Genomic DNA, 50,829 nt, shown 5'->3' with positions numbered 1-50,829 from the left:
AACCGTTCCTGTAATGGGTTCCCAGTTGGTCGAGGAAACAATATATTATTCTAAGTGCACTCTGATAAAAAGGGGTGTTCAAGAAGAGATTGACAGGGACTTTCTAATTCAGACTGGAAGCCAAAAATTGGCTGGCGGAGGAAATGACATCGCATCTAAGTCTGGAGGAATAAGTGGAAGTTAGTTTAAGTGGGTAGCGGAGTATAGTAAAGGCAGGGATGGTCTTTTCAAAGACCAAACAACTTTGTTTGGAGCCAGTTTTTGAGGCTTCTATCCATCGCCATGCAGGAGCTACCAGAGAAAGTCGACCCAGCTGAGAGCCCAGAAACTCTTCAGACAAAAGATGAAGAGGACTCATCTGATGATACAGATGTCCTACAACCAGAAACACTGGTAAAGGTCATGATAAAACTAACCCTGAACCGCAGTGCCAAGCGGTCAGAATATCATCTGCACAGCCTATGTCTCTGGACGGTGGATTGTGAGTGTCCCTGTGGAGAAAAATAGTGAAAAAAAAATCTTGAGGGAAGTTCAAAGTGCCTTTCCCAAGAGAAGGGTCTGCACACTGTTGTCCGTGCTGAAAGATCCTACAGCAAGGGTGAGAAGATTTGTTTGGATTGAGCAGAGACCCAAAAAGGCTTGAGGGAAATGGATTTAAAGGGGACAGTGAGCCATTCAGATGCCTGCCGTTATCAAAGATGGGATCCTTCTGAGGATGCTAACATCGGGAAGAATTAGGGGAGTCAGTTTAAATTGTACACTTTCCTTGCTATCGATGATGTGAAAGCTGTTGTTTGTCTTTTTTTTTTTTTTTTTTTTTTTTTTTTTTTTTTTTTTTTTGGTTTTCTGAGACAGGGTTTCTCTGTATAGCCCTGGCTGTCCTGGAACTCACTCTGTAGACCAGGTTGGCTTCGAATTCAGAAATCTGCCTGCCTCTGCCTCCTGAGTGCTGGGATTAAAGGCATGTGTCACCAAGCCCAGCTTGTTTGTTTGTTTGTTTGTTTTTTTGTATTATATGTGAGTACATTGTAGCTGTCTTCAGACACTCCAGAAGAGGGTGTCAGATATTGTTACGGATGGTTGTGAGCCACCATGTGGTTGCTGGGATTTGAACTCAGGACCTTCAGAAGTGCAGTCAGTGCTCTTAACCACTGAGCCATCTCACCAGCCCTTGTTTGTTTTTTAAGATTGAACTTTTCCTGGTGCTGGGAAATCTTAAAAATAAATAAATAAATAAAGGCAGGGATGGGGTGTGTGACATACTCCTCAGTATGAAGGGATAACACTTGTGGAAGGAGCTGATCAGATGCTAGGGTATCCGTAGTATAGTGAAGAAGTAAGAAGCTACAGAGCCTTGTAAGTGAAAGCATGGTATATATTTGTATCTTACACTAAGTGCCAAGGGAAGCCACTGCAGTCTCTCTGATTAAATGCATTTTGCTAAATCTGCCAACTTCGTGGCAGACCCCCTGAGACTTATTTTGGTTGTGTGCTCATCCATACATACAATCAATGATTAAAAGGCATACAAGTTGCCAGTGTTGGTAAAAGAATATCAAAGATGGGGCTGGAAAGGTGGCTCAATTAAGAGCACTGACGGCTCTGCCAGAGGTCCTGAGTTCAAATCCCAGCAACCACATGTTCACAACCATCCGTAATGAGATCTGATGTTCTCTTCTGGTGTGTCTGAAGACAGCTACAGTGTACTTAGATATAATAATAAATAAACCTTTAAAAAAAAGAATATCATAGATGAACAGAAGAATTTAGACAATTACTGCAATTGGGTCAAGAACTAATGTGATTTACTCATCTGACAATTATTTAAAGGACCCTTAATCTATTCCGAATTGTCCTGGTGGCTGATTGCTGCCCTTCAGGGGTCATACTACATGGGGTCATTCATGAAAGAGGTACAAAAAATGCTCAAAGAATTTTGAGTGGACTAGAATTAGCTTCGGCTAGGATACTAGTGAGATGTTTAAAAGATATTTAAAGTCGAGAAACATTTAGAAAACATTCGCTAGGTGCATAGTTCTCAGAGGGTCTGCTCTGCTCTGCAGTAGTAGCAACTGCACTACCTGATGTATGATGTAGTCAAGACCTTTGGATTTTCCACAGTACAGATTTTTTTCTTTTTCTTTTTTTTTTTATTTATTACGTATTTTCCTCAATTACATTTCCAATGCTATCCCAAAAGTCCCCTATACCCTCCCCCCCAGATTTTTTTCTTTTTTAATGCATTTAAGTATCAGGATCGCCGGGTATGGTGGCCCACACCTTTAATCCCAGCACTTGGGAGGCATGGGAGGCAGAGGCAGGGCGAATTTCTGAGTTCGAGGCCAGCCTGGTCTACAGAGTGAGTTCCAGGACAGCCAGGGCTACACAGAAACTCTGTCTCGAAAAACCAACCAACCAACCAAAAACAAAAACAAACAAAAAAAAATTATCAGGACCGCAGGCTTTTGGCAAGTTACTATTAAAGGAGACTCATTTCATGGAAGCAAACCTTCTCAAAAGCATAGCTTTTGCCTTCCCTAAACATTTGTCCACACCTTCTGTTGGCTAATAGTCTTAGGTGATGAGGAATTGAATCTAGCTGTACTAAGCCATAGCTTCTAGCCAGAATGAAGTGCTTAGCCCCTATCTGACAGGTCTGCTTCACCTGCAGAAACAATATGCCTGAGTATGGAAAACAACCCCCACTCTGGTCCCAGTCAAACCATACACACACACACACACACACACAAAGAGGAGCTGTAACATATATATATCTCCTCCAGCCCGCTGTTCCAATAAAACAGTCTCAGTCTCAGCCTGTTGAAACAATCTGTTTGCCTTTCTGCCTCATTTTTCTTACACCTTCCTATAGCCTGGTTCCCTTCTTGTCTTCCAAACCCATCCCACCCACTCCTCACCGCATAACATTCCACTTCCATGTCTCTCTGATTATCCCTCTGAAAAATCAAAAGATTCCAAGACTGGAGCCTGGCCACTTTGTGTTCTTGAGTGTGATCTTAGACAAGTGCTAACTGCCGAGTTTTCTATAAAGCAAAAAAGGACCTGGCTTAGTGATGTACCCTTTTAAATCCCAGCACTTGGGAGGCAGAGTTAAGAGTTCAATGTCAGCCTGGTCTACATAGTGACAGACAGGGCTACATAGTGAGACCCTGTTTCAAAACAAAAACAAACATGTGCCCCAAAACACGAACAATAAAGAGATTTAGATAAGTCTTGGATGATATTCTCTACTGCACATAGTGACCTCAAGTTTCCTGTCTTGGCACTTCTGCATCCGTGCTCTCCCCAGGCCCAAGGCTGCTCCCTCCCATACACACCAAGTGTACGTGTCTCCCATACACACCAAGATTTTAGTTTGACCTCCCTTTTTACACCATCACGTAACAGACTATTATGTAACTCATGCCACAGACTAAAAAGGACAAAGGAAATCTACAAAGACTTGCGTTTGAATCGTTGCTCACTTCATTTCTAAGAGCCTTTGTCTCTGATTTGTTTTCTGGGGGAAACAACTAAATTTGCACGTCTAATCAGTTTATAGACAGTAGTACCAATGAATATCACATGCTTGGCACCTAAGAAGTGATCAATAAAGAGTGCCTGCACCACGTGCCGGCATGCGGAACCGCGGTTGGTTGTGGGTTCCCGGGGCTCGACTGAGAGCTTCCTGAGGTCCACGGAAATGCTCCGCTACAAACACGGGAAAGAGGCTAAACTAGCCGGGCCCAGAAGGACAAGGCTCCAATTCCCCGGGGGAAGATCGACCGAGAGGACACTCCGCCTCCCGGAAGTGATGACACAGGGGCGAGCGGCGGCGCGGTCGGCCTTCCCGAGCGGGACGCGCGCGGGATGGCGGAAGCGGAAGGGAGTTCTCCGCTTCTGTTACAGCCGCCGCCGCCCCCTCCTCGGATGGCGGAAGTAGAAACGCCGACGGGGGCCGAGACGGACATGAAGCAGTACCACGGGTCCGGTGGCGTTGTCATGGACGTGGAGCGGAGCCGCTTCCCCTACTGCGTGGTGTGGACACCCATCCCGGTGCTCACGTGAGTGTCTTCCGATGTCAGCGCGAAGTCGCCGAGGGCCCGAGCATCCTCCGGGGTGCCATGCTAGCTTTTTTTTCCCCAGACTTGCAGCAACCCGTACTCCGGGCCAGGCTAGCCCCCAGTCCCCTAGAGCTCTCGTCACCTATGAGGTGCGCGGTCCCCTTGGATGTGGGGCATAGTTCCGGCCCTGGTTCCCCCAGGTCTAACTGGAGAGGAGGAGAAGTGTAGATCAGCAGCAAAGATCTGGTCATTAGCACGCCCTTAAGCTGCAGGCGTACAGAAAAGACCCTTAATCATTGTCTGAAGAGGCATCGTCATTCATTCCCCGTTGGTTTTTGTTTTTGTTTTTTCACTCATTGAGCAAACGAGCGCGTACTTGTCGTCTGTTATGCACAAGACGTTTCGCCTTTAGAAACAGAACTGAGTGTTTGATCGAAGCCACACTGGTTCGTGGAATGTCAGCATTGGGAGGTCCGTGCTGGCGTTTTTCCCCCTACATCATTTGAGTTACAAAGCAGTCTCAGCGACCTAGGTATCTGCCTCCCAGTGGAAGAATGCAGCTTACAACCCTCCTACCTTAATCCTAACAGTCTGGACAGTTTACAAGCTTTATTTTCTGTAGTAGAAATCCCCTTCCCCCATGGGGAAGCTGAGTTCCTTTGTAACATCGTCTTGGTCCGTTGACTATCCCAGCAAGAAGATATTCAGAAGCCAGTTAGTTCACTGACTATATATAACTCATCTTTCAGCTGTGGCATCCTACCTCTCACCTGAGGAGGTACTCTTTTCTTTCCTTCTATCAAAATCAGCTACCAGGCACGGGGATCCATACTTTTAACCATAGCACTTGGAGGCAGAGGCAAGCAGATGTCTGTGAGTTGGAGGGCAGCCTGAATTATATGGTAGGAGTTCCAGGCCAGCCAGGCATGTATAGTGAGCCCCAATCTCAAACAAACAAACAAACAGAGCCAAGTTGTGTGGAGAAGGAATATTTTTAGTCTCAAATGTTTCTGATCTTCAAATCATTTTAATCTTTCGATTTTGTATTTATTTATTTTATTGGTTTTGACTGAGACATGAGCTTGATATGTAGCCCTGGCTGGTCTGGTATTTATTTCGTAGCCCAACCTGACTTTGAACCCCTGTTCCCCCTGCCTTCTGTGTTCTGGGACTACAGGTGTATGCCATTTCATCTATCAAATGACCCTAATTTTTAAAGTATGTAAAGCTACTTGGGCCAGGGTGGATGGCTCAGTCAGTAAAAGTGCTTTCTGTGAATAACCTGAGTTTGGATCCTTGTTAACCATGTAAAAAAACCTTCATGCAGCAGTGCATTGCCTGAAGTCCCAGAGCTGAGGAAGTGGAGGTGAGAGCATCTCTGAGGCTTGCTGGCTACCTACTCCTGTCAAGTCAATGAGAGATACTGTCTCAAAATGTAGAGGGCAGGGGTGGTCCACACCTCTATTCCCAGTTCTCAGCAGGCAAAGCCAGAATGGGGGTCTGTGACGGTGTTGAGGTCTGTGACGGTGTTGAGGCCATTGTAAGCTGCAGAGGAAGGGCCAACCTAGGGTTCCAGAGTTAGACACTGGATCCAATTCATTAAAATTTCCTCTTAACACGTTTGCTGACTGACTCCTTGTGGTCTGTAGTAGCAGGTGTAAAGCCTAGCTGTCCGGTGTGCCGCGGCAGGGTGTGCCGCTTGTTTCCAGGTGTTGATGGGAGCCGTAGAGGGTAAATAAGTAACTGACGGACAGGAGAACTCCAGATGTGGAGGAGAGCTGTGAAGAGAATGGGCTGTCACTGTGAAAGCGGCTGGGTACTCAGGTGGCCGTGTGGTTTGTGTGGAATCCAATCATGTTGGCCATGTTGGCTTTTTCCTCATTTCTTCTTAAAGATTACCTTGTGTGTGTAGGAGCGCTGTGGCCGGCAGAGGACATCATTCAGGAGTCAGTTGTCCCCTGCTGTGTGTGAGTCAAGTTCAGGTCTTCAGACTTGGCAACAGGTGCCTTTATATACTGAACAATTTGCAGCCCCTCATTTTCAGGAATATTGTTTCTCTGTTGAGAAATGGAAGCAACAAGAGGTAAAGAGACACGGTTCCCCATTTCTAGGCTAGAAGTAGCTGGTGTCTCAGTTCTCTTCAGATCTGTGTCCACAAGACCAACATGAGTAAGACTGTTCCTGACAGAGGACTCGCCCCTTAGCAGAAGGGACAGGGCAAATTAACTTTTGTAATGCCATAGTTATGTGATGTTGCTAAAGGTGTGTGCAGATGTAGGGGCAGAGGAGGTAACTCTCATGTCTATGACAGGGAGATCAGAGGTGGAAACTGAGTCCATGACCTATCCACCTCTTAGTGATAGCTACTGCTGCTAATAATAAAAACAGCTAAACATTTCTTGCACACTGTCATGCAGTCCTTACATCAACCTGTCTCAATATCTGAAAGCAGATATTGAGGCATGAAACTCCAGCATGAGCAACTAATACATTCACTAAAGCTTTACTTTTAGGTCAGAAGAGACAGCAGTTAGCCTAGCTTGGGAGCTTGTCTTTGGGGAGCTGACAAGCTGCATCGAGAGGTTAGTGTTGTCTCTCCAACCTTCATCCCCAGTTCCATTTGCCATCAGCAGCCGAGATGTAGACAGTACTGCTCATGGCGGAGGGAGGAGTCTGGATCAGGAAGAGCTGACTGGGTTCTGAGGAGCCAGAGGAGTTGTTTCCCACAGTTCTTGGTGTCCGTCCTATGTTCACTGTGGGTCCTCAGCTGCTTACCCTCTGCCAGTCAGGTAGCGACTGTTCACCAAGCACCTCAGCATCACTGAGCACCACGCATGTGAGCAGTGTTGTTCTACATAGACTGTGAGCAGTAGCCCCTCCGCAAAGTACTTGTTGCTCTGCAGAAAGGTGGAAATGAAAAAACTGCTCTAGCCTGCTCAGACTTCATCTGAAACAAGCACAACCCGACTGTACTCTCTTTTTTTTTTTCTGTTGGTTTTGAGACAGGGTCTCTCTATATAGTCCTGGCTGCTCCGGAACTCACTATGTAGACCAGGCTGGCCTTGAACTCAGAGAGATCCACCTCCCTCTGCTGACTTCTCATATAGAGCAACCTAATGTGTGTTGGGGACAATGTGACTTTCCAGCATTCCAGTTAAATGGGCGTGCACAGTGCTTGCCTCACAAACATGAGGATCTGAGTTCAAGTCCCCAGAACTCAGCAGAGGCGGGCATGGGAGTGGTCCTGTCATCCCAGGAGACTCCCCAAAAGTTCATAGGCAGCTACCTGGAGTAGACAGCAATGAGATCCTGTCACAAGGCAGAAGGCAAAGCAGCACCCGAGGTTGTCTGTCTTTATACTCCACACACTTCAGGGCCCGGGGCGCATGCACACACACACACACACACACACACACACACACACACACACACCGGCGGGATGTAAGGATCAGGTTAGAGAGAACCGTGTATCCGTACCTCGGCTCTCAGTTCTCTGGGTGGAGAGATTCAGCACCCTCTCTTGGCTCTTTTGAAATCAGCAGTTAATTGTCAGTTACAGTTACCTTACTATGATGTAGAATATTGAAACGTATTCCTTCTACCCAGCTACACCCCTCTACTCTTAAATATGGTGGATCATTTGTCCCTCGTTCTGCTGACAGATACATAGGGAGTTTGGAACTATGTGCCGAGACAAGCATCATCTTAGAAGCTATGGCAGTAAAGGGGACACAGTCTGTGTTCTCATGGAGTGTAAGGATTTAGTGAGGAGAAACGAGCAGTTGATGGGCTTTAGTGCATGGATATGATGAAGAGAATAAAGCAGGGTGATGGGTCTGGAGTTCCATCAATGGCTGCTTGTGTGTGAAGCTGGGATTGTGATGGGGGAGGTGGGGAGAGCTTGCAGGGATCTGACTCTTAAAGCTCTTAAAGTCCAGGAACAAGCTGGAGAGCTGGTTCAGTGGTTAAAAGCCCACACTGCTCTTGCAGAGGACCTAGATTCGGTTCTCAGCACAGCATCCTCTGGTTACAACTCCGAACTCCTGCTGCAGCGGATCAGATGCCTTCTTCTGGCCTCTGCAGGCGCCTGTACTCATGCCCCACACTGCACACACAGATACACAAGTATTTACATAAGTAAAGATTAATCTTGAAAAAAAGAAAATCTCTTCCTTTAGAGACAAGACAAACCTATGGCTATTGAACTGGGGCTGGCAAAATGGCTCAGCAGAGAATTACCTATGATTCTCTAGTCAGTTGGCTATTGAACTGCGGCTGGGACTGGAGCAGTAGCCTCCACACTGGCCTCCTCCTGCCTTCTTGACCACTGCCCCTCACTCTTTGGGCTGTGTACCAAGCACCTTACTTACCTCCTGAGCCATCTTACCAGCCCTACATATCCTGCCCTGCTGTTAAACTTCATGCTTGAAGGGTTACTTCCATATTTTTTTTAAAGATTTTATTTATTTTATGTATATGAGTACACACTTTAGTTGTACAGATGGTTGTGAGCCTTCATGTGATTGTTAGGAATTGAATTTAGGACCTCTGCTTGCTCTAGCCAACCCCACTTGCCAAAGATTTACTTATTAGAATAAGTTCACTGTAGCTGTCTTCAAACGCACCAGAAGAGAGTATCAGATCTCATTATGGGTGGTTGTGAGCCACCATGTGGTTGCTGGGATTTGAACTCAGTACCTTTGGAAGAGCAGTCGGTGCTCTTACCCACTGAACCATCTCACCAGCCCGGTTACTTCCATATTATAAGATACAAAAATCTTAAGCATGCAGCTCAGGGAAGCTTTTATGGTTTTCTTTCTTTTTCAACTTACGGGGCTGGAGAAACAGTTCAGCAGCAGACCTGCACTGTTAAGAGGACCCAGCACCCGTGTCAGGTGGCTGACAGCCCCAGTGGGGTCCAGTGCTTGTGAGTGTCCATACATGTCCACAGGCAGACACATAAAATAACATGTGAAATTTCCTTCATTTTATTATTAATGTGTGTGTGTGTATACAGGAGTGAGTGTGTCACAGTACACATGTGGAGGTCAGAGGACAGCTTTATGGAGTCGTTTTCCAGGAGTCATGGGTCACCAGGCATGGTGGCAGGCACCCTCACCACTGAGCCATTTGCCAGCCCCACTTCAATAGCCATAGGTTTGTCTTGGCTTCTGGAACATAAACAGTACTATATTTTATACTCTTGGGTAAGGCTTTCTTCCAGGCACACACTCTTGAGACTCTGTGTCATATAGCAGCAGTGTGCTTTTCCTTGTTACATATGACTGCTCTCTCTCTCTCTCTCTGTGTGTGTGTGTGTGTGTGTGTGTGTGTGTGTGTGTGTGTGAGAGAGAGAGAGAGAGAGAGAGAGAGAGAGAGAGAGAGAGAGAGAGAGAGAGAGAGCAGTGAGGATTGTTTTTAAAGAATGTTATTTTGTGCCTATGGGTGTTTTGTCTGCATGTATATATGCACACTGAATGCATGCCTGGTGCCCACAGAGGTCAGAATAGGGTGTCACATCCTGTGGAATTGGAGTGACGTAGCTTTGAGCTACCATGTGAATACTGGGAACTGAACCCAGGTCTTCTGCAAGAACAGCAAGTACTCTTAATGGCTAAGCCATCTCTCCAGTCCCATTGTTTTGGGGGTTTGGGTTTTTTTGTTTTTTTGTTTTTGAGACAAGATCTCACTGTGTAGACAAGGCAAGTGCTGGGATCACAGGCATATACCAACCGTGTCCAGCTCAGTCGGGTTTTGTTGTCTTTTTTTAAAATACACTTTGAGATAATTTACGTATAACAAAAAAGTATACTTTTTTTTTCATTTTATGTGTAGGGTGTTTTGCTTGCATATATGTCTGTGCAATACACCTGCCTGGTGCCTACAGAGGCCAGATGGTTGTGAGCTGCCATGTGTGGGGTTGGGGATTGAATCCAGGTCCCCTAGAAGAGCAGTGAGTGGTCTTAACCACTGACCCATCTCTCCAGCCCCAATCGAAGTACACTTTTTTTTTTTTTTTTGGTTTTTTGAGACAGGGTTTCTCTGTGTAGCCCTGGCTGTCCTGGAACTCACTCTGTAGACCAGGCTGGCCTTGAACTCTGAAATTCGCCTGCCTCTGCCTCCCAAGTGTTGGGATTCAAAGCACACTTTTTAAGAGCACAGTTCAATCAGGATTTTTGCCTTTTGCGGTTCAAAGCCAGGTCCTTGTATATGCTAAGCAGGCACTGAGGGGAAAATGTATGTGTTTGTACATCCTCAGAATAGAGCTGCGGAGGCATAGCTTACAGAGCCTGACATTCTTCCGTCAGAGAGCTGGTTTCTCTTCCCAGTAGAGATCCGGCTGCTCTGCACCCGGTGCTGCACGTGGTGTTGGTGTCCTTTCAGTGGTAGCCCCGGGGACCTCCCTGCTGTGACTCACTGTTTGACATGCATTTCTGGATGGCAGACCTGAGCTCTGTCCTTTGCTGCTGTCTTCTCCTGCAGGTGGTTTTTCCCCATCATTGGCCACATGGGCATCTGCACATCTGCAGGGGTCATTCGTGACTTCGCTGGCCCCTATTTTGTTTCGGTGAGTCCCCAGTTTGCCCTGTCCTGGAGAGACTCCAGGCTCACATAGAAGGCTGGCCTGGGCCCAGGATGTCACACATAACTCTCACCCGGGCCCTAGCCTTCTGCCCCTCTCCAGTGTTTGACCCGTTTCCTTCTCTTGCCTCCAGGACAGGCCAGGAGGGCAGTGTGGCCAGAGGCATCTTAAGTAACTGGTTCAGCCTCTGTGCCCATCCCTGGGCACCAAGACATGGGTAGGGTAGATCAAGAGTGGAGTCAGACCATCCCGGAACCACATCTTTGGACCTTCAGAAGGTGGGAGCCATTGTTGGGGGACAGGGGAGGCTGACATAGTTCCCATGGTGGGGATCTTAGAATGAAGCACTGTGTTCTCAAATCCGCTTCGTGGGGATGGACGGACACTAATCCAGGGGACTCTTTCTACATGAGTGCTTGCATTTGCCTGTTTCAGGTGGCTGGAGCTGAAGAGGTGACAACATGACCTCTTTATGTTAGTAATTGTTAGTACCATCCTAACAGGACAAGACCTATTGCTATACACTTAATACATTGACTAGCTAAACATAACAGGCCATGCCTCTAATCCCAGGATTGAGAATCTGAGGCAGGAGGAGTGCCAAGAGTTCATGGCTAGCCTGAGCTGTGTAGTGAGTTCCAGGTCAATGTGTACAGAGCTAGACCCTGCTTCAACAAAACAAAAGAAAGCTGGGCAGAATAGCTCACACCTTTAGTGCCAGCACTCAGGAAGCAGAGACAATGAGTTCAGGGCCAGCCTGATCTCCATAGACAGTTCCAGGACAGCCAGGGCTATACTGAGAGACCCTGTCTCAATATAGAGAGAGATAATATTTCTGGGGTGTGTGTTGCCTAAAGAGTCTAGGACTCCCCACAGTCTCCTCCTCATGAGAAAGTTCTGTGGTCCAGCAACCTCTCACTGTGGTGCTGAGAGGTCAGAGCGTTGATCTTGCACATGAAGGAGACCTGGCCATGGTGAAAGCCCAGAGTCTGCCCTGAGGGCCAGGAGAGGGCCAGAGAAGCGCTGTGTTGTGGCTCTGCCATCCCCTTCTAAGTCACTGCTCTTCAGCCACTGATCCGGGGATGTTAGCAGACTGGATGTAGTTTCTCTACTGACTTCTGCTCTTGTATCTCAACAGGAAGACAACATGGCCTTCGGAAAGCCTGCCAAGTAAGTGAATGCCTTTGTGCCTAGTCAGGGCCAAGCTCCTCCTGCTCAGAGCTACAGGCCAGGCCCTGTGAAGCACAGCAGGAGCCAGCACCCTGAGTGCCCTGTACCAAACACCTAGAGTGGGTCCCTGTCTAGGCCTCATCTTGAAGCCCATTGGATCTTGGGCAAGGTGACACAGTTAGAAAGCACCAGGGCTGGTCTTACAGCCAGTCTGTCTCCCTGTGTAGCCGGGAGTGCTGCCTCCCCTTGGGACACCCCAGAAATATCATCTCCTATACATACGAGACAGGGCCTCTCAGTATCGCCCTGGCTGTCCTGGTCAGTCTATGGAGACCAGCCTGGCCTTGGGGAAGTAGACCATTTAAGGAATAGGAGGCTGCTTGGTGCGCCGTTGCATCTTTCTGTTTGAAAGGCAGGAAAGCAACTCAGACCCTCCAACCATGTAAGGGTGACAATTCAGGTCTGCATCTCCTGCCAGTCTTGTCCCTGTCACCTTGTTTTCTCCTGAACCCTCCAGGATTGCTCAGCCACTTATTTCTGGGACACACAGTACAGTTTATGCTCCTCACCTTGTTCAAGCCGTTCCCACAGCCGCCAATGCGACCTAACCCTCTTCCATTAGCCCAGGCTCAGGTGTTTCCTGTTCTCATCCACTCAAGTTGCCATGACAAATGCCATTCAGTGGGTGGCTCATCAACAACAAAAGTGTCACATCTTTGGAGACTAGGAGGGCCAAGATGAGGTGCTGGTACATGACATGGCTTGTGGGGCCAACATGTGAAGAAAGGAATGAGGGTCTCTTAGGCCTCCCCACCCACAAAGGGAGTTCCTCAGGGGTTAAGATGTCAGCAGAATAGGGGGACAGACATGCAGACCACCACACTCTGGTCTTGCCTGGTTGTTGTCTGCTGATGTATCTCTTCCTGGGAAGATGTGAATAGATGGTTCACCCCAGGTCGGACACGGGTTGTGCCCAAATCAAGCTTTTAGACCTCCCTGAATTTACAGTTACAACTTAGAGAACCCTGGCAAGGGTCTTGAGACTTGCTTCGGGAGTTTCCTGAGCCCTGTGACTTTCTACATCCTAAGTCTCAGGAGCTCCGCTCTTCCCTCCAGAAGAGAATGTTGGGAAGAAGTAGCCACACAACTAGATCTGGACCTGGTTTCCCCTGTCGCCCACAGCCTTGGGCATCCCACACAGAGAACATTCATAAAGTTGAAAGCTGCAAAGGGGCTGAGCCAGTGCCCAGACTATCCCCCCTTTCCCTTCAGGTTCTGGAAATTGGACCCCGGACAGGTGTATGCGAGTGGGCCCAATGCATGGGACACGGCTGTGCACGATGCCTCCGAAGAGTATAAGCACCGAATGGTAGGTGGGGGCTGGGCTCAGGGGGTCTGTGTGCCCCACCCCACCCCACCCTACCCTGACCCAGCTGCTCTTGTGTCTCCAGCACAATCTCTGCTGTGACAACTGCCACTCCCACGTGGCTTTAGCCCTGAACCTGATGCGTTACAACAACAGCACCAACTGGAACATGGTGACGCTCTGCTGCTTCTGCCTCATTTATGGGAAGTATGTCAGGTGAGTGGTCTTCAGCCTGCAGGCCTGCTCTGGCCACTCTCCCAAGGATCTTGGAAAGGCTGTCACTGGAGTCCCTCGGTCACTAGGGACAGTTGGAACAGAAACTGAGGTCTTAGAGCAACTGAGTTCCTGGTGGAGAGCAAGGTACCAGAGTCCTGCCTCCCTCACGTGGGTTCCCTGCTGGCTTGTCACTGCTTACTGCCAGGTTCTGTTTCGCTGCTCTGGGCTGCAGCTGGCCCTGGGAAAGGACTGCAGTGGTTCTAGCTTCTAGGGAAGCTGAGTCTACAGGTGCTCGGAGGAGCGTGGATCCTCTTGGATAGTGTTACCCACCTCCATAGGCTCCTGCCCCTGCCTGCTTTGTCAGAGGCAGGCTTCTGGACAGTTGGGCTCACAGTCCAGGGAGACTTTGGAAGCCACAGCCTCAGGACCAGCCCACACTAAGAACTCAGGTTGGGTGAATTCCCTGTATCCCACAGCAGACCCCAGACTTAGAAACCATCTCACATGCTGGATGCGGTGGGGCACACTTAATCTCAGCACTTGGAGGATTTCTGAGTTGAAGGCGCCTGTCTCCAAAACAAAACAGAAAACATCTTATTACACTTGAGCTGGTCCCCCACTCTAACTTCATGTTTTGGGTTTTGTTTTGTTTTGTTTTTTTAAAATATTTACCTTTATTTTATATGCATTGGTGTTTTGCCTGCATATGTGTCTATGTGAGAATGTCAGATCTTGAAATTAGAGTTGTATGCTTCCCATGTGGATGGATTTGAACCCCTGTCCACTGGAAGAGTAGTCATTGCCCCAACTGCTGAGCCATCTCTCCAGCCCTTCACCAACTTTGTTCTTAATTATACTTATCAAGACCTTCTGGAAGGGAAACTCGGGACTTCTATGCCCCTAAAGCTTTAGAGACCCCCAGAAAAGGACAGAACACAGGCCTGAGGCAGAGCTGGGGTTGAGGTCAGGCCCTGATCAGCTCCTATCCTATGAGTAGCCATATCTGTGAGCTGACCTTCATTACCACCCCAGTGGATCCCACGCTCAACTGGAACTTTGTGGTCAGGAGTGCTTGTAGATGAGTGAGGCCCAGCCTGTTGGCTTCTTTAATGGCCTCCATAGTATTCATCAGGCCAGGCCCCATCCCTTGACTGGCCAAGTTGAAGGATAAGTTCCAGGAGGCCCTAGGAACCTAAATTCTGTCAGCGTTGGGGAAGGAGGAGTTCTGGGCCATAACCCTGCTCACTTGACCCTGTGTTCTTCTCCCCTGTCAGTGTTGGAGCCTTTGTGAAGACCTGGCTGCCCTTTGTCCTTCTCCTCGGCATTATCCTGACCGTCAGTCTCGTCTTCAATCTGCGGTGATAGCTTTCAGATGGTCTAAGCCTCAAGGAGGCTCCTGACACTCACCCCTTTTGGTCCCAATTCTTTTATTCCCCACCCCTCAGGCAGTGTTGCCTCCTGGGTTGAAGTAGGGTCAGGACTTGGGACAGAAGTGCCGATACTGAGCACCTGATGAGGTCACTTAGAGCCTCCTTGTCCTTTCTCCCTGGGCCTGAGACCTCACCCTTGTGGCATTCCCAGTGCCATCCTGGGAAGGCCTTCCTTCCCTTAGAGCATTTCCTGCCACCATCACTGGGCTACTCTTCCCATGCCCAGGGCACAGTGAGGACAAGAACCCACGGGCAAAGCAGTGTTCAGAGCTGGATTTGAAGCTGTTTGCTGGCTGGTGGTTGTGTCCCAAAGTAGGGCATGTGTTATGAGAAGTGCTGCACGCCAAGAGACTTGGAACCTTCTCTGCTGGCCTCGAATGGACCGGGAGGGCTGGCTATGTTCTTTCTGCCACACCAGCACAGTGTGTGCCTCATCACCGCTAATGTGGGCCCTGGCTAGCAAGGGCTGAGGGCACTTACGTGCAGAGTGGGTCCTCTGTAAATTAGGTAACGTGAATCCCACTTGTTTCCAGCCCAGGAGGCCTCGTGCTGGGGATAGAACCCTTTAGGTCCAAAATGTGAATAACTTGTCAGAGCAGCTGGTACCCCTGATCGGCTGGGTCTGCTTCCGGTTGCTACAATGGGCCCTATGCAGCCTCCCCCTGGTCTGCAGGCTCCTTTATAAGGGGCTCCCTGGCAGGAAATAAAGTTTTAAGTCTAAGTGGTGTCTGTCATTTTCTTCTGTGTGCCCTGATTCCTTAAGCTCATATATCCCTGGGGACTCGGAGCAAAGAGATCTGGCTGCTGACACCATGCCTGAGTCTTTCCAGCTGGAGCTTATGGGTACATCAACAGTACTTGTAAATTCTGCCACTGCACGGGCTGTGGGAAGTCCCTGCCACTCCTGGTCTATGTTCCAAACTCCCTTCCAGAAGGACTCTCATCTTCCCTACTGGGAAAAACTTGGCATTGGGGTAAGCCAGGAGGAAAGACAGCCCATGGCCTGCTCTGTGTGGCAGCCATATTGACCTCCATGTCATTTGCCCCGTAGCCATGTCACTGGTCAGCTTTCTCTTTGGTGCCTCTTCCTGTGGCTCCCAGCACTCTCATGTTCTCACCACCTACCAGTATGCACTGGCCTCTGATCCTTTGCATCCCACCAGGGCCCAGCTTAAAGGCTGTTTTCAAGACAGTGCTTGACTCTGACAGAGTGGCCTTGGGTTCTGTCCCCAGCGCTCAGCCCGTGTTACAGAGTGCTGTTATGTAACCTGCTGACAGCCAGCCTAGTAAGGCAATCACTATCAGTCTCAAGTGACATTGAAGAAATAAGCACCCATGGAGCTTGTCCAAGCTCTGCAGAAGCAAGAGTGGCCCAAAAGCCAGCAGAGCCCCACCCTAGAAGGGACACTTGGGCCTGAAGACCAGCAGCATTGGATACCTACCTTCCAGGGGTTCCCAGAGGTGGGACGAGGGCTGCAGATGTGCCTCTGAGGAGGGAGAAGCATGCTGTTTGCCATCCTTCCTGTGGGAGAGACTTGATGGATGACCACTTACAGGGGACACCAGTGGAGAGCATGCATGTAAGTGGGGCTGCCTCCATCCTTACACACGTACTTTCTAAGAATCTAGGGGGTTCACTTGATGGGAGAAACCTAGGAATGATTTTTTTTTTTTCTTTTTTGAGACAGGATTTCTCTTGAGTAGCTCTGGCTGTCCTAGAACTTGCTATATAGACTAGGTCAGCTTTGAATACAGAGATTTGCCTGCCTCTGCCTCCCAAGTGCTGGGATTTAGAGGTGTGCACCAGCCTAAAAATGATTTATTAACCAATTTAGATAAGGGAAAAGACAGACAAAAACAAGTGAGGGTGAGAGTCACAGCTCAGAGGTTGGGAGGCCAGGCTGTTCTTCCAGGGGGTGGGGAACCCCCAGTCCTGACATGGTGCCTCACAACCATCAATTAAACAAGAGAGGCCTGGGACTGGACAAAATGACTCAGCAGTCAAGAGCAGAAGTTGCATGTTCTGCCACGGTTGCAGGTATGACTCCCAACTCCCACATAGTACCTCATCCCATCGGTACCCTGGCTCAAGGGATCCAGTGCCCTCTTCTGGCCTCCACAAGTGGCAGACACACATCTAATGCACAATAGGCAGAACACCCATACACAAAATAATAAAAACATTTTGAAGAAAGCAAGCTTGAGGGCCAAAAGCATGCATGGCTCCGAGGGGGGGGAGGGCACTTAACCACCAAGTTCAGCCCCTAGAACTAAAGAGTGGAAGGACAAACTGACTCCTTCAGGGTCCTCTGACCTCCACATGCACAACACAGTATGCACACTGAGAAAGTATAAAAAGTTATTTCAAAAATGGGCTGAAGCCAGGGGTGGTGGCGCAAGCCTTTAATCCCAGCACTCGGGAGGCAGAGGCAGGCAGATTTCTGAGTTCGAGGCCAGCCTGGTCTACAAAGTTCTAGGGCTACACAGAGAAACCCTGTCTCAAAAAAAAAAAAAAAAAAAAAAAAAAAAAAAAAAAAACAAGCCAAAAACAAAACAACAACAAAAACAGGCTGAAGGCTAGGTGGTGGTAGTGTATACCTTTAATCCTAGCGCTTGGGAGTCAGAGGTGGACTCTGAGTTGGAGACCAGCCTGATCTACAAAGCAAGTTCCAGGACAGCCAAAGCTACAGAGAAACCCTATCTGTGGGGAGGGGGAGGGTGCTGAAGAGATGACTCAGCACCTAAAAGCACCTTTTGCCGAGGACCTGGGATCCCAAACACCCACCTAGCAGCTCACAGTCAGTCCCAGAGACCGACACCTCCCGTGGCTCCTTTGTGTGTCAGGTGCTCATGTGTTTCACATACATTTATGAGTCAGAGCATGTATGCACATACATAAATCTAAAAATTAAAAGACTTGGAAGCAGCTTTCAGCGCCTGAGTCCAGATGTAGATGGCTAAGAAGATCATGGTCCCCAAATCTGTGTACTTGTAAGACCCAAGAAAGGGTCTCCTGAGCAAGATGGGCTTCTCAGCCCATGAGCCAGGGCCCTTCAGATGGAAGGGGCCCAGGGTGACAAATGAGTCAAATAGCTGTTCTGTGAACATGGATGGTCAGAGGAGCTAGAGTGGCTGTGAGCGTTGATCTGTTGGGGAGGGGTCACCTGCTGCCACGTGCTAGCTGTGCCAGGCACCTGTGCTTCTCTTCGGTTCTACTCTCCAGTTTACATGGAAGGAAATTACTGCTCAGATCAGAGAGGTTAGGAAACCCGCTCAAGACCACACAGTGCTAGATCTGGGCCTCATCCAAAGCTGCCTACTGGCAACTCTACAATTCTCCTGTTACCACGGTTCTTAGAAGTTTCTAACTCTGCTTTCAAAGAAATGGTCTAGCAACTCTCTGCTACCCATTCCACAGATGGACCAACCAAGGCCCCGAGCTAGCCCTGTAGGTGAGGTTTGCTATAGTTCCTGGGTAAGTCTGGTACATACAGTACAGTCGGGCCCAACCACAGGGGCCCACAAAACTGGCCCTGGGTTCTCTAACAGCTGTTGTGGGTGCACCCAGTGCACCCTGAGGAGCTGCAGTCCAGGCCCGGTTTTGCACCAGGCCCTGCTGAGGTGTCTCCTCCTCCTCCTCCTCCTCCACCTCCTCGGGACTGGGGCAGCAGCTGCTGGGCGAGTCAGCTTTAGTCCCCACAGCCTTTCTAGTCTCTGAACTGTCTTCCTGGAGAGCTGGAGTCGCCTTTGAAGTTGTCGTCCCTACTGGACCCTTACAGGTAACACACCCAGTGGTCTAAGGGACAGGCACTGCCACCTGGTGTCCTGACCACATTCTGGTACCTCAGGAGTTTGGGCGGAGGGGGGTGAGGTGTAAGCAAGATTATGACTCTGGCCTGCCCAGATACACATACAGACTTTCTATCACTAAAGGGTCCCTGTCCCGCAGTGTTAGTACAGGGCAAGGGACACCTGATCCTTAATCTACCTCTGAAAGAGATACAACTTGAGGTAGAGAGATCCTGGCCTTGTATAGGCCCACAGCCCAGACCAAGCCAACCTGTCAGACAAAGCCAGGCAGTTTTGCCAAATGTCTTCCACCTTCACTCCCATATCTGGTGGTCCCCCGGGGTACTAGCATACACACCACAAGCCAGCCAGCCTGGGCTGGCTGACCACACAGGAAGAAATGCACATACCCACACGGCACTGGCTCCCAGCAAGTCACTGCCCACAGCAGCGACACTCCTGTAAGACTCTGTAGTATCATAAGGCAACACAGCACTCAGGGACAGATGCTATGTTTTACCCTGGCTTGCAGACATGTCTACTAATGCAGCAGGACGACAGGACACGGCGATGCTCATACACCCCGCCATAGAAAAGTCCCAAGCTAGCTTGATACCAGCACCTCAAGTACAGAGAAAGAGTCACTGTCAGTGAGCAGGCATCGGGCCCAGGGCTATGGCGATGGAGATGCAGAAACCCCCGGAGGGAAAGTGGGGTAGGAGAGGAGGCTCGCTTGCTTGCTGTGCTTGGATACTGACTCAGCTGGGAGGAGACCAAGGCAGGAGACAGGTACAAGCCAGGACCTGCCCCTGAGCTGCCCTCCTCCCTTTTCAACCCCAGCTGGGGGCCTGGCATAGGAGGGGCTGGGAAAAAAAGAGACTGCCCAGCGGGCCCAGACCAGGGCCACTACTGAGTGCAGGTCCCCTGCCACGTCCACATGCCCCTCTCGGCTGGCAATGTTTTCCTTCCGGAGTGGCTGTGGTACCTGGGCTTGAGTTGTTTTGCCAGCTGAGGCTTCCAGCCAAGTCTGGAGGTTGGGGAGCCCTGGGGTCAGACCCAAGGGGCTCAGAAGCTCCGCCTAGAGAAAGGGCTGGTGGGGAGGAATCTCAGGCAGGTGGCCTCAGTGGAACTGAGTGCTACAGGAGTGGGGGGAGGAAGTTGGGGTGAGGGTTGGGGAGGAGGTTGCCTCAGACAGGAAGGCCAAATGGGCCAGGGCAGGGTGGTGGGAGGCAAGGGCAGAGGCAGGCTAGGTAGGGGATAAACATGAGCGGTGGGGAGGGCTGTGCATGCATCCACATGTTTATGCAGGTATATTTTTGCATTTCATTAAGACTCAGGTTATGTTGTGTGCAAAATATTAGCTTTGAGGGGAGTGAGCTATCCTTAGTTTCTAGTAGTATGCAGCAGGTTAGACAGTGTGTGAGGAAATCCAGAGAGATCTGTGGAGATGCAGGGACTTATTCTTGTGAATGCACACTTGTCCTCGAGTGGGCATACTGTGTACAGGTTTAAGAATTACTGTGCTGCACAGCTCTTGGGCATAGGACTCTGGGTATGTGTGCACAGTCCCTTCATGATGTATGTGTGCGCACAGTTCCTTCATGGAGATGTGTGTGCATGTAACTGTCTTTGTCTAGGTATCTGGAATGTGTGTAGAACAGTGGGTACGTGTATCAGCGTGTACTGTCTTGCAATACTCTGTCATTCATCCTTAGGAGCATGCGCATATGTGCATCTCTTGCAGTGCATCACTTACGCCCCACCTCACCTTGACCTGGCCTTCCTTTGATTGGTCCTTATTACTCCTGTATATGCTTGGGAGACAGCCGGCAGCTGGCTTCAGGATGTGTGCTGTGCATTTGAGAGATACTGATCAGCCCTTGGTTTATCCACAGGAAGCTACATATGCCCAGCTGGGGCACAACCCCAGCTGATGCCCCAGAGAGGCCACCCATCTCAGGAGAGGCTTTGGGCCCTGCCCTCCCTCCCCATGGCACATGGACCAGGATCTGAAGCTGAGGGGTTGCTGGACCTCAGCTTCCTGACAGAGGAGGAACAGGAGGCCATCTCTGATGTCCTCAAACGAGATGCCCACCTGCGCCAGCTGGAGGAAGGGCGGGTCAGGTGAGACAGGACAGCCATCAGATAGAAGGAAGGGATTCGGGGTCCTTGGATGCTGGTGGTTGGGTCTAGGTGATTCTTGGTGCTACCTTTTGGTCTCCATTGACCTTGGCTAGCTCAGAGCTCTTCACTTCTCTTAAACCTGTGACAGGTCTCTCCCTAGCCTCCCTGTCTTTGGGTTTTTCTACTCTGGCCGCCACCTTGGGACAGGATACTTTGGTGAACAGATACTGCCTGTCCTTAGTACTACCCTTCTGGACCCTCCCTCAGCCCTTAGAACCTAGTGTCAAAGCCTTTAAGTGTGCCCATAGGTCACCCTGATCGGTTCCTGGCAGCTCCCAGATATACATAAACCTGCTATAGCCATGAGCATGTCCCCTAATCCCTGAGTACTTTTGACTTCCAAGACGAAGATATTTCGTCTCCCCAGAGGAGCAGAAGGGCAGAGGACCTCAAGAGTGACAAGCAGTGTCTGGGGACAGCTGTGTAACCTTGGGCAGTTACTTTGACCTTGAACCTCCCCTTTCTCCACTGAAACATCAGCTAAGGGGTCAGGGAGATGGTTCCGTGGGTAAAACGCTTGCTGCATAGGCTTGAGAAATGGAGTTCATATCCCCAGCACCCACATAAATGCCAGGGGAAAGGTGGCCCACTCACTGCCCCAGCACTCCGGCAATGGTGCTAGGGCATTGCTGGAGCAAGCTGGCTAGCTAGACTCACCAAAGCACTGAGCTTGGAGCTTAAGTGAGAGACCTTGCCTCAGTATATAGGATGGAGAGAGCTGAAGATGAACAAGTTCATACCCTGACTTCTACATGCGTGTGACCACATACATGGGAGCATACAGGCATGCATACCACGCACACATGGCATGTAATGTGCAAAATAAACTATCAGGCATGGCCCACAATAAGCACTTGATGAACAGCGATTACTATGCTGCTCAACCTGGAGAATCCCAAGTTATTCCTTTAAGAAATGGTTCACGGGGCTGGAGAGATGGCTCAGCGGGTAAGAGCACTGACTGCTCTTCCAAAGGTACTGAGTTCAAATCCCAGCAACCACATGGTGGCTCCCAACCACCCGTAATAAGATCTGATGCCATCTTCTGGTGTGTCTGAGGATATAATAAAAAATAAATCTTAAAAAAAAAGAAGAAGAAGAAGAAGAAAAAATGGTTCACATGTCGGCACCTCTGGGGAGTCTTCCTGGATTCATCCCCACAGAACCCTTCCCTCCATCACTTAGCTTGTCCAGTCTGGATCCTGTCTCCTGATCCTGTCTCCTTAGTAGTTTGAGTGGCTCCCGGACAAGGGTCCAGTGTGATTTGCTGTTGACTCCCTGGTCCTCGGTCCAGAGCAGGTGCCAGGAATGTTGGTTAGTTGAGTTGTGACAGCTGTGTCTTCTACTGTCATCTAGCAAGCTCCGGGCCTCCCTGGAAGACCCCTGGCAGCTGAAGATCCTGACAGGGGACTGGTTCCAAGAAGCGCGTTCCCAGAGGCACCATCACGCCCATTTTGGTTCTGACCTCGTCCGGGCTTCTATCCGAAGGAAGAAGAGCCCAAAGGGTGAGAGGAGACCCTAAGGCAGGGAGGGCGAGCCCCGGGAAGCCAAGGGAGCAGACCATAAGTGGGCAGGACTGGGCTCCAGTCCTGGCTGCCCCCATACCGAATGTCTGAGTGGCCCTGCCTGTCTGCGGGCTCTAGGAGGTGGAAGGGCATCTATCTATCGTGTGGGTCATGGCCAGTATGGGGCTTCCTGAGAACGTAGGCTCACAGAATCTCTCACCTGAGCCCAGGGGACCAGGCTCTGGGGAGTGATGGTGAAGCAGAGGCTGCTGGGGAAAACACCATTGAAGGAGAGCCGGAGTCCAGGTGAGGAGGCAGCACATAGAGGAGCGGGGGATGGGCAGCTGCCCAGCCCTGAAAACTCTGGCTCCCTCCTTCCAGGGTCTCCATAGAGGTGGCAGCTCCAGAGAGAAACACTGAGACCCAAGTGAGTACCCAGAGACTTAGTTAATAGCAAGCGCACTGTGGTTCCAAATGGGGGTGAATGTGCTGGTGAAGGAACCCCACTACGCTACGGGGATCAGGAGACCTGGACAAGTCTCTTCTGTCCCTGGGCTTCACCAGCTTCTTGCTCAACCTGTGGCCTGTACCTAGCTGGCATTTGTAATTCCAGCTCATAAGAATAAGGATGTAGAGGCTGGAGAGATGGCTCAGCGGGTAAGAGCACTGACTGCTCTTCCGAAGGTCCTGAGTTCAATTCCCAGCAACCACATGGTGGTTCACAACCATCTGTAGTGGGGTCAGATGCTCTCTTTTGGTGTGTCTGTACTTACATAAAACAAATAAGTCTAAATAAACAACAAAACCAAAGAATAAGGATACACGCAGGGCTGTGGTTGTGGGGCAGGTTGCCCCTTTAATCCCAGCACTTGGGAGGCAGAGACAGGTGGATCTCTGTGAGTTTGAGGCCAGCCTCCAATTTTTAACAACTCTAGAGTTTCAGAAGGCCAGGGCTACACAGGGAACCCCGCCCTACGCCGCCTTGAAAAACAAACACAAAAGATGTAGCTCAGTTGATAGAGTGCTGGCTTAACACGCATGACGCTCTGGGTTTGGTCCCCAGCCACCACATAAACCCGGCATTGTGGTGAACACCTCAGATCCTGGCACTCAGGAGGTAGAAACAGGAGTCCAAGGTCATTGTCAACCACACACGAGGTGTCGCCAGCAAAGGTGGGGTTGGACTGAGGCGGGTGAGGCCAGGGACTCAGATGTTGGGGCCCCCACCAGCTGAGCCTAGGAGTCAGGCAGGCCGGGCAGGAGAGACAGGCCTGGGATGCCAGGGTGTGAAGTACAGGCTTGACTGGTCCTGCAGCTGGTAGGTAGCCCTGCCCTGAGGGCAGCCCTACTCTAACTCAGACCGAGCAAGGTGAGCAGGCTGGAGTCTTTGACCTCTGACCCCAGCATAACCCTTGATCCCTTTCTCATTAACCCCCACCGTGACCTCTACCCTCTGCTTTCTTCAGGGGCCTGATTTGTTCTCACCATATGTACCCTCAAAGGCTTCCGAAGGTCAGGAGGAGGAGCCCCAGGACCAGGAATGTGAGCTGGAGGGTAAGATGGGGAACCTAAGAGGTTGAGGGGATCAGAGGCCATTTTTAACGACCGCCCCCACAACCATCATGTCCACCTTCCTCTTCTTCCTGGGACCCCGACTTGGCCTTCGGGGACAACTCTAGGTCACCCCTGGGGCCTGAAGCTGACAGGTGAACCCTCCAGGTTTGCTTAGGGACACATAGGAGAGGGGCTCTTTCAGCAACTTGTACCCCATTCCAGCCCCTGGCGAAGGGGGTGTGCAGGTGGCAGAGGCGGACCCAGAGCTGGATCCTGAGCAGAAGGCGGAGCAGGAGTCCCAGCCAACTCCAGCCCAGGTAGGCGGGAGTAGCCACTGGCTGTTCTCAAGACCGGGAGCGGATTCCAGACTGAGAGTGTACCTGCCCTGGGAGTGGGAACCGTCGGTGAATGACCCCCTACCCCCAACTCCCCTGCAAGATCCAGGGAAGTAAGAGGGCGCCCCTGTCGCTTCTCCCCTCTCCAGTCCAAGGCGACCTCCAAGATCCTGGAGAATGGAGAAGAGGCCCCGGGGCTCGGCCCCTCTCTTGACCGCATGCTCAGCAGCAGCTCCTCTGTGTCCAGCCTCAATTCCTCTACGGTGAAGAGCTAGGGAGGGGCTGGGAGCGGGGAGACCCCAGGCAAACCCCCACAGTGGGAAGCTTCCCTATGGGGACCCTGATCATCCACCCGCCCCGCCCACAGCTGAGCGGCAGCCTGATGAGCCTATCCGGGGAGGCAGAGGCAGGCACGGTGCAGGTGCGAGGCTCCGTGCTCTTCTCGCTGCGCTACGAGCCTGGCACCTCTGAGCTGCGAGTACAGGTGATCCAGTGCCAGGGCCTGGCCGCTGCCCGGCGACGCCGCTCCGATCCGTGAGTGCCTATGGCACAGGTGGGCTGCAGGGGGCCTGAGGGGCGGGGCTCCATCACCCAGCCTACCACTTAACTGCCTTGGCCTCAGTTTTCTCTTCTTCAAAATGGGCGCAACAATATGATTGAGAGGCGTCTTAAATTGGATGCCTGTTAATTAACATCCACATTAACATCCACATGGGCACGCTGTGTTATGGATGGTGACTAGATAAGACCTCAGAGCTGGACAAAGCTCTGGAAGGGCTCTTCCTTACCTCCAGCCTTCACATCCCTTGCCCAGCTACGTGAAAAGCTACCTCCTCCCGGATAAGCAGAGCAAGCGTAAGACGTCAGTGAAGAAACGGAATCTGAACCCGATCTTCAACGAGACTCTGCGGGTGAGGCATCAAGGGTTCTGTCATCCCTGCAAATGAACAGGGTACCATTTTCAGTGGGGTGAGTGGCAGGGGCTGCCGGGTTCCTTAATTTTCCTGACGGCCCCAGAAGAGTAATGACAAGACAGCTAGTGGTCTTGCAATCTGAAGCCCCACAACTTGTGCTAGGACCCCAGTTAACCCTGCCTCAGGAGTCCACCCTAGAAAGGAACCTGGGAGACCATCTCCAGCTAACAGGTGAGCCACAGCGACGCCAGGGCATGCCTCTGAAACTCACCTCCTGTCCCCAGCACTCTGTCCAGCAGGCTGATCTCCCAGGCCGCGTGCTGAGCCTGTCCGTGTGGCACCGGGAAAGTCTGGGTCGCAACATCTTCCTGGGAGAAGTAGAAGTGCCCCTAGACACATGGAACTGGGACTCTGAGGCTACCTGGCTCCCCCTGCAGCCTCGGGTAAGGGCTGATGTGCAGTCACTGATATTCCCACAGGCCCACTGGACCAAACACCCAACGGACCGGTTTGCAGAGCCTTACTTAGCCTCATACTGATACCATTAGGCCAGGCTTGCCAGCCAGGGCGCCTCTTCTGGGGAGCGTTGCCATTGGGCTCCTCAGTAGAGGCCCTGTCCCCAACACCCTTCTCACACATAATCCTGTTTTTCTCCACTCCCCGCCTTTTCAGGTTCCTCCATCTCCAGATGAGCTTCCCAGCCGTGGACTGCTGTCTCTGTCCCTTAAGTATGTCCCTGCCGGCTCAGAGGGTAAGTGACTGCCAAGAGAGAGCTTAAGCTGGACTGGCCCCGGGAGGTGGGAGACCCACCCACTCTGTGAGGTGGTAGTCTGAACTGGAGTGTCCCCACAGGAGGAGGACAGCCTCAGAGTGGGGAGTTACACTTCTGGGTAAAGGAAGCTCAGAGCCTGGTACCACTGCGACCAGGATCCCTGGACACTTACATTCAATGGTGAGAGGCCGACTAAGGTGTTAGTCCCTTCTGCTCTTGACCTCTGACCCACCTGTCCCCCCAGCCAAGATCAGCAGGGCAGAGGTGATAAGCCAGGCAGGGGGTTGGAGTTGGGGGCTGGGGCTGGGTATCCGTTGGTGGAGTTGCTGGCTTAGCATGCAAGAGGCTCTGGGTTGATCTCTAACAACCTACATAAACTAGGATTGGAAGCAGGAGGATTAGTTCAAGGTCATTAAGGCTACATGGGATACACAAGATCCCTGTCTCAAAATAAAAGCTTAGGCTAGGTCCGGTGGCATGTTTTTGGGTTTTATTTTTTTGTTTGTTTTCGAGACAGGGTTTCTCTGTGTAGCCCTGGCTGTCCTGGAACTCACTCTGTGGACCAGGCTGGCCTGGAACTCAGAAATCCACCTGCCTCTGCCTCCCGAGTGCTAGGATTAAAGGCATACGTCACCACTGCCTGGTGGTGGTGTGCATTTTTAATCCCAGCACTGGGGAGGCAAAGGCAGGTGTGTCTCTGAGTTCCAGGCCAGCCTGGTCTACATTGCTAGTTCCAGGTCAGCCCAAGCTACATAGTGAGACCTTGTGTAACAACAAATTCCTCAGAGTTGGGGAACTAAGGAGCTCTATGTGGTTAGGGTTTCTATTATTTTGATGAAACACCACGACCAGAAAGCAGGTTGGGGAGGAAAGGGCTTCCACTTCCACGCTGTAGTCCATCACTGAAGGAAGCCAGGGCAGCAACTCAAACAGGGCAGGAACCTGAAGGCAGGAGCTGATGCAGAGGCCACAGAGGAGGGCTGCTGACTGCCTGGCTCCTCATGGCTTGCTCTCCAAGGCTTGCTTAGCCTTGCTCAATCAGTACTTAAGGAAATGCTCTACAGGCTTGGCCACGGCATGACCCATCTTATGGAGGCATTTGCTAAGCTTATTCCCTCCTCTCAGAGGACTCTAGCTCAGTGGTTCTCAACCTGTGGGTGGCAAACATCAGATATTTACAGTACAAGTCATAACAGTAGCAAAATTACAGTTACAAAGAAGCAATGAAATAATTTCATGGTTGGGGGTCTTAAAGGACCACAGCCTTAGGGAGGTTGAGAACCACTGCTCAAGTTTGTGTCAAGTTGACATTAGCCAGCATAGGCTGCAGTCTGCAGAGGCTGTGCACCTACTATGCACGCACTATGATGCAAAGGCCACAAGGGTCCTCCTTGGAACTCTTGGAGGGACAAGCTATGGGGCTTGGCTCTGAACTTGTGAGTCAATGGTTGGTGATTGTAGTTGTCTTTTAACATGCTGCGAACTGACCGTAATGCTTCAGTCACCCTAAGCATGCATGCATATATATACATACACACATATATGGCTCTACCACTAAGCTACACCCCAGCTCTGTGGTTTACAAAGTAAGTTTTTACAGAACCTCTAAAAGTGTTTCTGGGTGCTTCAGGTGTTGTTACCGCACCCTCCAGGAGTGAAACAGAGTAGACTGCTCTGAGTTGGGGCTCCCGTCCTGGCTTCCTTTCTATTACTCTATATCAGAGTAATATTATTCTACTCTACAGAGTGGTTGAGGCTTTGGAAACTAAAGGGGAGGGCAGGGAATACTGAAGGTTACTGGGCCAGAAAATAGCAGAATTGCATTTCAGAGACTTCTCTCTGGAATCCTGTGAACAGTTATCAGCTTCACGTACGAAGCCTTAAGAAAAGATTAGTGTAAGAGGGCTAGAGACCTGATCTCAGGCCAGGGCCAGGGAACGGTCAGGGAACACGGCCATATGAAAGGACAGGACATGGTGCCTGGTTGGCTCAGGGAGGGAGTGTCAGGGGGTGATTGCTTAAGACCAGCCCTCCTTTATTACCCTGTCACAGCTCAGTGCTGCCTGATGACAGTCGGGCCAGCCGCCAACGCACAAGAGTGGTTCGAAGAAGTCTCAGCCCTGTGTTCAACCACACCATGGTTTATGACGGCTTCGGGCCTGCTGACCTACGCCAGGCCTGTGCCGAGCTCTCCCTGTGGGACCATGGGGCCCTGGCCAGTCGCCAGCTGGGGGGCACACGCCTCAGCCTTGGTACAGGTGAGCAGAGCAGGCCCTTGAGGGGAGCCAAGCTGGGAGGTTCGGGATGCTTGGGCACAATGCATAATCTGGGACCAGAAAGTTGCTCTTGGGACCCGAGGTCTCCAAGGTAACAGTAGCTTCCACTTTGGCTCACCCACATCCAGGCAGCAGTTATGGGCTTCAGGTGCCCTGGATGGATTCCACACCGGAGGAGAAGCAGCTGTGGCAGACACTCCTGGAGCGGCCCTGTGAGTGGGTGGATGGCCTTCTGCCCCTCAGAACCAACCTGGTCCCCAGGGCATAGCCTTGTCAAACCCTTCTGTGGACCCCCACCTAAAGCACACCCATGGCCGGAATCAATAAAGTCTGTTTACAGAGCTACTGACTGCTTAACTGGGTATGAAGTCTGGGTAGTAAGACATTAGCTTGAAAGAGCCCAGGAAATGAAAAAGGGTCACTCAGACATGGAGACCTCAAGGGGCTTCTCCTTGGACACTCCCCACTCCCCCCCCAAACACCCTTCTGAAGTTGCCAAGACAAGCATGGTAGCAAGTGTTCTGTTTAATAGTTTATGATTGTATGTAGTGTCCTTTGGGTGCCTCCCTAGTTAGTTCCACCCATTGGGGTTGGGCCTGGTCCCTGTAGTTGCTCCTGGGTTCTAGGACAGGTGTGTCCAAAGCTGTTTGTGTCTTCTCTGTTCATCCATCCGTATCTGTGTCCTTTGATGTCATCACTCAGCGTCCCGGGGTACTGGGGTGACCGATGTGGCTCCTGCTCGCTGTGCCAAGATGGCTCTCCAAATCCGGCATACCATCCCTCCCCTGGGGACATCAGGGATCAATGTAATTCAGCCAGAAGGCAGCACATGCTCTCTCTTTAGGAACCAGTATGGTTTTCAGGGAGGAATCAAAGGCAGGCCAGGCCCATAGGGCAGGGAATGTCCTGAAATTGCTAGCAAGTGCTACATGACTCACCCCTGGAAGGCCCAAGACATACCTGATTCTGGTGTACACTAGATCATCTTGAGTGGCACAGGTGAGCAGGGTTTGAAGGGTGAAGCTATGACTCAGGAGCTGGTTATGAACCGAGAACCACAGAAACAGAGAAAGATCAAGTTGCACAGAAATTCAACTAGAAACTCGGTTCTTGCTTCTAACAGAACTCTCAGGCAGGCGGCCCCCTTGTGGCCTGAGTTTCCCCATCCCTATAATGAGAGGAGAGGTGCATACTAAGGGCTCTTTCAGTATTGAGCATCTTTGCAGCAATGACAAAGTTTGAATAGCTGGAAGACAGAGGAGATGCCTTTGGTGGGTGGGTGGTGGGAGCCAGCTCACACTCACTCACCGTTTGGATAGTGGCTGGATCTACACTCAGTTCCTGTAGCCACCGCACCAGGTTCTGGTCCTTTGGGAGAGTGGCTGTCAAAAAGGCAGGTGATGAGGGAGGGCAAAGGTGTTCTCTGTGGCCTTACCTTCACCATTTCCCAGTCAAGTCGGCTCACCTGGGGTCTCTGAAGCTGGGGCATACTTCCTGGTCTCTGCATGCACCCGATGCAGGGCCTGTTGCACCAGCGCCTGGCACTCACGTTCCTTCTCAGCCAGAAGGTCCCGAAGCCTGTGGGAAGGTAGGGGTGGTAGAATGGAAGGGCCTGCAGATTGGAGCCTCTGCAGCTTATCCGGGTGATTCCAAAAGGCTTCACCTGTCAGTCTCGGCTCGCAAAAGGCCCAACTCCACCATCAACGATGGGGGTCCCTGCTCTGGTGGGAGCTGGCTCTGCAGCGCCTGGCTCTCCTGAGGTTTCTGCTGGGACTCCTCTTTACTCGACTCTTCTGACCTCGGTAAGACCGCTTTCTTCTCCGACTCTACCAATTTGAGTAGACTGAGCTCCAGGTGGGCGCCGCGCCCGTTTAGGACCCCAGACGGTCAGGGAGAAGGGAGAGCCGCGAAGTACCAATTTTATGTTCGCCACGCCCCCAGGGCCACGCACCCCGCCCCGGCCGGCCGGCGGGATCCAACCCCACCTACCCGCGTCCAGCACCGCCATCGCCGCCCGGACTGCACGGCTGAGCAGCGAGTCCAACACGAACATCCAGTGTGGGCGGATCTGGCGTCTGCGGAGGATCTGCTTCACCTGGGGAGGGAAGGAAGGCGCGGTTGAGACAGTTGAATCTCAAACAGAGGTGGGGCTTGAGTTGCAAAGCCCTAGAAAGTCGGCTGCAGTCTAAAAGAGGTGGGCGGACTTGGGGTCAAGGGTGGGACAGGGAAGCCAGGACTGGACATGCGTCTTCCTGGAAATCATAGAATCCTGGAACATCAAGATCTTGCTCGCGACCTGTTATTGCATAGCCCTAACTTCGAGATAGCTTCCTCACCGCGTCTGGAAAGGCGAAGAGCGGCCCCTTCAAAAGCGCAGGGCCCAGGCTCTGGGCCCGCAGCTGAGCTTGCAGGGTCCGCAGCTCCTGGGCCAGCTGCCGGCGGTTAGGAGTGTGGATTTGTGCCCCAAGGCACCGAAGCAGAAGTTCCACATGAATCTTGCTGAGTCGAGAGTCCTAAAAAGAGGGGACGTCCGTGGATGTTCGCATCCGCAGTCAACAGAGATGCTCGCCGGTGGACTATAAATTCTTATCCCAGCTCGACCACCAGGGGGCGCTGGGGCGGGCCGCCCACCTGTTCCTGTTCCAGGAGATTCTCTGCTAGTGTGGGCACCTCCTGTTCCAGCACCGCAGCCAGCATGGCCCGGCGCTTGCTCTCCTGGTGCAGCAGACTCAGGCCTGAACTCTCTTCTGGGGACGCGGGTTCCTCGGCAGCGGGCTCCTCGGGCACACTGGGCACAATGAGGGGCATTAGATGGAGGGTGGGCAACACCATGCAACCAACCACCTATGTTGCAGGGTTTGAATCTTGGCTCTTTTATGCCTACTTCACGGGGATAATAGAAATTAAGCCCATCTGGGGGTTGGCAGAGTGAATGCTACCGGCATCTGGGAGAGGGCAGGAGGTAGTAGATACGGTCCTTGGAAGTGGTCAAGGTGTTTGCGACCCAGGGAGGCCTTTTTTTCTGGAGGAAATTAATACAACGGCAAAAAAAAGATGAAGAGAACCCACTCCAGGACCCTAGGCGCTCACCGGAGCTGACTGGTGTCCCCATAACTAAGGCAGCGCTTTGGGGGGCTGGGTGGGTGCTGAGAGGGTGCCTGGGGCCTTGGGAATGTCTGAGACTGTGTGGCTGAGTCAGCTGAAGGACTGGAAGGACCGGAAGGGGCGCCTGAGGGAGGAACAAGCTGTTAGTCTTTTCGCCTCATCAACCCCTCTCCCCTTCACTAGGTTGTCCCCCTCCACCCTCATAGCACCTGAGGGCCGGGGAGTATGCCGAGGAGAGCCCGGGCTGCGGCTCCTCTTTCCTGGCTGAAGGAAGGGGTCTCCCAGCAGCTCTTGGGCACTGGCTCGGAGGCGGGGATCTGGCTCAAAAGTTCGGAGGAGGAAGGCTTGGGCCTCAGCTGACAGGGAACCGGGCACGGGTGGATGTACCTTGTACATGCCCACCTGCGGAGGTGGGGCAGATGGGATAGATAACCCCACGATCAGATCAGAGGTGCTGAAGGCCCCATCTGGCTCCGCCCACCCTCCATAGGCCATACCCCAGAGAGACTCGCCTGAAACATCGCAGCCTGAGGGCTCCCTAGTTCATGGAAGGGCGGTCGACCTGTTGCCATCTCGATTACAGTGCAGCCCAGAGACCAGATGTCAGCTGCCTTCCCATATCCTCGCGGGCCCTGGTCGATGATTTCCGGGGCCATATACTGCAGAGTCCCTAGACCACAAATAGGAACAACGATGCCAGGTAGGCATCAAGTCTCCATCATCCACTGGCCATGTGCACACCTAGGCCCCGTCACCTGCCAAGCTTCCGTCCTTCATTCTAGGCTGCATATCGTTCAACCATCAGGAGGGTTCTGGCTTGTACGTGACGCTACATCGTCCTCCCTTCAAATTCTACCAACCCGTCTCACACCCCCAACACAAGCGGCCTTGCATCCGTTTTTGATGCTGAGGTCTTTCTCATTAGTTACCCAACCTTGGAGTATAGATTTTACCAGCGGTTCCTGGATCCAGTCACCTGTCTCCAGCCAGATTCCTTCCATTCACCATTAAAACTGTAATTCAAGGGCTGGTGAGATGGCTCATCGGGTAAGAACACTGACTGCTCTTCCGAAGGTCCCTGAGTCCAATTCCCAGCAACCACATGGTGGCTCACAACCACCCTTAATGAGATCTGACACCCTCTTCTGGTGTGTCTGAAGACAGCTACAATGTACTTATTTATAATAATAAGTAAATCTTTGGGCCAGAGCAGTCAGGGACTGAGCAAGCTGGGCCGACTAGAGAGAGCAGAGGTCCTAAATTCAATTCCCAACAACCACATGAAGGCTCACAACCATCTATACAGCTACAGTGTACTCATATACATAAAATAAATAAATCTTTAAAATTGTAACTCTGTGCCAAGAAAAAACCTCCATTCCCCAGAAGTCTCCAAGAGCTTGACATCCTCACCCCACCCCCACCCCCCATTACCTGTGAAAGTCTCCGTGCACGGTGTGATGCCTGCCAGCCGCTTAGAGGTGCCAAAGTCAGAAATCTTGAGCAGCCCACTGAAGGTGTTGATCAGAACATTGTCTCCCTGATTGAAGAGGACACTGGGATTGGGCTCTGCTATAAACCAGACCCCCCCATCCCGAGACCCCCAAATCTCCTGATATTACATCCTGAGCCTCTATGAGTGTAAAGGAGCTCATGTCTGATCTTCCACAGATGTGACTTTTTCGCCTTTAAGGGACCTCTTTGATAGGTCCCCCACCCTCTGCCAAAGTGTGCTCTCTCCCACCATTACTGTCAGCTTCAGTTTGGTACTGTGTCTCCACACACCCGGAGCAGCCACAGGGCTGACCTTGATGTCTCTGTGAACGATACGGTTCTCATGGAGGTAGCTGAGTCCTTGTAGGATCTGACGTGTATAGAAGCTAATAGTGCTCTCGTTGTCCTTTAGGGGTCCCCACACTGACCTAAGCAAGGAGGACAGGCTGCCTGGGCAGAGACAAACCAAGTTTATAATTGATGTCCGCTTACTCTACCTACATCCCTCTGATCAAAGCCCAAACACACCCATTCCCATGACCCAGACTTCCATCACCCAGTGAGCCCTGTCAGCTAATTCTAGGTGATACCCACGCACGCTAGAGTTCATTTCCCCTCAGGGGTTGCCACCCTGGTCTGGCTCCATTCCCACGCCCCACACCTCAGGTTTCACTCCCCTCCCACGCAGGGCTGGTACCTCCAGGCACTTCCTCCATGAAGATCTTGAGGTAGCCGCCCTGGCTGGCTGAGCCCAGATAACGCACAATATTCTTATGACGAAGTCGTTTGTGAAGAGCGATCTCTTCATGCAGAGGCTGAGAGAATCTGGGAGTGTCGAGGAGAGAGCAATGGGCAGATGTGAGCAGAGATAACCTCCCATGGTCCTGTACCATGAGACCATGCCCCCAGATCCAACACCCCGCCCACAGACCTCTCTTATCTACTGTAAGGGCCACCACCCCTAGTCCAGCCACTAAAGAGCTCTTTCCATGCCCACAATCAGTCAGTTCTCATGTTTCCTCAACAGACAGACAGATAGACACACACACACACACACACACACACACCCTGTTTGCATATACCCTCCCGAGACCCCAGACCTTCATCGACCAATGCACCCCACCTGCTATCTCTCTCTGGGATCTCCTTGATGGCGATTCGTACCCTCGTGTGCCTGTCTCGGCCAGCATACACCACCCCATACGTGCCTCTGCCCAACACCAGCCGCTCACCAGTCTCCGAGTATTCATAATCAAACTGTGGAACCCAGAGCACCCGCTTAGCAGGGACCCTTCACCCCTCACTCTCCTCCAACCCCCCATTTCTGCAGCCTCACCTCCAGCACCTCCCTTGCGCCTTCTGCCTCCTCAGTGGGCGCGGAGGAATCCGGATTCATCACCAAGACCTGAATTAGGCCACAGAACCTGAAGAGGGGGAAACAGCTGGAAGGGGCGATCTGGCCAGGAACCATCCCCCAGGAGCACCTGGTCCGTTCCGTCCCCTGGGCGTCCCAGCCCCAACTCAGAAAGGTTGAGCGCACCGCTGGCAGCGCTCCACACTGGGAAAGCACAGCTGGACGTCCTGGGCCGGAGGAAGTGCGTACAGGAAGCAGCAGCGCTGGTCCAGCTTGGAGGTGCTAGGGAAGAAGAGAGGCCATTGAATGCCAGGCTTGGTGGCACAGGAGCTTGCCGGAGGGTTCAGCTCTCACCTGATCCCACAGATGGAGGTGACTGGGAAGGTCCAGCTGGAAGGATCCTCCTGTGAGAAGAAAGGGGTGGAGGTTGTGGAGGCGCTGGGACTAGAGAGGAGAGGAGAAAGAAAGGTGGATCGGTGAGTAATGGGTCTCAGAGCTCACCTGAGTCTCTGGGTCCAGCAAGCTTAGGGTCACTGTGCTCACGGGGTCTGTTCCCTGAATCTCAAGCCTGGCAGGCAGCAGGACCTTGTTTATCTCCAGCACCAGTACCTGTAAGCAGTAGCGGGGAAAGGGATCGGTCATAATGTGCTTGTCCCTGGGCTCCTGGGTCCCTAGGCCCCACTGCCCTCACCAGGCACTGGTCCTCCTGAGGAGGAGCCATCTTGAAAGGCTGGCAAGATTGTAGCAGGAAGTGGAGCCAGAAGTGAGCTCGCAGCGGGGGTCCTCCTGAGGGCTCTGGTGTGGGTCTGAAATGCTGGTACAGTAGGAAGGTCTCCATCACGGAGACCAAGTACCTAAATGCACAGACAGCCTTGGCCTCAGCTCAGCCTAGGAGCCGGCTGGTGCCACTCAGCTGCATGTAGTCAGGATACGGGCATCACATACCACGAACAGAGGGGAACACGGGCACTGTCTATCTATCGTAGTGACATCAAAGTATTGGGGTCATGGCTTGGGGAGGGGTGCCAACGGGCATGGGTGCAGGGCTGAAGAAGGGGCCACCTACCAAATGGGGGCATTAAGCTTGTACAGTTGCTCTGCAGCCAGCACCACCTGGATGGGGTCGTTGGCAAGAATCTGGGCTCCCAGGTAGAATCCCACATCCCAGTAGTACTGCATCTTCTCCACACAGCCTTTGCGGGCTAGCAGGCAGGCCAGCTTCATGCCTGGGGGAGGGTGGCGTGGGTTCAATCCAGTGTAGGTCCCGGAGTGAGTAAGGCTCAAGTGTGGGTCCCACTGTGGCCCTCACGCACAGGAGCATGGATATGAATGTAGATCTGGTAGGTGTGGCAAGATCTCGGTGCTAAGAGCCTAGCACAGGGGAGAGCTAGGGCACAAATAGATGTGGGATAAAGTGTGACAACCGGAAGTGTGGGCTTGGGAAGAGAGGCACTCAAAGGCTCCTGAGACCTCAGACCTCAGGCACCGATCAGTATCGAAGCCCACTTTGAGTCAGCGCTTTTTCCCGCCCGGGGCCCTTTCCTTGCCCTCTGGAGCCTGTGCAGGGTGCCGTGGGCTAACAGCAGGCCTCACCAATCAGCCGGAGCTCCTCAGAGTCTTCGAAATGCTGCCCAGCTGCAATGAGGAGAACAGCTGCATTGATGCCTGAGTGCAGGCTGGGCTCCACATCAAACGCCTTGCGGTACCTGGAGTCGGGTCGGGCAGGGGATGCCAGGCTGAATGGATGCCCGCAACCCCACCCTTCAGTCCCATCGCTAAGCCCTCTCTTTACTCTTATGTGAATTACCAGTGATAGGCCTGCTCCAGGTGGCCGGCATTTTGGAAGCCAGAAGTGAAGAACATGTCCTTGTAGATACGACCACACATGCAGTACAGATCCGGAGCCACGGGACCTTCATACTTCACCAATGGCAGCAGGACAGCCAGGGCTTTCTCCCGGTCCCCAGGCCTGTTCCTCCTAAGGCGGAGGAACATGCACTGAAGACCTGTCTGATGGCTCTGACCCACCCAGTCCTGGGACCCAATAGACCATAAACGGAAGGGACCCTTCTGGGGGCTTACTATTAATGAGCCTCAAATGACACTAACCCCGGGAAGCATTGATCTCTAGAGTTAGTGACTCCAGATGGAAGGGATTTCTAGTTGCAAACAACTCTAAGGAGTAGCGACCTTGGACAGCTATGACCCTATCAAGGGGATCCCACCTCCTCTGTCCCCACCATGCATCCTTAGCCCAGACCAACAGGAACCTTGTGACATTAGGACCCAGGTTAGCAAGATACCCGAGGAGCAGTGGTTCCAGACTGCAGTGCTCTTGCTCGGCAGGTCACAGAGACTTCCAAGACTCTGACTCAAGCCGTGCCCCACTACCCACCTGTTGAGGGCAAATGTGTAGTGAAAGCAGACATTGTGCTGTTCAGCCACATCACAGGTGGGCAAAGCCTGCAGCGTCTCCACCAGCTCAATGATGGCCGAGTAGTCCTGTGGGAGACAGCGTGCAGCATCTCGATGAGCCCTTGACAGCAAGGAAAGATCGGTAGCCCTGGCTGCCCTGGAACTCTCTCTGTAGACCAGGCTGGCCTCAAGCTCACAGATCCACCTGCTACTGCCTCCCGAGTGCTGGGACTAAAGACCCGCACCATCACTGCCAGCAGAAATCATTTTTCTGCTTGTTTTTTGAGATGAGGTTTCTCTACATAGCCCTGGGTGTCCTGGAATTCACCCTGTAGACCAGGCTACCCTTGAACTCTCAGATATCTGCCTGCCTCTGCTTACTGAGTGCTGGGATTTAAGACAGGGGTAACTACTGTCAGTTTGAAGGAAATTTCTACTACCCACAACCTGAAGACTTTGCACACCTCCCTCGGGCCAAGCAGATTTACAGACCACACCTTCCTGGAGAACCCACTATGCACCCCACATTGGGTGTTCTAACCTCACCAATGCCCTGTGAGGCAATGACCACATCATCCCTCAAAAAAGAAGGAAATGTGGGCTGAAGAGATAACTAGCAGCAGTTAAGAGTGCAGGCTGCTCTTCCAGAAGACTGCAGTTTGGGGTCCAGAACTCACAACAGGAAGTTCACAACCTCTTTTAACTCCAGTCCCAAAGGATCCAACACTCTCTCCTGTCTTCCACAGGTAACTGCACACACAAGGTACAAACCCTAACTCAGACACACATATATACACACAATTAAAAAAATAAAATGCATCTTTAAAAAAAAAAACAATAAAGCCAGGTGTGGTGGCACAAGGCTTAGAAGGCAGAAACAGGTGGATATGTAGGCCAGCCTGGTCTACATATTGAGTTCCAGGCCAGCCAGGAATGCACAGTGAGACCATGTTTAAAAAATAATAATGATGATGAAACAAATAAGAAAATTGAGGCTCAGACAATTTACTTAAAGCCACTAGCGAGGCTCAGCCAGGAGCTGCACTTGTATCTGTCTGTCATACAATGGTCTCTTTCTTAGGTTTACACACAGGATTCCTTGAAGCCCAGGTTGGCCTCAGACTTGCTTGTAAACAGGATGACCTCAGACTCCTGCCCCTCCTGACGCAAGCACTTGAGTGCTGGAGTTATATCCTATGTCATGGCCTCTCTGAACGCCACACACCTGGACATCACGGTACGATAGCAGCAGATTCATGACAATGTCAGGGCTCAGCAGCTCCACGCTGTCCAGCCTCCGCTGCAGGCGAGCCAGCTCCTGCCTCAGCTGCTGCCCACTGAATCGCTCCCGAGCCTGCCGGATATCCTGACGAATGGTCTCCCGGAAATAGCCGCTGATGTCCAAGATCAGGAGAGAGAGAGAGAGAGAGAGAGAGAGAGAGAGAGAGAGAGAGAGAGAGAGAGAGAGAGAGAGAGAGAGAGAGAGATATGAGCCTGCCCCTCAGCCCCAGCACACTTTACCTTCATCAGTCTCTACCTGGTACCCCCTCCCCCTGAGCCCCATTACCAAGAGTCTGTGGGTGTAGCCTCCAACAGACGGACAAGCCGGCCCACCAGGGGAGTGAGGAGGGCTTCAGTGCCCGCCCCAGCCTGTACTAGCCCATCGGCTATGCCCCTCAGGAGGCCTGCATCGCCACATAAGACCCGGCCAGTGGCTGTCACCACATAAGGAATCAGTGTGTAGCTGCCAACACAATCCTGGTGGGAAGAAGGCAGCAATTAGTGGAGGTCACACATAGGTCAGCACAGGGTTAGAGACGGACTGGCGGTTAGTACTGGTGAAGATAGGAATAGAAGAAAAGAGCCGCACGTCACAAAAGGATGCTACATGGTGCTGAGGGTCACACTGATGTCAGAGACAAAGGAGGAGGCTAGGAAGGTTAGTAGGGGTCAGAGGTTATAACGTTGGCATGAGGGGTAGATTCTGCTCACCGAGTTCTTCTGGAAAACATCCTCCTGCAGGAGGCAGACAATCAGATACTGGCATTCTGGGGTGGCCTCACCCCAACCCTGCACCTGTCTTCCCAGCCCCCAGCCCCCTGGCCACTTACACGAAGGGCCTGCAGATCAGGGAGCTCTGCCTGGGAACAGAGGAGCACGTTGTTGGTCATGCTGAAGCTCTCACGCACGCCGAGGTGGTAGAACAAGGAAGGCTGTGCCAGGGAGCTGCTCACCTCCAGCACCACTACATCTGTGGACACAGAAGTGTAGGCCTGAGCGTGGAAGCCCACCTCAGTGGCAAAGGAGCCTGGAGATGCATGCCACGTCAAGTGCCTTGCCTGCACCTCATGCCAAAGTCGGTGCTGCTCTCGAGAGCTTCCCGGGGTTTTCACAGTACTCTTATTGGTGGTGTTACAGGAGATGCCCAGGGACCTTCATCCCACTGAGCACTTCCAGGTTATGTAGGAGACAGGAACTTTGCAAAAAGAAGTCCCATTCTCTCTCTCTTTCTCTGTCTCTCTCTCTCTCCTCTCTCTCTTGTTTTATTTATATGTATGTGTGTGTTGGTGTGAGTGTATGATAGAAAGCGGCATCAGGATCCTCTGGAGATAAAGTTACAGGTGGTTGTGAGCATGCACACCCCGTGTGCATGCTGGGAACCTCGGGTCCTCGGGAAGAGCAGCAAGTGCTCTTAACCTCAGCGCCATCTCTCCAGTCTTGAAGCCAGGGTCCTGAGGGTGATCTGCATCATCGTGTGTGAAGACAACGTCGTGCTTTTATGTGTGTTTGTGTAGCTTACTGTATCCAGCCATCTTTAAGTGACAATGTCCGCAAGGGAGGGACTGTATGAGTCAACGCAGATGATTCCACTTTATCTGTGGTCTGACCGGGTCAGCCTTCATTTTTAAGCTACAATTTAGCAGATGTCCAGGATACAAGGCTCTCTGACTCGGAGATAAACAAATAGGGATGAGGTGGAGCATCCGGTAGGTGGGAAAGAGAGGAATAGCTATCTTCCGACCTCACCCTTGGACTCCCTGTATCTCCTCTAGACCCACCCCTGCCCCACCCATTTTCTTTCGACTCCTAGTCTCCAAATACAATCCCTTTCTCCTATAATCCAGTCCCGAAGAGTTGCCTCAGTACTTCCTTTCCCGCCCCTTTAGTCCCATGTGGGATGTAGTATGCTAGGACTTATCAACCCCAATCCTGCAGAGATGGCCCCTTGCCATAGACCGAACTTCCGTCTCAGGCCTGATTCACCCTCAAAAGTCCAACGTGAGATCATCCTGAAAAAGAGTTCTCCCGCTTACGCAGGGAAGCGCAGCTCTGCCCCTCCCTCAGCCCCGCCCCTCCCCAGCCCCGCCCTTAGAGTTCGCCTGCTCCGCCCCACCTGCTTGGCACCACGCTCACCGAAAGATACTTAAACTCCGGAGCCAGGCCTGAATCCCCAGATCCAGCCTCAAGCCCATCACATCCATAATCCACTAAATGCCCTGTCGTTACTGCCTTGTCTCAAGTTCGGCTTTAGTTTACCGTAAATTCCCTAGACCTGGTACCCACACCCGCCCCGTCAGGGTTCTAAAGCTCCGCCCCTTGCCCCGCCCAGACTCAAGCCCCGCCCCGAGACGCTCACCCGCGTTGTAGAAGGAGTCCAGCGCAGCGGTGTCGCCTAGCGCCAGCGTCGCAAAGGGTAGGCTGCGTAGCTGCGGGGGTGGCCGTGTGCCCTGGAGCTGAGCGCAGGCCTCGCGCAGGCATCGCAACGGCAGCGGCTCTGCCTCGGTTCCCGACCCGGGCTCCACCCCGAGCCCCGGCTCCCGGGTCAGCACGTAGACCACACTGAGAGGCCGGCTCCGCGCGCAGCCCCGACCCGTGACCGCAGGAGACGAGCGGCCCCGGCTCAGCGCCTCCGCCAGCGGGTCCTGCCAGCAGCTGCCCGCCCGTTCTAGAACCCCGGCCCCAGGACATGGCCCCGCCATGCGGGGGCGCTCAAGCGCGGGGCCCCGGGCGCGGGGAACCCGGGACAGGGCACGAGGCTGAAGGTGTGGATCCAGTCGGGATCCGGAGATGGGCTGGACGTCCTGTTCCGGAACTCTTAAGTCCAGAAAGACTTCTTTGCTCAATCTTTCACGGTCCTTACAGATCTGCAATCCAGGACTGGGTTCTGGGAATCTGGGGTACCCAGTAATCCTCGGCTCACAGGTCACAGAAGAGTCCTGGGAAGTCAACCGGCAGCGTGCTACACCCAGACTTCTCAAGGGAGCGCTGGCAGTCACTCTGTCCTGCCCTCACATGTAGGCTGGGCCCAGCCCTTTCCCGACTGGGAAAGGCTCCACCCTCGGCCCTGGGGCAATGAGGCTCCCCAGCGGCTCTCCCTCCCTCCTCTCCGGCTAGAACCTCTGACACTGTCCACTTCCGGAACAGCCTGTGCCCCTATTCGGGCCAAACACTGTTGACTGCTTACTGCAAGCGCTCGTAAGACGTGTGCCCAGCCCAGGGATAGGAAACAGGACAGCCCCGCCCTGCAGGGACCTGGTAAATGAATGGACACTGGGCGGGGGAAGGACGGGGGAGCAAAACATTGTGTAGGCGGCACATGTAATGTTCCTGCTGGTAGGGGTCAGAATGTTGACAAGCGCTTTCCTCAGAGCCTCTCTTGCAGTGAAACCTTGTGGACCTTATTGGTCCACCCGAAACTTGACCATGGAGCTGAAAAGCACTTCTACGGTAAACTTCCTATCTACCCTTTGAAGGAACTCCAGAAGTCTCCGCTTTTTGGGTTACAAGGTTATCCCGGCTTCAAATTCACCAAGAAGCTTTAACATCATAGTATGAATCTAAGTTGCTATAAACCTTAGAGGGCCCTGAACTTAGAAATGAGACTTTGAGACTCTGAGGTTAGGGCCATGTTTCATAATCGTTTATTATGGTAGGGCTTGGGCATGAGAGACAGCACAGCTGTAAAGACCACTTGCTGCTCTTTCAGAGGGCCCTGGTTTGGTTCCCAGCACCCACATGGTGGCTCACCATCATCTGTAACTGTAGGCCCAGGGGAGTCCTGGCACTCTCCTGACCTGCATAGGCGCCCAGCACATACATGGTGCACATATATAATTACAGGCAAAAGATGCACATGAAATAAAACTAAAACTTTATAAAAATAATATGTTGGGGCTTTGGACAAATGGACCTTTCAACAAACGGTAGGAAGCCTCTGTTTCACAGCCTTCTTGTCTCATGGAAGGAAAAAAATATATCTTCCTAGGTTTGAACCAATGGGATAGACGAGCAATAGAAAGGGAGAATGTGGCCCATTACAGAGGTTTGGGTAGAAAACACACTTACAAGAAACAAATGGGAACCAAGTGGTGGTGGCACATGTCTTTAAGCCCAGCACTCAGGAGGCAGAGGCAGGTGAATCTCTGAGTTCAAGGCCAACCTGGTCTACAGAGTTTCCAGGACAGCCAGGGCTGCTGAGTGAAACCCTGTCTCATAAAATCAACCAACCAACCAAACAGCAAACAAAGAGTGAGAGAAAGCTGTCCTCAGATGCATCCACTTTGGGCTTGGGGGCCCAGGAGGATTGCGAGTGGGTGGTTGAATCTCTCACCTCACTGCCCCCTAGCATTTCTTGCATCCTTCTAGGATCTGAAGCCCGGAGAAGTCCTACCCATTCGTCTTCCTGATTAGAAGTTCTTCCTTGAATGGAACTGAAGCTTGTGTCCCTGCCCTGTTTTCTATAGGTTTTCTCCTGAGTAAGAAAAGATTTGTAAAGTGTTACAAAGTGGCCCTGCAAGCAGAGGCAGTTGGCAGTGAGGTGGCCAAGGGATGGAAGCTGTAAGGAGTGACGATACCGACAATCGAGTGCTCTAGCAAAGCATTATGTGTAATCCCACAGTAGGGGTGACCCATGCCTTTTTCTGAGGTCCAGTCAATGCCATACATGTGGGCAGTGGTCTCAGATGCAGCATAATGCCCCTTGAGATTGGTTCAGTTGCAGGATCCGTACAACCCAGCACCAGGGACAGTTACTGCACAGTTGTCCCATCTTGAATAAGGCTCTGCACCATCAGTGGTAGAAGTCTTTCCACTGGGCTGGAGAGGTGGATCAGCAGTTAAGGGCACTGACTGCTCTCCTGAAGGTCCTGAGTTCAAATCCCAGCAACCACATGGTGACTCACAACCACCCATAATGAGATCTGACACCCTCTTCTGATGTGTCTGAAGACAGCTACAGTGTAGTTACATGTAATAATAAATTAATCTTTAAAAAAAAAAAGTCTTCCCACTGTGGAAGATGAGAGTCCCCTGCAGCAAGGAGTGGAAGACACCTTGGCACCCTACAGGATGCCTGAAGCCCTTACAGATATTACCCCAAGGCAGCCTCCAATCAGTAATGAGGTGAATGTTATCAGGCCCCATGAGAGCCAACAGCACCAAGGAGCCAATTTTTGTTGGTTTGTTTGTCTATGGTCATTCAGCTAGTCACAGTGGAAGTGGGACTTTTTTTGTTCCAAGCCATCAGTTTGACCCAAGTCTTTTGTTTTGTTTTGTTTTGTTTTTTCAAGACAGGGGTTTATCTGTATAGCCCTGGCTGTCCTGGAACTCACTTTGAAGACCAGGCTGGCCTCGAACTCAGAAATCCGCCTGCCTCTGCCTCCCGAGTGCTGGGATTAAAGGTGTGCGCCACCACGCCCAGCAAGTCTTTTTTTTTTTATTAGATATTTTCTTCATTTACATTTCAAATGCTATCCCGAAAGACCCCTATACCCTCCCCCCTTGACCCAAGTCTTATCCCCTCCAGAGTTCCCAGCTTCTCTCCAGTCCCTTTGTCTACTCTCAGTCCCAGCAAGCAGCCTGAGCAACATTGCCAGGGAGAGCTGAGAGGAACCTCTTGGGCCTGGGCAGGAAAGGGGGCTCCTTAGAGGCACCCCGCCATAACCACTTCCCCTTTCAGTTATCTCCTAACACTGCTTCTCTGAAAGAAGTCTGCCGGTTCCTCTCCTGGAGCAGACCACACTGGTGCACACACACCAAAGCGGCAGATAACAGCCCCACCCCTGCACTGCATGCCCCCAGCACTGCATTCCCCCCACCCCTGCACTGCGTGCCCCCCAGCCCTTGCACTGTGTGCCCCCCACTCCTGCACTGCATGCCCCCCAGCCCCTGCACTACATGCCCCCAAGCACTGCACTGCATCCCCCACCCCTGCACTGTGTGCCCCCCAGCACTGCACTGCATCCCCCCACCCCTGCACTGTGTGCCCCCCCACTCCGGCACTGCATGCCCCCCAACCCCTGCACTACATGGCCCCCCAAGCACTGCACGGCATCCCCCACCCCTGTACTGCATGTCCCCCAGCCCCTGCACTACATGCCCCCCCAAGCACTGCACTGCATCCCCCCACCCCTGCACTGCATGCCCCCCAGCACTGCACTGCATTCCCCCCACCCCTGCACTGCATGCTCCCCAGCACTGCACTGCATTCCCCCACCCCTGCACTGCGTGCCCCCCAGCCCCTGCACTGTGTGCCCCCCACCCCTGCACTGCGTGCACCACCCCATCAATTTTGTGTAAGGCAAAACTGATGCTTTGCCCAGAGACCCACAGTAAATACACAGTAACTCTGCACTCTGAAGCTGTTCCTCCCCAGAACCGAGTCTTTCCCTCGGGCCCCACCCTGTCTCAAGACTGCCATTTCTCAGATGAGGAAACTGAGGCCCACAGAAGAGAAGAAGTTAGCTGAGCTCATTCATGAATGTTGGGCCAATATAGAGAATAGCCAGCCTTCCTGTTCCTCTGCCACTGCCCCCCACCAATCCCCGGGTGAAGTGGAAACTTAAGGGTTCTTTGAAAGGTCGGTCGGATGGTGTTTTGCTCGGCAAACACGTGAAGGAACAGTTTGTTAAAGTGGACACAGGTGTGAAAGGCTAACTAAGGCAGACTCGGGGAGGAACGTTTCGCTGAAGCAGACACAGGAGAGAGGATGTTCTGCTAAAGCAAGCATGTGAAAAGTCACGTGATGAAGGATTTTTTTGCTAACAACGTGCATGTATTGGTCTGCCTTATACTGTGTAGTTGAACTGCCTTTGTCGGAACTCCATAAAGAGAAACACACCAAATCTCTTGTGTGCTGCAGTTTGTTTGTTGCTTCTAAGGACTGGGGCTGATTGGATGCCTGTGCTGAGGCAAGACAAGGCATATGGAGGACACGTGATGTTTGGAGGGTATAAATAGGACGCCACGGAGTGATGGAGACAGAGCTAGATTTGCGTATAGAGCTAGCTACACACCGCTTGTGGGTCTTGAGTCTTTGCTGATCTTGGCTTTCCTGAGAGAGGCACAGTTGAGAACTTCTCCCAGTGTTGTTCTTGCTGACTGAAGCTGCGGCTGAGGCCTGGCTGTCTCTACTAGGTCGTGTCACCACCGTTGCTAACCCGACTGTACTGAACTGGCCTGCTGGTGTGTCTGTGAGGTGTTTGCTAGTGGATCAAGCCATCGATGCCTGCTAACCTGTGAACTGAACTGCTGATTTCCAGATAACACAGACATCTGTTGTTCCAAAAAACCTTTCTAAATAGGTCCATTTCTCCCGTTTTCTTTCTTTTCCACTACCTCTGGTGGGTTACAAAAAAACGGGTTAAAACATTAAAAGAAATCATTAAAAATAAGATTTAAAAAAATAAAAAATTAAAGTTACACCAGGACCCCCTGTAAGCCACTCACCTGCAGCGCCCTCTGAGAATTTACCCAGCATGCACTCTTCCAGCGCTCCTCCTCCCCGAGGAGGCAGAAGGTAGCATAATAAACAAAGATGCAGCTACTGCTGAAGTCTTCAGACTCTACAGGACCTTCCCAGATACCTGGGAGGAAGAGGAGACTGAGATGGTAGGGGTTTGGGCTGGCCCAGCCCTCTCACTTGGAATTCACCCTACCGAGGAAGCTCCTGTAAATTCTCATTCCCATGCCAGAACGCAGACTCCTGTCTCCCCACTGCTCTGTAGCAGTCAGGAGTGGAAGAAGTCCACCCCTGCACCTGCTGCCAATCCAAACTGGCCTGGGGCAGGGGAAGCCAGGGAAGTGCAGCTAGGGGCTGGATGGGTGTGAGGGCTGGCTGGACCCTTCCCTTCTCTTTGCATTGTGGGGAGGGGGCTTACGGCTCAAATGTGACTCCTCTGAGTGAGTTTAGCCTATGAATAATGAATGATAAATCCAGTTTCTTCATTAACTTTTGTTGACACTCAACTCATGACAAAAATCTCGTAAGCTCCAGGGAAGATTGGAATGAATATATATATATATATATACTGTCGCCAGTTACCCATTTAATTTGCAGGTTAAGAACCCAGGTATTAGGGACTGGCGAAATGGCTCAGTGGGTAAGAGCACTGACTGCTCTTCTGAAGGTCCTGAGTTCAAGTTCAAATCCCAGCAACCACATGGTGGCTTACAACCACCCGTAGTGAGATCTGATGCCCTCTTCTGGCGTCTGAAGACAGCTACAGTGTACTTATGTATTATAATAAATAAATCTTTGGACTGGAGCAAGGAGGGACTGGGTGAGCAGAGATGAGCTGATGACCTGAGTGAGTAGGGTTGACTGGAGCAAGCAGAGGTCCAACTCCCATCAACCACATGAAGGCTCACAAACATCTGTACAGCTATAGTATATATATACTTACAGAAGGAGGAGGAGGAGGAGGAGGAGGAGGAGAAGGAGAAGAAGGAGAAGAAGGAGAAGGAGAAGAAGGAGAAGAAGGAGAAGAGGGAGAAGAGGGAGAAGAGGGAGAAGAAGGAGAAGAAGGAGAAGAAGGAGAAGAAGGAAAAGAAGGAAAAGAAGGAAAAGAAGGAAAAGAAGGAAAAGAAGGAAAAGAAGAAGAAGAAGAAGAAGAAGAAGAAGAAGAAGAAGAAGAAGAAGAAGAAGAAGAAGAAGAAGAAGAAGAAGAAGAAAAAGAAGAACCACCAAGATATTTAGAGCATAGATGTTGCCCCCAGAGGCCTCAGCTGGATTCCTAGCCTTTTCCCGTGGCCTTTTTTCCCTCTCCCAAGCCAAGTCGTCCTCCAGCTCTGGAGCTCTGCTCTTAGGACAGCCCAGTGGTGTGGCAAGCTCCCCAATCCCAGCACTCGGGAAATGGGATCTCTGGGAGTTGGAGGCCAGCCTGGTCTACAGAGCAAGTTCCATCGCTATGCAGGGAAATCTTAGGGGGGTGGGGTGGGGTGGGGGTGGTGCTTGCTGCTCTTCCAGTATCTTTCAGATGACATATGTCCAATACTGTGGATGTCACTTCCCACGGTCTTCTGGTCTTCTGCCTTGTCCATTCCTAACCTCTGTCTCCACCTTCTGCCTTGCCCCATCCAGTGTCTCTTCTAGGGTGCAGCCTGTTATTGTTTTGTTATGTTTTTAGCTTAAAAATAGGTGAGAGAGGGAGAGAGTAGAGTGTGTGTGTGTGTGTATGCACGTGTGAGTATAGGTGTCATGTGTCTAACAGAGAGAATGTGTGTGCATCAGTGCGCAGATGCTCGAGGACTCTAGACAAGCACGTCAGATCTGCTGCAGCTGGAGGTAGGGGCAGTTATGAGCTATCCAGTGGGGGCGCTCCGCAGTCAATGCTTGCTTTTAACCATAAAGTCACTCTCCAACCCCATGCCGCTTGTTATTGAGACAGGGCCTCCCTGGGCCCACTCTGGGCCCCTAATTTCAATACCTCTGCCCCCGGCCTCCCAAGTGTTAGGGTTACAGGCAAGCACTTCCACGCCTCACTTATCTTTCTCTTATTTTTTTATGTATATGAGTACACTGTAGCTGTCTTCAGACACACCAGAAGAGGGCACTGGATCACATTACAGATGGTTGTGAGTCGCCCCATGTGGGGTTGCTGGGAATTGAACTCAGGACCTCTGGAAGAGTAGCCAGTGCTCTTAACCGCTGAGCCATCTCTCCAGCCTCTTGACTTATCTTTCTAAAACTAAGTCTGACCCAGACCCTTTTCTGCCTAAAATTCTTCCATGGCTCCCCTTTGCCCTCCATGTCAGTAATGCAATGTCCTCTATGAAGTGGCCTTTGCAAAGATTCTGGGTTCATGTTTGGCTCTCCCACGACCCCTAGCTTACTTTCCTTAGCCTTTCCTCTCTCCCACCTCCTCCTGCTCGCCTTTATTTCTACCCGCAAAGTACTCTGCACTCACAGACCTAGAGAATGTTCACAGAGCCTTTACTTTCCTCCAAATAACACCTCCTCCATGAAGCCTTCTCAGACTTCTGGCCCTGTAGGAGCTGTCCTGTCAGGTATGCCTGGCTTCAGTGGACTCTGGCTCCCCCTAGGGAGTTAGAGAGAAGTCACCACCGGGCTTTGCCTGTTGCCTCTTTTTTTTTCTTACCCCCTGGAGTGTCCAAAAAATGGGAAAGACTGGAAAAGTTCTTGAGACCTGGGAAAGGGGGTGGTGGTGGATTGAGAAAGGCCCCCAAGTTGTTTCCCAAAAGCCTCCACCCAGATTCTGGAACAAGTAAGGGACCGAGCAGTCCTCTCAGATCCTGGGACCTGGGGAAGAGGTGCGCACTATAGAGCTATGAGGAGAGGCTTACATGCCTGGAAACTTCCACCACCCCCGTCTGGCCTGATTCCAAGTTCCTCACTCCCGTGGACGCCTCCTTAGCCTCTTAGCGGCAGAGCAGGTGGCTGATGTCCTGCCCAGAGATAAAGGACCAGGTGTCAACTGACTCTGAGGTCTGAGTACCCTAAGGGAGGCCCCATGAGCCAGCATGGGGCAGAGCCAGCCCTTCTCCAAATTATTATTTTTAAGATTTATTTATTTTATGTATATGAGCACACTCTAGCTGTCTTCAGACACACCAGAAGAGGGCGTCAGATCTCAATACAGATGGCTGTGAGCCACCATGTGGTTGCTGGGAATTGAACTCAGGACCTCTGGAAGAGCAGCCAGTGCTCTTAACCACTGGGCCACCTCTCCAGCCCCCGCTCCTCCAAATTCTTACTACTCCTTCCAATGTTGGCTCCTCCGAGGGCACTTACAGCCCTAAGTAGCTGAGAGGGCCCAGCCCTAGTCTGTGCAAAAAGTAAAGTCAGAGGGTAGACTCTCCCTTGGGATCCATCTTGCCTAGGGAGCCAAGGTAGCCCTGGAATTCCAGAGGCAGATGTCCTGTGTCCTGCCCAGTGCTCAAGACAAAAGGAAGAGGAGGAGAAGAAGGAAGAAGAGGAAGAGGAGGAGGAGAAGGAAGAAGAGGAAGAGGAGGAAACAGAATTTGGTGTTCTCACCTATTAGCATCCTTTTCTGGCTCTGTATTGGGGACAAGCAATTGTTCCTTTCTGAGCCTCACAGTCCTCTGCAGTAAAACATGAACAATGCAATCTACCTGGTACACCCCAGGATCCTGGGCACTCTCCCACTTGGAGCCTGGTGCAGAGGCGGTTCCCACGTCGTCATTGTCCACACTCAGCACCTGCACCCCAGTGTCTTAGTCAGTGTTCTATTGCTGGGAGGGGACACAATGACCATGACTACCTTTCCTATTTGTTTGTTTGTTTGTTGAGACAGGCTTTTCTGTGTATCCCTGGCTGTCCCAGAACTCACTCTGTAGACCAGGCTGGCCTTGACCCCACAGAGATCCACCTGCCTCTGCCTCCTGAGTGCTGGGCACGAAGGCAGCAACTCCTGTAGAGAATCATTTAACTGGGGAATTGTTTACAGTTTCAGAGGTTTAGCCCACAATCACCATAGTGGGGAGCACGAGGTCACAGAGGCACGGATGCTGCTGGAGAAGTAGTTTCGGGCTACATCCTGATCCTAAGACAGAAAGATACACACAAAGGCATGCAGAGGGAAGACAGAGTTGGGTTTTTGAAACTTCAGAGCCCACCCCCAGTGACACACCTCCTCTAACAAGGCCACACCTCTTAATCCTTCTTAAATAGTACCACTCCTTAATAACTAAGCATTTAAATATATGAGCCTATGAGAGCCATTCTTACCCAAGCAGCCACATCCAGCCTCCACAGGCTACCTTGAGGGCCCTCTCTGCCAGGTCCCTGGCATCCCTTACCTTGAGAACCTACAGATCTCTTCTCTCTAGGACTTCTTGGGACACCTGAATAACTGGGCAGGGGGACCACTTTGCTGGCTTCCAGCTCCAGCTCCCTGGGTTCTACATGGAAACACAGGGCCAACGTGCACAGGGCGAACATATCTCCTCCAGACTTTTCTGCCATTCCTTCTACCTCCTAGATTCTAGATATCAGGACCTCCTGAGATGCTGAGGTTCTGTGGTATTTATATCCTATTTACATATGTTGTGATATTTATATCCTATTTACATAAATTTACATGAAAAGGCCAGATTACCAAACTCTCTCACCCTGCTTCTTGAGATGAGGAGAGAATGAGTGGTTGATGTGGTGAGCATTTGTAGGACCCTACCTGGGCATCTGGGGTGACCCTGAGCCCTCAGGCAGGCAGCCCTTTAAATAGGAGCAGCTAGAACAGTAGGGCCCATAGTAGACCCATCTTGTGGGGTCTACTAGAGGTGGGTGCCAGCATAGATGGACCAGGCTGTGGGGGAAATAACTTGAAGCAAGACTTCTCCCCATTGTCTCCCAGAGGCACACCACCTCAACTGGAGCCAGCAGGGTTTGGGGCATTTCCTCCCTCAGGCCTCAGAGAATTGGTATTGCCTTGTGTAGCTCTGCCTCTCTGTGAAGGTCCAGCCCCATTGCTGTCTCTACCGTGTGGTCCTTGTGAACACTGTTAATAGTGGCCACCCTTTATGGGTTATCTGTTGCATTCAAATGTCACTCTTAGTCGTGTGTGTGTGTGTGTGTGTGTGTGTGTGTGTTCACTCACGATGCAGAGGCTAGAGGTCAGTATTGAATATCTTCCTTGATCACCCTTTACATGACTTAAAACACATTTTATTCATTAACTTATTTTTGAGACATGGTTTCAGTTACATAGCCCTAGTTGACGTGGGACTCCCTGTGTAGATCAGACTGGCCTTGAACTCACAGAGATTTGTCTGCCCTCTGCCTCCTGAGTGCTGGGATTAAAGGTGTTCACACCATTGGCCAGGGCACACTTGCCTTTTATGTGAGAGCAGAGGGTCCAAGCTCAGGTCTTTATGTTCACACGGCAAGCACTTTACTGACTTTTTCATCTCCTAAGACTCCCCTACTCTACTCCTAATCATGGGTCCTGCTACAAAGCACTGGCTAAATGGGTAGGTTTTGTTGTTTTGTTTTTGTCTTGTTTTAAGATGTATGTATGTATGTATGTATGTATGTATGTATGTAT

The 50,829-nt window shown here is 51.7% G+C and overlaps 3 protein-coding genes and 1 pseudogene across 8 annotated transcripts; 2 read left to right on the top strand and 2 right to left on the bottom strand.

Annotated features, from left to right (window-relative positions):
- Nucleotides 1-3,803: 3,803 nt before the first annotated feature.
- On the top strand, nucleotides 3,804-15,550 carry Tmem222 (transmembrane protein 222). 3 transcript variants are annotated; one of them, XM_006539036.2, is made up of 7 exons: nucleotides 3,804-4,064; nucleotides 10,548-10,632; nucleotides 10,781-10,925; nucleotides 11,786-11,817; nucleotides 13,090-13,186; nucleotides 13,269-13,399; nucleotides 14,674-15,550. In XM_006539036.2, the coding sequence occupies exons 4-7, from the start codon at nucleotides 11,795-11,797 to the stop codon at nucleotides 14,759-14,761; spliced, it is 339 nt and encodes a 112-aa protein (XP_006539099.1). In that variant the 5' UTR covers nucleotides 3,804-4,064; nucleotides 10,548-10,632; nucleotides 10,781-10,925; nucleotides 11,786-11,794; the 3' UTR covers nucleotides 14,762-15,550. The 3 variants fall into 3 exon arrangements, 2 of the variants coding, with proteins under 2 accessions (XP_006539099.1, NP_079943.2); NM_025667.3 differs by lacking the exon at nucleotides 10,781-10,925 and having other exon boundaries at nucleotides 3,805-4,064; NR_110978.1 differs by lacking the exons at nucleotides 10,548-10,632; nucleotides 10,781-10,925 and having other exon boundaries at nucleotides 3,805-4,064.
- A 2,957-nt stretch (nucleotides 15,551-18,507) lies between these two features.
- On the top strand, nucleotides 18,508-28,505 carry Sytl1 (synaptotagmin-like 1). Of its 2 annotated transcripts, none has more exons than NM_031393.2 (15): nucleotides 18,508-18,608; nucleotides 20,514-20,742; nucleotides 22,159-22,307; nucleotides 22,538-22,613; nucleotides 22,689-22,734; nucleotides 23,774-23,861; nucleotides 24,084-24,178; nucleotides 24,346-24,459; nucleotides 24,564-24,730; nucleotides 25,011-25,107; nucleotides 25,395-25,553; nucleotides 25,783-25,861; nucleotides 25,963-26,062; nucleotides 27,935-28,140; nucleotides 28,287-28,505. In NM_031393.2, the coding sequence occupies exons 2-15, from the start codon at nucleotides 20,552-20,554 to the stop codon at nucleotides 28,424-28,426; spliced, it is 1,707 nt and encodes a 568-aa protein (NP_113570.2). In that variant the 5' UTR covers nucleotides 18,508-18,608; nucleotides 20,514-20,551; the 3' UTR covers nucleotides 28,427-28,505. The 2 variants fall into 2 exon arrangements, with proteins under 2 accessions (NP_113570.2, XP_011248567.1); XM_011250265.1 differs by lacking the exon at nucleotides 18,508-18,608 and adding an exon at nucleotides 19,385-19,407 and having other exon boundaries at nucleotides 28,287-28,504.
- A 160-nt stretch (nucleotides 28,506-28,665) lies between these two features.
- Nucleotides 28,666-43,616, bottom strand: Map3k6 (mitogen-activated protein kinase kinase kinase 6). 3 transcript variants are annotated; one of them, NM_016693.5, is made up of 29 exons: nucleotides 40,164-40,777; nucleotides 38,638-38,777; nucleotides 38,519-38,542; nucleotides 38,094-38,284; nucleotides 37,752-37,920; nucleotides 36,507-36,613; nucleotides 35,919-36,089; nucleotides 35,705-35,817; nucleotides 35,178-35,337; nucleotides 34,803-34,965; nucleotides 34,613-34,720; nucleotides 34,466-34,515; nucleotides 34,298-34,393; nucleotides 34,094-34,181; nucleotides 33,881-34,014; nucleotides 33,455-33,582; nucleotides 33,071-33,207; nucleotides 32,698-32,803; nucleotides 31,776-31,933; nucleotides 31,473-31,665; nucleotides 31,249-31,387; nucleotides 30,790-30,946; nucleotides 30,495-30,671; nucleotides 30,148-30,253; nucleotides 29,822-29,984; nucleotides 29,624-29,736; nucleotides 29,467-29,540; nucleotides 29,119-29,195; nucleotides 28,667-28,943 (listed from the first exon to the last, which is right to left on the bottom strand). In NM_016693.5, exons 1-29 carry the CDS (start codon nucleotides 40,504-40,506, stop codon nucleotides 28,853-28,855), a joined length of 3,876 nt encoding a protein of 1,291 aa, NP_057902.5. In that variant the 5' UTR covers nucleotides 40,507-40,777; the 3' UTR covers nucleotides 28,667-28,852. The 3 variants fall into 3 exon arrangements, with proteins under 3 accessions (XP_006539103.1, NP_057902.5, XP_006539104.1); XM_006539040.4 differs by lacking the exon at nucleotides 38,519-38,542 and having other exon boundaries at nucleotides 28,666-28,943; nucleotides 40,164-43,616; XM_006539041.4 differs by lacking the exons at nucleotides 28,667-28,943; nucleotides 29,119-29,195; nucleotides 29,467-29,540; ... (9 more) ...; nucleotides 33,071-33,207; nucleotides 33,881-34,014 and having other exon boundaries at nucleotides 33,464-33,582; nucleotides 40,164-43,616.
- On the bottom strand, nucleotides 42,309-50,050 carry Fcnc-ps (ficolin C pseudogene; annotated as a pseudogene).

The sequence above is a fragment of the Mus musculus genome, chromosome 4 (genome assembly GCF_000001635.26).
Source record: "Mus musculus strain C57BL/6J chromosome 4, GRCm38.p6 C57BL/6J".
NCBI classification, from domain to species: Eukaryota; Metazoa; Chordata; class Mammalia; order Rodentia; family Muridae; genus Mus; species Mus musculus.
The sequence above is the reverse complement of the archived record's forward strand: the minus strand, read 5'-3'. Positions and strand labels throughout refer to the sequence as shown.

Excerpts from the sequence above, each read along its gene's own strand:
- Tmem222 (NM_025667.3), top strand. The coding sequence starts at position 3,871 with ATGGCGGAAGCGGAAGGGAGTTCTCCGCTTCTGTTACAGCCGCCGCCG. Across the intron at positions 10,633-11,785 it reads CTGGCCCCTATTTTGTTTCG|GAAGACAACATGGCCTTCGG; the intron begins GTGAGTCCCCAG and ends GTATCTCAACAG. Across the intron at positions 11,818-13,089 it reads GCCTTCGGAAAGCCTGCCAA|GTTCTGGAAATTGGACCCCG; the intron begins GTAAGTGAATGC and ends CTTTCCCTTCAG.
- Sytl1 (NM_031393.2), top strand. The coding sequence starts at position 20,552 with ATGCCCCAGAGAGGCCACCCATCTCAGGAGAGGCTTTGGGCCCTGCCC. Across the intron at positions 20,743-22,158 it reads CTGGAGGAAGGGCGGGTCAG|CAAGCTCCGGGCCTCCCTGG; the intron begins GTGAGACAGGAC and ends ACTGTCATCTAG. Across the intron at positions 22,308-22,537 it reads AAGGAAGAAGAGCCCAAAGG|GGGACCAGGCTCTGGGGAGT; the intron begins GTGAGAGGAGAC and ends ACCTGAGCCCAG.
- Map3k6 (NM_016693.5), bottom strand. The coding sequence starts at position 40,506 with ATGGCGGGGCCATGTCCTGGGGCCGGGGTTCTAGAACGGGCGGGCAGC. Across the intron at positions 37,921-38,093 it reads GCTACACCCACAGACTCTTG|CGGCTATTTCCGGGAGACCA; the intron begins GTAATGGGGCTC and ends CTTGGACATCAG. Across the intron at positions 34,516-34,612 it reads TGCTGGACCCAGAGACTCAG|GAGGATCCTTCCAGCTGGAC; the intron begins GTGAGCTCTGAG and ends TTCTTCTCACAG.